General features: G+C 45.6%; 2 protein-coding genes across 3 annotated transcripts; one reads left to right on the forward strand and one right to left on the reverse strand.

The window, feature by feature from the left end:
• Positions 1-22382: 22382 nt before the first annotated feature.
• STOM (stomatin) lies at positions 22383-35407 on the forward strand. Its single transcript, XM_084272332.1, has 7 exons — positions 22383-22448; positions 27548-27651; positions 28515-28587; positions 29475-29557; positions 31567-31770; positions 32199-32333; positions 33606-35407. The coding sequence occupies exons 1-7, from the start codon at positions 22400-22402 to the stop codon at positions 33798-33800; spliced, it is 843 nt and encodes a 280-aa protein (XP_084128458.1). The 5' UTR covers positions 22383-22399; the 3' UTR covers positions 33801-35407.
• Positions 35408-35666: 259 nt separating this feature from the next.
• GSN (gelsolin) lies at positions 35667-60566 on the reverse strand (the record flags this gene model as incomplete). 2 transcript variants are annotated; one of them, XM_084272321.1, is made up of 17 exons in its annotated part: positions 35667-36048; positions 36510-36570; positions 37140-37217; positions 37448-37572; positions 37851-38025; positions 38811-38981; positions 39373-39463; positions 40176-40309; positions 41051-41266; positions 42045-42133; positions 42576-42708; positions 43673-43762; positions 44015-44164; positions 44395-44556; positions 45568-45722; positions 46650-46851; positions 60502-60566. In XM_084272321.1, 16 exons carry the CDS (start codon positions 46840-46842, stop codon positions 35879-35881), a joined length of 2193 nt encoding a protein of 730 aa, XP_084128447.1. In that variant the 3' UTR covers positions 35667-35878. The 2 variants fall into 2 exon arrangements, with proteins under 2 accessions (XP_084128447.1, XP_084128446.1); XM_084272320.1 differs by lacking the exon at positions 60502-60566 and adding an exon at positions 48058-48192.
• Positions 60567-60948: the final 382 nt, after the last annotated feature.

Consider the following 60948-nt stretch of genomic DNA (forward strand, 5'->3'; position numbering starts at 1 on the left):
TGCATTTCTGCATCAAAAAATGTAACAGTGCAGGAAGAGGCAGGGAGCCTCCAGAACAGCTGCAGGCACTTTAACTCTTTCTAGTTAAAGTGTCAGGGAAAAGACATTTCATCAGGACAGCCAGAAGAACCAGCGTTTCACAGCTCCCCAGCATAACCAAGTTCAGTTCCACACAGTGAAACGATGCTCTGAAGCCAACGCACAAATTCCAGACTCCACCTGGGCTGGGGCCTCTCTGGTGAATTTGCCCAGGCAAATTAGTCCTTATTATGATGATTTTTACCTTGTGAGGTGGCAGCCTTTTGAAAAAGACTGGCATGAGGCTTATATTTATTTCAGGGCTTTGAGTCACTACTAATTTGGATTGAATCCTTCAAACTAGAAAGACTTCTGCACTAGTGCTTTTCTGGGGAGACACACAGCTCCTCCAAGGAACCATTTTAGCTACCTGATGACAGGATTGATTTGTGTCTTTGTGAGAGAACATAGAGCTAAACTGGCCCTGGCAGAACAGGACCAGCAGAGCAGTTGCAGCAGGAGATCAGCAGTGAAGGTGTTAATACAGCTTCTCTTCAGAGAGGAAGATGAAGATGTCAACACTCCTTTCACCAGTCACAGGGCAAAATAAGCGCTGCACTGACACGCAGCAGATGCCTGGCATGCAGCAACCTGTCTACCACCAAACCAAAGGCCACAGCAAACCTGGAGCTCAGGGATCAAAGAATGGCACCCACTCATGTCCCAAGGGCTCCTTGCCTGCACAGCAAGATGAATCATCATCTTTCATGCACAGCTTACCAACAGCACGTACTGCTGAGTGACAGCAGAGCCCCTGTCTGCCTGCCACGGGGACACAACACAGAAAACAGCCTTTCCTGAAAGGCCCCGTGGTTAAAGTGCCTCAGCCTGGGCTCTGGGGTAACGAGTATCGATGTATTAAACCCTTTTAACTGGGGTTATCTGAAGAAACCGGTTTCTGCACTGGTGCTTGATGGCACATTTTACTACCACCTTTTGTTTCCCTACAGAAAAGGCTTAAACTCCCTCTTGTGGGCAATTTGAGAAAATCAGCTTTGCAACAGACAGACCACAGCAGAGTTTGCAAGAAATCAATCTCCCTCTTTTAAACCTTCAGTTGTTCCCAAGCTGTGTCCCTGACCATTCCAAACGGGGTCGTGCAGTCTCACAGCCTTGGAGGTTTTCAATACCAGACAAGACAGAGCCCGGAGCAACCTCATTTACCTCACAGCTGACCCTTCTTTGAACAGGACATCCTCTCCAACATGTATTATATCCTGTATTCTTATGATTCTGTACAGAGGAAAAGAAGAAAGCAGACTCTAAAGAGAATGCAACAATCACCACAGAAGAAGGTAAGTATGGAAGCATGTTAGGGACTTCATCCTGCTCTTTATTTCATTAGCTGACATCATCTGTTGTGGAAGATTTTAGGCAAATTACTATTGAGAACATGGAAATGTACTTTACTCTCCTAATTCCCAAAACAGATGAAGAGAATGAATGGAACAGGACTACAAATAAATATAGAGGACAGGGTTGAACCACACTGACAGCAGCATCTGAAGTATTATCTCAAGCCTCCTCTTGTATCTGTACCCAAAGTAATCAAACTCAGGTGTACGTACGTACTGCTAAGTTACAATTTTGATTCACCTCAGCCTAATTCTTAAAATACTAGTGTAGTTCTGAGCATCAATATTTACTTCCTAAACATAAATAAAACAATACATCTACATAACATTTTACATCCCCAAGTCTCAGAGCACTCTAGAAAGTCAGAGGAGCAGCACAGACCCGCAGAGGTTACAACTGTTTGTTTAAAGTTATGAGATCAGGCGAGTGCACCCGATTTTGTGCTTTGCTGTTGAGCTCAAATCATCTAATGAAACTTCAGCCCAGTTGCTTTGGGTGCAACATAATGAACATTTTATGAGATGGTGGAGATGGATACAGGAGATACAAAGGCAAACCAGAATTTACCACTCGGGAATGTTCCCATTCAGAGCCTATATATAAGAATAAACTTGAGAAATAAAAAGAGCATTTGAGTCATTTCTTACAATGAAGCTTTATAGCACCATAAACAAGATATCAAGGCCACGGTAGTCAAAATGCTGTGCCAGTACAGCTATACCCCTCTGCTGCATGTGTTTCTAACTGCAGTCAACTCCTTGTCCTTGAATGTATTTTTTTAACAACCCAGCAGCCATTTCAGCTGTGGGCAAAGGGCACCATAAGCTCACGCTTACCAACGCTGCAACGGGAAGGAATAAAGGATGACAGCATCCAAATCCTCCTAGACTGTTTCCCATTCATAAATTAAATGTAGACCTCATCCTCTAAAGTCATTTAGTATAATGTGGAATGGTAATCATGTTGAGTGTTTCCTCTTGGCAGATCCAGACTTTGCAGCTTCTTCACCTTGCCCTACTCTGCAGAGTTTCTAGATCAGGCCCCGACCTCCTGTTCAACTGCAGCCACACAGCCAAACCTTCAATGGCAATCTAGTCACCTAATCCAGCTGCATTTACCCTCCTCCTCACAGGAAACATCCTTATATCCTACTTCTAAATATCATCTATTTGTCCTTTTAGCCACATGAGGTGTTGTGTTATGGGTTCCCCTCATGGATAAATTGTCCCACTCCCTAAATGAAGAGCATATTTATCCTACTATCTAGTGCCTTCTCCCTTTTATGTCCCAACATCTATGAAGGGTGGGTTGACCAAATCTGGTTTAGTTGAATCTTAAATGGAATAACAGAGGTACATGAAAGCAGCACCCCTTTTTCCTGGATTGTTCAGTCACACAGAAGGGAACAAATTTATTTAAAAAATATTATTCTTTTTCCTCCATCAGAGACACCAGCTATTAACTTCTAGGCTTGCAGCATAAAACATCAGGGCCAGGTGATGTTAGATCTTATTCCTGCTTCAGAACTGCTCAGCCACCACAAGGAAAACCACTGGCTTCTCATGTCTCCCTATCCCTGTGCAGCCTGCATCACAGCAGTCAGTCTTTATTACAAGTGTTAGAACCACACTAACTGCACCAGCCTGTTCACATGTGAGTAAGAAATTCTTCCTGAGAAAATAATGATGTGACCTCCTGGGACACACCATACACTCTGCTTTCAGCTCCGGTGATTACACAGCATTAAGGCCACTTTTGACAACTAACAATGCACCCAAACACACTGTCAGGCACAAGACAGACAGCTGATGAGTTCTGACTGGTAGAAACATGCCATTAGCAGCCAGGGAATGACCATCCCTCCGTAAAACCCTTGGCAGTAGGTGCATTGGTCGCTGTGGAGGTTAAGCACATCTAGAAGCACTTCCTCCAGCTCTCCTCCTTTGCAAGACTCCCTTTGGTAATTAACACAGCAGAGTCCTCCACACAGTGGTTAAACCCAGCAGGAGGCACAGAGATTCCACCTTACCTTTGAAAGTTTTTCCTTAATGAACCAAGTCATTTTCAGATGCTATTGTAAAACACAAGCAACATCCAGCCACCCCTATTTCAGCATTCCTGGACCCCAAGCCACAGTTAAAAGAGGTGAAGTTCAACAGAAGATCACTATTTCTTCTTGGTTGTACAGTAATTAGAATACTGATTTTCACATAAGTCTGTGAATTAATTAAATTTCTTCAAGGGAATTTTTTCCCATGTGTTCCATAATGCAGAGACTGGACAGTTCCCATTCCCCCCCCAGAAGTCTGATCAGCTAAACCAGGTATGGCCATTTATTCTAGCTGGAGACATCCCCTCCTCTTAAAACTCAAATTTGTGCAACCACATAATTAAAAGTTACACTACAACTTTAATATAGGTCTGACATAGATCTTATTTTGAGATATTTTAACTAAAGCAAGAAAATAATTTAGCATTTCCAAAAACATATAATGGCAACCAAAAGTAAATCTCCATGAGGACAAATAACACTTCAAATCAACAATGAAATCAGAGATGTGGTGGTTGTACACACAGGGCAAATTCTTTTCTCAGAACCAGTATCTTTTTATGCTGAAGAGGTTGTTAGAGTATAACACAGAACATCTGGCCTGAAACCAACTGAAAAGCTGGGTTTACAACTTGGTATTAAAGGACAATCAGTGGCTGGAGAATACAGTGAGCAAGACAGTGCCTGATCTGAAATGCTACTTGTCAAGCTTGACATTTTATGTCTGTATTTATATCAATCTCAAGGAGATGGAGTTTGCTGACAGCAAATCCCAGCCACTAGAGCAGGATAGAATCTGGTGAAAGAATTTGACTCAGCTTAATTGGGCTGCATCTATCATTAGCATTACAGCCTTTAGCATATAACCTACTGGAATTATTTTTCTCTTTCTAGTCTAAGTAATCGAGTGTCATAAAGCTTAGAAGGTGCCTTATAAGGTGAGGGGTTTGCTATTGTTTTTCAGAGTTCACTATGTTTGGCTAGGTCCAGTGGTGCCCCAAGGCCATGGCAAACCCTGAGACTGAGTAAGATCAGTAGTGTGCCAACACAAGGGACCCCACACTGCACCATACTCCAAAACACCACGCTATGTCCCCTCATGCAGGGTGGATGCACACCACCATTCAGGAGGCACCTCTTGACAGTATCTACTGACACGAAGAAATGCTGCTTCTCTGGCCGTAGGAAATACACACATAGTCCTAGTGAGAGCCCAGATTTCTATCACAGGAAGCAGCTGTCCTGTCTGTACAGCAAACACCCTTTAAAATTGGTGCCTACTGATAGGAAGCTGCCTACTGATATCTCCTGATATCTATCCAGAAGGACAGAAGCTCTATGGGGTGAGGAATTTGTCTTCTGGCTTCTATTCCTGAGAGGAAAATGAATTAATGCATCGTTTGCACTTGAGCTAAGTGACAGTTTGAGACATTCTGGTTACATGTAGATGCAGAGGTAGTAAAAGGATGAAAAACCTGCAGCAAACGTGCTGACAATAGGGCTGACCATACCTGCATCCTGGTGTGACAGAAGGTGCCTGGAGATGGGGTGATGAAAGGAATCCTTGCTTGAAAACTTTGCACAAGAATTGTTCTGAGCACTGCATGCAACTGAGCCTCCTCTGAATTACCAGAACAGCACTAAAGCAGCTGGCAGAGTCGTGCTGGCACCCAGGCAGCTGTTAAGGCAAGAAGAAATACAACTGCAAAGACAAGTTCCATATAAACAGCAGCTTAGGTGAAAAACTGAGGTCCTCTTTCCTTATCAACAGATCTTCTCAGAGGTAATTAAACCCTCAGAGAAGCATGTCCCTCAAGAGCAAGAGACAGACCTGTTCCCATTTTGGACTCTGCCAACCCTGTAAAAACTGAGGGGAGTACAGGGGAGGAAGCAGCTAATGCCAGGATGCACTGGCTCATTAGATAGCTCCAGTTAGGAGAGGAGAGCTCACATTAGGCTTCTTGCCAGCACTCACCACATCAGAGGGAGAAAGTTAAAGGACACAGAATAAAATTGGGAGAAATAATAAAATCATTTATACCAAAGGGCAAGGCTCCTCCTCCTCATCACTGCACTCTACACCCTCATTCTCCCAGAATGAATTAGATTGAGAAAATCTTCCCAAGTAAACTGCAGAATGTCTTCTTTTTTTCTTTTAAGTTTTAATGAAAGAATTTTATCAATTACAACCAGAGAAACTGCTCATGTAACTGGTGAAAGGGACAAATTTTTTCTGAGAGTAGGATTTTGTTGTGGCAGTATGTATTGGGAAGACTGAACTGGCCACAGAATAGGAACGTGGGGGAAAATAATTTAATTTCCAGATTAAATTTTTGGGGGGTTCTCCACACCAATTTCTTTTGTTCAGATTAAATTTAAACACATGTTAAAGTATTTTAGAAAAAAAATAAGAAAACAAAAGCAGCATTCTATTTGGTATCAGACAACAGAAACAGCCACTATGTATTACTTTCAATCCACCTTTTTGTTTCTCAGAAAAAAACCCAGAAGTTGGCTTTTTTGGGGCATTTTTTTAGTTTGAATGCATATTCAATTATTTGTACAGTTCTACTTTGAAGTGCCTGTATTAGACTTTCCTCTTCTGTTACCAAGTTGGTATTTACCCTTAGGAAAGGAAAACAGTAACTGTAAACTAGAGATGGTAGCTCACGTCTCTTCCTGGCAGTACTGGCAATAGCCCAACAGAAAGAATATATCAATTGAGAATTAATGCAGTGTGCTCTGCAGGAGGTAAAGGAAATAATTCCTGTAGATCAGAGTAAGGGATGTATTTTACTCTCCAGTAACACTGAGGCTTTCAGAAGTGCTTACTGCAGGCATGTGCCAGCTCTCAAAACACAGACAGTGCACAACATACCAACTCTGAAGGTGCCATCTGCTCCACAGCTCTTCACTCCTGGGCCTGTTTTCCCACACCATGCCACAGGTCACTGTCTCCTTTGTGCCAGTGCACTTGGCTTGAGGATCTGGAAAACCAAAATGACAGCTGAAAACAGTCATTGGATTTTAACAGGTGTTTCCAACTGCATCCTTTCAGAGATCTAGTTCATGCAAACAAACCATTGTTCTTCCATTCTGAGAGGCTCTAACTGATAGCCATTCCTGACTCTCTTCTTTTTAAATTACTGGGTACAGCACAAATAGCACAAGCACAAAAAAGAGATTACAAGCAAGCTATAGCACACCACAGCAAAGCTGTATGTGTACACACAGCAGACTGAAGTCTTTTCTGCCTCTTTTCTACCATCCACTCAAAGTTTAGGTTCTCCATGCTTTGATTCTTTCTCCTGTTAATGTGTTTTGTACTCACCTTTTGCCTCAATTTCCTTCCTGAGCTACAGATCACTGAACACTCATGAGAGGAGGAACCCACTTACTGTCACTGCAGCCCAACATCAGTTTCTGAGGAGCCAGGGTTGTTGAGCAGAGTGTGGGAAATTCATGTCAAAATGTGTCATGCAGCCTTGGGGAACAGCAGATTACCAGTGCTGCAGGTGAAAACCTTGTCTAACAACCTGTGAGTGATGAAAGCCTGATGACTGGAACCACTGAACAGCGGATGCAAACACAGAGCTCATATTTTATGTGTAGTGTAAATGACTCTGGAAAAGCTGCCATCTCCATCCTTAACTTCTGATCTGCTGATCCCATGCCCCACAGCTCCCTAAGCCTGCCTGTAATTTTAAACCTATGTGTAGAGTGAAACGTGAACACATCAATGTGCAGAGGCTGGGAATTCCCCAGCAAAGGTGGAGTAAGTACACAGGAATTTCTTCTCATACACAAGAGTATTTTAAAAAATGATACAGGGAGACCACCAGTACAATTTGGAGCACAGATGGGTGTTGCCAACACTAAGCAGGAGCTGGCCAAAGAGAAGTGGGCACAATAGCTCACTGCATTAGTGCCCAGAGCCAAGAGAGCTTCTCATAGCAGCACGAACATGTTGCTTGTAAGCACTTTACTGACTGGGAACCTGGCACATTTAATCCCAGGTGAGGATTGTTAGATGACCTTATGCAGATTGCTACAAGGAAGTAGTTGAAATTTGATTGCACACATGTTGATTATATTGGGGGGAACAAACTCATAAGGTACTTTAAAGTAGGTCCTAGTATGCATATTGTTTGGAGAGGCACAAAGGCTGAGTGTCCATGTGAAAGGTTTCTCATTTTTATATTTCCCTGCAATCATAATAGAAACAAGTATTAAGCCACACACCCCCAGCACTGAGGTGCATTAGGCACAAGTTGCACCATTTCACTAAGGAAGAATAAACACATTTCTTTGTGATTTATGAAAGCCAAAAGCCAGTTGACTGCTCAGGTCTCTCCCCAGTTGTGGCAGAACTCAGAGGTTTGCAGATGAACATTTAAAACACGTCTCAAAACCCTTTGTGCCTGAGTGTACATCTTGTTTACAAGAACAAACTACTGAAGCTGAGTAATAAAACTTGGAGAAATGCATTTTATAGTGGAAACACTGGCACAACTTTAATCACTTCAGAGTAACTGGCATCTCTGTGGACAGACTGTTCAGCCACTTCCAGTGTATTTTAAACCTACATGAAAAAGTCAAAGAAGAAATCCATACAGCAAGAAATAGAAACACAAATCCCTTCCAATGCAAGCTGAGAAAGCTTGCAGCCCATTAAGACCCAGTCCTTTAGATGAAAGGAGAGGCAAGCAGTGTTATTTCACCCATTGTCCATGCTGATTCCATTCTAACCCAAGTCAGAGGGAGCTTTACTAACCACTTAATAAGGAACAAGACCTCAAGTCTTTTGCAAATTGAACAAAAATAGTCATTTAGGAAATAGACTGCAGGCTTAGAAACATGTCTTCAGCTCTTGTATAAGAAGAGACATTCATACCAGTGTCCACTCCCTAGATACAACAATAGGTGGAATATCAGTAAGGACCAAACAATTAGCAACTTAATGAGCTTTTCTAGGACTACGCAGTTTTCTCTGCACAGCACAGATCCAGCTTGGGAGAGAAGCAGTGAACCAGTCATACACCATGCTGCTAATTATACCATTCCAGTAGGTACACACAAACACAGTGTGATGCAGTCACAGCCACCCAAAGAACTCGACAGCACTTTGCAGATCTAATGCAACGTATGAGCTATAGTGGAGTAACTTCATCCACCACAGGGCACGCTGCAGCAACTGCTTAGCAAGGAGTAACAATGCCTGTAGTAAAAACATTGTACCCAAGGGCCAGAGGCACAGGTAAATCAGACTGGATTAAGAGGGCTCTTCTGCCCCTATTAGCCATTGTCATTTAATAGATCTCACTCCTAAGGCGAGGTCCTGGGATGTGGTTGCAGGCAAGTGACTGACAGCCATGCTCCTACCAAGCACAGACAGATCAATCCTTTGACACAGCCAGGTAATTGAGTGAGGCACAGTGAAACCATCCATGACCAGAATTCAGACAAGACAGAGGCCAGTGGTTTTCAAGGGGATGTCAGAGGATCTTGAATGGCACATAAGATGTCAGGGATTGTTCTACTATTCCACTAGGATTTTTGTAACTGTGGCTCTGTATTGATTACCAGTGAACTCCTGCACTTACTGAAATCACAGCACCATTCCCTCCTGGGCTGTGGTGCTCCTTACAGATTTCTTCCTAAAACCAGGCCCTGCCCAGTATATGGACAGTGATGTGAGTTAAATTTAAGGAAAGCAACCACACACAGACAACCAGCCACTTTTCAGGCACATCTGCACTGCGTATTATGCACACAGTAATTGCTTCTAATTCATCTAGTTCGACTAGAAAAACCCAAAAATAAATGGGGCACCAAAATAGCACCAAAGTCAGATTATTCTCTTTATATATATATATATCCAACTTCTCTCACATTGTAAATGAAAAAAAAGCATCTTGTTACTTTAAGTAAAATAATTAACAGGAATATTCCTGAAAAACACTTCCTGTGTTTCAAAACATGGCAAGAAATCAGGCCAGCAGGGAGCCACACAGCAATATATCTGTCATGAAACTACAAAACCAACTCTATGTAGCTTCTCGGGGCTCCCTCAAGTTCCTTTAGCTCTGACTAATAAGAACAGATGCAGTTGGTATGAAATTGTCCTGCTGAAGCAATAGAAATCAAAGTCAAACATTTCTTCCCCATAGCACACCAGAAACGGTTCTGCTACCAGATCATCAGCTGCTCCACAAACATTGCACAGAGGCAAGTGGTGAAAGTCATCCACTAAAGAGCCGTCTTGACAGCTCGACTGAAACTGGAGTAAAAGCCTCTACAAGCAGTGCTTTATGAGAGAGATTTGCTAAATACTTCAATACCCTCTTAAAAGGTTTATCATCCTATCTAGCAATTTAAACATAGTCATCAAATTTATCTAATCTTCTAACTGCCCAGACCTTGCCAACCAAGTTAGACAGAGGCCACAATGGTTCAATTATTTCTGTTTTCTTTCTAAATGATGTCATTGCTGGCCCTTCAGGGTAAACATCTTGTCCTACCTCCTCTGTTCTACTTCTAATACTGCACGTAACATATCTGGAATTGTTGTCACAGTTTCAGCTCAGTCAGGACTTCTTCTTAAGCCACATTGGTAACATGGATAGAATTCCTAAAAGATATGGAGGTAACACAGGTTGAGATGCTAAGGAACTACACCTGCCATCACAAGGCAGAGTCTGAGCTGCTAGGTGCAAAGTGTGGGTGATCATTAAAATTAGTAACCCTACATTTAATAGTATCTTATTAGTAATTTGTAGTATGTGTCCGAAATCAGTGTACAGTCCTTCTTGAACCACCTGTAAAGCGGGCATAAGACAGCTCATCTCTCTGGAGAGGTAGGAGATTTCATTCTGGGGCAGAAATCCCAGAATATGCTGCATGCTTGGGTGGGAGGAAATTGCTGCCACCGTGACAGACGGGCACATTCCTCCTTTCCCAATTTCAGACTAAGCTGTGAAATGAAGAGGTCCATATAAGCCAGCTGGTATCTTCAGCCACCTTTGGGCTGTCTCCCTTTCCACTGCCTAAAGAAGTGGACAAGCTCCCCAGTGGTAATGGACTGGTGGTTTCAGATCACTGGCCTTGCAAAAGTCACAACTCCACAGCAGCTTGAGAGAGGCTTTTCACTCTGTGTCTCCTATTCTGCCTCGAAGCATCCACTCCCTCTTCTATCCTACCAAGTTAAGAGGTCAAAGATAATTATCCAGAGAAGAACTTCCTCTTGCCTAGAGTAATTTAAATTTGCTGCAATGACTATTTAAATGCTGGAAAGAGCCACAGAATTTTAATGGCTTGTAGGAATCTCCCCTTTCTATCCCTCCAAGCAATCTGTCATTGGCTCCTCTCTCACTGCAGGGCTAAGAAGCGTGTGGAACTGCAGGAAAGAAAAAGCCCTTACTGCTTAGTTTCAAAATTCATGGTTTTTTTAAAAAAGGGTCTATTTCCAACAAATGTGAGGTGTCCTACTCTTCTACCAACAAATCTGCATCCTGTGACAGAGGATGCATCCTCACAGAGCCTAGGCAGGACTGGGTTAAGGTTTGTTTCTCTTTGCACAGTAAGGAACCATCTCACTACACCTCAACCAGCCATTCTACTGTTTGCTGCTCCCTTACATTTGCCTTCCTGCTTCCTCCAGCTCCCACGAAATAGCTCCTGATCCCCACTTCTGGTTTATTCAATTTCTGAACTGATTTGGCAGAAGTAATGGAGCAAATTACTGTTGAAAAGCAGCTGCCTCACGTGACAGATTTCTCCCTCTGTCTTAACGTGTGAAGGATGCTAACTGCAGAGAAAGAATTAGCAGACCAACTCTGGAGAGATGAATGTTTATGAGCAGGTACAGTTCCTTGGAAGATACAGGGCACAGAGAGAAAGGAGAGTGAAAGAAAAGAAGAATATTTGGGCCTGTCAGATTTCCAGGCACATGTGTGCTTCCTAGTTTAGCTCTTTGCTTTCCTCTTTCCCAACAGGAAACCCCTTGAGGTCCTCAGTATCTTCATATAGGATGCTGTACTGATTAAGCTCTCTGTCTCTGCAATCACATTAGGAATGAGGAAAGGGAAAAAAAAAATCTCTTCTAACTCAGCATGCTGATAATTAATCTTTTTCAAGCCCTCTGCCAGCAATTTAGCTTTCTAGAATCCTGCACTGGTATCCCAAATTCTGGGGAGAATGCCTAGGGAAGTGAAATGAGAGGCATTATGAAGGCCAGACACGTGTGATACTTGTGGACTCGGGGTTTTTGTCTTTTGAACTGTGAATATGTCACTGGGATCATTTCAGTCAGTTCAACAGCCTCACAGAGCTGAAGCCATGTCATTATTTTACATTGTTTATCTGCTGGCACCAGGCTATTTCTGGTTGATTTTCTACAATGGAGACAGTAAATTTTTTCTCCCATTAAACCACTGTCACTATCTTTAAAATTATCTAAACTCATATTAATTACCCCTTTTATTATGTGCTACAGCTCCAAACATCTGGTGTTCTCTACTCAATCCATCTAAAGTAACAAATCAGACTAGTCAAAGGAGAAATACTGAATTCCCAACATCAAGAACCTGTGTTGGAATGAAAAATCCTGAACTTCAGGATTGCTTGGAAGCTGCTGTTGGAAACACCACTCTCTGCATGGCTTTTCATGTGGAACAGTACCACATGCATCCCCCCCAAAGGGAAGTAAAGACAAACATGTGAAATAGTTCACTGAAAGGTGAAGAGCCAAAGCAAGAGGAAGGATACTGCAGGTATCACCAAGTTTTCAGAGGAAGAAAGAAAATTCCTTCAATTGGGAACAGGTGACTGTTGTTTCCCATATTACTCAGATTTAAAGCACCCATTCTGAAGAAACTTTGTATTTAGTGTCAAACAGCCTCAGTAATTCCTCAGCAGGAGTGTGGGTACAGTAGCGACTTTAATTACCTCACTAAAACCCAAATGACAGAGCACACAGGCTTTTGAAGTGCCTTCCAAAACTCCCCACATCATTCTAGACTTGTAACAATGCTCTTCAAATCTTAAGAAGAGTTCTTCTGAAATTCCAAGCATTCCATTTGCTTACAGACAAACATATTTGTGGGTGAGTGTAATATGTTCTTATCTCTTGAGACTGGAGAAAAAGTGTAAGTAAATTTATGCTTCTTCTTACAAAGGTTTCTCTTACATTTTGGGTCAGGTTGTTTAATAATTTACATCTTAAGAGAAATTGAGGCAAACAGGCTATTTTCTGCATACCTACACTGTATTCCAAGAGTGCTTATTCCACTATTACAATATCTGCAAACACCTTCGCTGCTCTGAGATTTTGCAGTACCTACAGAAGGTGCAACACGTACAGAAGGTGAGAGTCAAGTCCCAGGGCTTTTGTTCTTGGCTGCTAGAGCCATCTGTTGCTTTGTCAGGAGCCATCACCACACAGAAGGGAATGACTTCTTTTGTGCCAGAGAAGAGAGGTGGCATTTATCCCCACTCAGATAGCCTTAAATCTGTATTTTTCCTCATTAGAGTGGAAGTAAAAATACATTATGTTATTTCATTTGGTCTGACAGTCGGTATTAGAAGACAGTCAGAGATGAAAATGTCTCAGCCTCAACCCATTCTAAACATGACCATATGCTATTTTCATAATGAAGCTATTTGTATGGCCCATGGAATTGGGAAGGAATTAATCACAGCCAGCACAAGGTGCCACTGACTTCTGAACAAAAACTTGATTAAGTGAAGATCAGTCTCTGTCCTGAACTGGGGACAGATCTGGTAGAAAGTGGGGATGAATAGATTGCACATAATGAATTGGAAGGCTGTGAACCCATCTTGGTTGATTAAGAAAGTGAAATCAAAGTGAACAAAAGCACGGCCAGAAATAGCTCAGTGGCTCAGTGAATCACTGCTCCCATCTCTGACCAGCACGTTTCACTGACCACACGATGAATGAATTCTACAGCCTCAGCCCCAGCATCACACTACAGCCCTGTTCAAAGGGTGGTTCCACATAACACAACCAGAGGTCAGCTCTCAGACTGCTGGGAGGCCACTGGTAGAGCTGGGTGGGAATCTGGGCTCAGGAGGTCAGCAGAGACATTCATGGGTGGAGGTGAACAGGCAGGGTGAGGAAAGCAGAAAGGTGTGAGTCTGGCCTGGAAATGACCAGAGGCACACAGGAAATTTCCACAAGCCCTGATCAGCTCTAAAGATGATGTTATTCTGTCACACTCAGACAAAGCACAAATAATTGAGTATTTCACCAGCAGCAGAATGGAAACACACACAACTACCCTGACTGGTGAGCTGCAGCATCTAACCAGCAATCTGTCCTAAAAATCTCATCATTAAAGGCAACAATTAAGACAGAAATGTCACCCTACATTCACGCACCAGTTTTCATCCTGAAGCACTTCATTAACTATCTTCCCAAAGATCACATTGTGATACTGATTCTGCTGTATTTATCCTCTCCACCCAAACCAGAGAGAGGGAGGCAGATTGTACTCTTGTTAGAATCTCATCAGATAAATCCTTAAATGGTGGTTTCCATAGAAACACATCATGGGTCTCTCAGTCTATCAAACCTGTTCATAAACTTTCAGCTTTACTTAATGCGAGATTTTCAAAAACACCAATTAGCTCTTTCATTATTTAGTGCTCTGCCAGCCTTTTGTGCTTATGTTAAATAAAGGAAGTACAGCCAGACACAGTCGAGCCACGGCTCACTTTCAACTTCATCATTACTCCTCTGAAGTGGAATAGTAGTAAAGGAAGGGAGGAAGGGGCAGGGATTTCATTCCCCCTCACACAGCCCATCATAAGCACCTTAATGTCCTGCAAAGTCAAAGGATGGTGCCAGAACTATGTCATCGTTGTCCAGCTTTTATTTGGGGAAACAGCATGGCTTTTCCTAACTGCAGTAGGAATCTGAGGCACAGATCTGCCTCACTGAATGGAAGACTGATGAAAGAAAAGGGAAGAACAACAGCTGCCAGGAGAACAACAGGGTAAATAGTATTTTGGGGTAACCTAGTGAAACCACTGAGTGTCAGTCAAGTCCCATTGGCACTTGCAATCTCCATGGAAGGTTGTTATGAACCCTGACTATGGAAAACACAATGCTGTGGAAGTGATGGACACAGCTCTGGGATCACTCTGACACCAGCACAAACCCTATAACCATGTGCCCGTGGTGGGTTTTAAAAAGAATGCTGCTGTGTGTACAAAAGGTACAAACCCAATCTGTACTTCAAACCCAAAGATTACCTAAGCTTTCCACCCCCACCCCCCATTTCACATGCTGCTGCAACAGGCGTTTCCCTCTGCAGAAGCACACCAATGTTAGGGAATCCTATTTCCCCCATTTTGCATATCCAGGTACTGGGACTAATACCACTCGCCAGACTCCACTGCCACTGACAACCCCCAGCTCAGACTCAATTTTGTTGTAACAAGCCAAGTAATACAAATGTTTGTCTTTATTTTCTTAAGGTTTCCTTGAGTTCTTTTCTGATTCCAGTAATAGATGAATCACTGCTGCCAGAAAGGTATTTGCAACAGAAAACACGCTCAGAGGCTGCGTTACTTTTGTCATCAGACTGAGATGACACCGTCTGTCCTGACATGCTTTCAGTGACTTACACAGCTGCTGTATTTTAGAATACAGAACCATTAAACACACTAACAGAGTGAAATGTGCAGCACTTGAATGTATTTTTTTTAGTAATACAATCCCTTCCTCTGCAGCTACCTCCTTCAAGCACGGCAGCTCCATGGAATGCAGTCCTGCTCCTGAATTCTAGGGATGAGGGAGCTGACACCTCCAGGCTATCGAAGTGTGAGACAAACTTGTAATGTCAGTGACATACTACAGGAGGATTTCTTCTGAGGCTGGGTTTCCTGAATAGTAAAGTGACATTCCATGGCTGCTTTGAGGCACCTTGATGACTTTGACTTGTTCTAGTAAATCTATGGGGGGTTTTTTATTATTACCCAAGGCTTTTTCTGTTTTGTTAAACACAAATTTTCCTCTTTTGCCAAAGCTACAGAAGCAAAGAAATCATTATATTGAAAAATCACAAAGAGCACTGGCTGGCCAGCTGGATTCTGGGAAGGAGCAGAAATGACAAGTAAAACCTCCACACACATGACTAGCATGAGAAGTGGCAAAGGGAATAGGAAAAAGGTTTCACAAGAAACTTAACTGAGAGCACTGGGAAATTTGCAACTGTTACAGGCCTTTTTCTTCTCCTTTTTTTTTTTTTATATTGTTTATTTTTTTCTTTTTTTCTGACAGCTCCTTCTGAAGAAGTTCAGCACAAAGCCAACACATCTCTCTCCCCACAGCATCGAGCCAAAGGGTGAGAGGAGTGTGGTGTGAGAAGCAACAGATCACCCTAACCTGGCTCTAGGGCCAAGATGGGAGATCTCAGTCTGTGAGACTGCTAACAAGCCATGAAAGCTCCATCCTCTGCCTCCCTGAGCTGGGAGAAATGCTTCAGAAAAAAAGAGTTATTTCCTATATATTCTCTGTAAGTAAATAGCATCAGCAAAGACTGTTTAATTTGACCTTGGTTTGTATTTGTGGACCTAAATCATAGCATCATCACATGTGTTAGCTGGCAGGGACCTTCAGAGCCACCTAGCCCAACCCCCTGCAGCGAGCAGGGGCATCTTCACCAGAGCAGGTCCCTCAGAGCCCCATCAAGCCTGACCTTGAATGTCCCCTGGGATGGGGCCTCCACCTCCTCTCTGGACAAACTGTTCATCTCAACAGGATTGCTAGATTTCTAAAATAATGCACATAGGTAGCTTGGAAGTAAAATAATCTGCTGAAAAGTTGACCAGATTTTCTTTATATTTTAAATAATGAAAGCATGCCAGGCCAGAAAAAAAAAACTAATAATAGTATGCCTATTGTCTCACATACTACACACTACTTTGATACTCAAAGCTCAGATGACCCCAGCAACTGACTGGTGCACAGTGCTGTAGAGCCCTGTTCTTTCCTGTTACAATACACTTACACCAGTCACAAGGACTCAAGTCTTCCCTCAGGACAAGCTTTGCTCTCACTGGTCTTTCCCAGGTATTCTCTAAGTGTAAACAGCATAAAAATATTTCATCTCCCAGACTCAAAGATCTCTTAAACACTCTATCTTTTAATACTGGAGAAACTACTCTGTTTAAAGAAACACAGCTCTAAAACATTCCTATTTTGGGATATCGATTCCAACTTACACATACCCAGTTTCCACTGAAAACAAATAAACCCACAGTACAAAAATAGGCAGCTAAATGAAATGCAGACTGTTGTAACGTGGGAAATGCTTTTTGAACTCACATTCTGGTTTTGATTACTTTTAGGCATTTTAGGAGAAACTGGCTCAAAGCAGTGCTCTTCAGAATAAAATATCTCACAACAGACCTACTGCAAATGTGTAATGTCACAGAAAACAGCTCTCCAGAGACCTGGTGCCAAGGCAAAATATTTAATCACACATATAGTAAAGAGTGTAGTAGATCAAACATAAAGTTCCTGCTTAAAAACTCCAAACTGCAAACAGCAATGGAAATCAATGCTGTGCATGAGTCCCTTAAAATGTACTGCAAACTGGGAAAAGCACAATAAAATAAAGCACAGTGACACACCCCCTTGTCACACACACTGTCTGGTGTGACAGGTGACTGCAGGAAGCTGACAACACATAACACTGCACAAGGTTAAATTTCTAACTGAAATGTCCTGTAACACGTAGTAAGAGTATGAGCTGCCCCACACAGGGTTCAGGAGCTAAACATTCCACATCCAACAGCTTTTTAAGGTAAGAACCAGGCAGTTTCAGGAACAGCCTTTGATATTATTCCATGATCAGTAGGGGCTACAGCTGCCTTCGCTGTAAGCAAGGGCTTTAAAGCAAAGACTGAGGTGACACAAACCAATATACTCGGTACTTGGTTCAAACAAGACTGCCACCCGTAGCAGCTGTGGTTAATACCGTGCTGACATCTAACGGCAGCTCCGCATACTGCTCCTTTCAGAAAGAAAACCCCTATATATTGATAAACAACGAGTGATAAATAAACATACTGACTGGGGACCGGCTCCCCTTGGGGATAAAGCAGGAAGCTGCAGCTCCTGCCCACACTCGACACCCAACAGCTCTTCCTGAGGCTCATCCAGCTCACACAAATGCTCTAGTTTACTGCCTACCCCACACATTAGGGCCCAAGGAAAGATCAAAAAGGTACAGGATTTACTATAGAGTAACACTGAGGAGCTGCTGTCAGCAGGAGCTTCTGTATTTGAAATCAAACGGACTTATGTAAACACTAAAGGCAAAATCCAGTGAGAGGCCTAGAGAGGAATAAATCCATTTTCAACTCTGCTGTTGTCTTCTAGCCAGACAAAAATCACATTCTTTAATCCCTTTATTTGTTGAACCCAGAATTGGACTGAGAGGAAATTCAGATATTGTTTTTTTAGCAAAGGTTACATTTTTTAATTTCCCTGGTTTTGAACAGTATTTCAGTATTTCAGGAGCCTTCACAGAACACATCCCTCTGAACTCTCCAACTCAGACCCCTTGACACACCTCACTGCTGTGTGGTAAAGAACGTCTGAGCTGCTACAGCTCCTGGTTATCTATCCTGATGCCTTTCTTCAGTATTTAAGGAAAAAGCAAGACTGCAATAAGTGATATGGCAAGATCACTCTCATTCGCACAGCTGAAAGGAGAGGAGGGGCCTCAGCAGGCTGGTTAACTTCCTAGAAACCACCTGTGCGAAGCACCCCACAGGCAGCAGTAGATGGCAGCAATAACCCACCGAAGAGAGGCATCCCTGCCCACCATCGCCCAGCTCCACCCGCGAACACCCAGACAGGAAATGAATGGAATGGGGGCCCGTCTAAAGTTAGATGGAAGCCTTTCTCCGAGGAGAAAAAGCCACCATAAATGTGTACATAAGTGCCCACCGTGTAGCTGAGATAGCACAGCCCTTGGGTGAAGGCAGGTTGCCAGCTTCTTGAAGGATAAAGCTCTGAACTCGGTGTTTTTCACTTTAAAAACAGAGCAAATTAATAGGTGTTTCCTCTGCTGAAATAAGGTTAAACCAATGCAGGACACTTTTTAATGCTCAATTCACGTTAATTTTTAAGAGCACTAACTATTGGCAACATCTTAGATTCTTCTAGTGCCAAATTTGCCCCGGGTGACAAGGGTTCATCGTAGGTTGTCTACTCTGTTTTCACAGCACCTGTTCCTCCCAATTCAAGTTCATCCTTCCTTCCTTCCTTCCTAATCATGCTGAGACACTCCAAGCAGCGTGTTTGCCAGAAGACTGTAAGGTCATCAAAAAAGCAAGATGAAACCACACTCTCACCTTCCTTAAAACACGAGGAGCTTCAGTAAATACCTTGTGTTGTGCACTGTGTTCCTTCTACTGCAAATGGGCTCTGATCAGACCTGCACCTGTCTGCATCACAGCACCCCCTGCTTCAGCAACATGAAGCATCTGATTGTCTCATATGTTGTCATCCCTACAGGGTGCCCTCGTGGACAATTACATGAGATGCTGCTTTCGTATATAATCACCTCCATAACCACAGAATCATTGAGGTTGCAAAAGATCTTCAAGATCCTGAAGTCCATCCTTTGACCCCTTCCATTAAAGGATGGGAATATGTACCTATCTTTGTCATGGTTATGGGAACTGGGTGACAGACTTGTTCTAAATGCATTGCTTTTGTTTTAAAATGGACAGTAAGAAAACGTGGCTCAGCACTGCTGTTAGGATAAATGCCATCTTACATACTACTTTATATTTTTAATGTCAAATTTTAACTACCTTTTAACATGATGCAGGAAGGACCATCCTCAATATGAGGAACAGGATCCAAAAAGTCCAAATTAATAGTAATAAAAATTTTTCAGCTGATGAGTTTTAATTATTTATATGAAAAAAATTATCATGAGTGTTTCCTTAGATGCTAACAATGAAAAGACTATATCCCACAAAGCACCTAATAATTCATTTTCTAAGTCACAAGGCAAAGAACTGGGTGATATTGTTGTCTTTGGATCTGGTCTCCTCAGACACAGACTGAACTGTTCCCACACAATAAAACACCTGCTCATGGAATCCCATTAATTCTAATTTAAGGATAATGTGATTGTTTAGTTCTTATGGTCAAATATCAAATCATATTGTAAACTGCTGCCTAGTATTTTAGAGCTGTGTGAGGATGAGGACTTGAGGCTAAGAATAAAACCAATTCTTTACCAGTTCTCACTTGGACAACTCAAAGGTTCTGTTTGTGTCTCAAAGAACAGCTCTCTGTGTTAAATATATGGAGCAGTTTGGGACATTTTAGCATTTTCTTCTGTTTCTCTTATGGATGGTTCGTGTCATAGGGAAATGGAGAGAAACACAACGAATTTCAGAGAAGCATCTCAGTTAAGTCCCCTTAAAGTTTAGCTTGCAATTGCACCTCAGCACCAGGTGATTCAGCAGGTCAGTAAAACTGCTGCTGGTGGAACCATTTTCATCCATATTGGTGTATGTACAGCAGAGAGACATATCCTCAGAAGCAGTTTAGATGACTTTGGTAAGAATGTAGGTAACTCATGAAAGATTTTAGATGTAACAAAAATATTGAAGAATTACTAATATCAGAACAGCAGGTGTCAGCACTCATAAGTGCATTAATACCAGCTGCCCTCAAGTATATAAGCAAAGATAAAGAAGAGAAGGGAATTTTAAAAGGTCATAAGCAGTCAAGGATCTTGAGACAGATTTAGCCTTTAGCCTCATGTACTCCTAGTCCAGATCTGTCTGAAATCAACTAGCAGAAGGGTGCCTGTAGGAGTTCGTGCCAACAATATGAGGACTGTTCACTGGGTCTCTTACTCTCACTAGGGAAATGTGCTGCTCTGTCACTGATGCTGCTCATTTTACATGGGGATGTCAAGAAACAGGACTACACTTCAGTGTTTGGTGCTCCACTTCTCAATTGATCATGCTGCCTAACCAAAAACTTTGACACTCTGGTACATAAAGGAAAGCAAAACCCAGGCTACTTCCCTGGAGGAGTATAACCACAAAATACCAACACTTAAAATAAATCTATATACTTTCTAACCGTCTAACACAGGTTTTCATTCACAGGTAGCAATGCATTTTTAAAAGGAAGCAAGAAATTACACACTACCAGTACAGCAACACACTACAATAACTGAATTTGCACATGCCCCTCCCTGTCCATAAATTACCAGCATCCCATAAACGAACAAAGGTTAATGAAGAGCCATGAATCAGCTATAGCCCTCTTAATACAAAACTCAACCTTCAAGCTCTTTGTGAGTGTGGTATTGCCTGTGGCAGTATGTATGTCATGGCTGTGTGTGCAATTACATATCTGTACACAGACCTGGTTTCCGTGGGATGAACCTTGTAGAGCAGCCGCTGAGATCACAACTTCGGCGTCCACAAAATGGATGCAAGCTCCGAGCTCTCCCCCCGTGTCTTGCAGCAGGCCAGGAAGAGAAGCAGTAGTACCTTGAACTCGAGGCAGAGTTTTTAAAAGCTGGTTGTTTTCTTTCCTCCAGGATTGTTTTAATGTCTTTGCCATTTCAGACAATACTTCACAAGGAGCATGGAAATAAATACCAGCGTGCAGTCACGTACCACTCCTCAAACAGAGGGGTTCAATGTTACCAGTTTGAAAGCAGCTCCTTGCTCGTGCCTTTATGCCAGACCATGCCTGCCCCTCGAGAACCACCGACTTTCAGCTGGGTGATGAGCTACACGTGCAGCCGGGGCACAGCTGGAACTTTCCAGGCCTCCCCTCAGGCGCTGAGGCGGCCCGGAGAGCCCCGCTCCCCTCAGGCGCTGAGGCGGCCCGGAGAGCCCCGCTCCCCTCAGGCGCTGAGGCGGCCCGGAGAGCCCCGCTCCCCTCAGGGGCTGGGGTCGGTCTGGAGAGCCCCCGCTCCCCTCAGGGGCTGAGGCGGCCCGGAGAGCCCCGCTCCCCTCAGGGGCTGAGGCGGCCCGGAGAGCCCCGCTCCCCTCAGGGGCTGAGGCGGCCCGGAGAGCCCCGCTCCCCTCAGGGGCTGAGGCGGCCCGGAGAGCCCCGCTCCCCTCAGGCGCTGAGGCGGCCCGGAGAGCCCCGCTCCCCTCAGGCGCTGAGGCGGCCCGGAGAGCCCCGCTCCCCTCAGGGGCTGGGGTCGGTCTGGAGAGCCCCGCTCCCCTCAGGGGCTGAGGCGGCCCGGAGAGCCCCGCTCCCCTCAGGGGCTGAGGCGGCCCGGAGAGCCCCGCTCCCCTCAGGCGCTGAGGCGGCCCGGAGAGCCCCGCTCCCCTCAGGGGCTGGGGTCGGTCTGGAGAGCCCCGCTCCCCTCAGGGGCTGGGGTCGGTCTGGAGAGCCCCGCTCCCCTCAGGGGCTGAGGCGGCCCGGAGAGCCCCGCTCCCCTCAGGCGCTGAGGCGGCCCGGAGAGCCCCGCTCCCCTCAGGCGCTGAGGCGGCCCGGAGAGCCCCGCTCCCCTCAGGCGCTGAGGCGGCCCGGAGAGCCCCGCTCCCCTCAGGCGCTGAGGCGGCCCGGAGAGCCCCGCTCCCCTCAGGCGCTGGGGAGGACAGAACACGTCTCTCATTCCCGCGCTTTCCTCCCGTTCCACTAGCCCACCGCTTCGAGCTCCACAAACACCCTTTCCTGTCCGCTCCCCATCCCCTCGGGTCGCCGCCTCTCCTCAGGTGGGGGGGGAGAGATGGGGGCGGGAGCAGCCACCGCGGCCCCACCCTCGCGGGGCGGGGCAGGGCGGGCGCGCGGGGCAGCTGGCGCTCGGTAGCGGTGAGGGGACGGCAGCAGCGACGGTAGCGAGGGGACGGTCGGGCGGCAGCGAGGAGACAGCAGCGGCCATGGCAGACTGCGAAGCGGGGATCACGCCCAAGACCCGGCGGGCGGAAGGTAACCGGGGTGGCTGGGGGAGCAGCCCCCAAGGGGCAGCGAGGGCGCGGCCCCTCGGCCGAGCGGCCCCCGCGGGCTCCGAGCGCGGGCCGCCTTCCCGCCTCTCTCCGGTTGTGCCTCTTTCGGTTTAGTTATTGTCTCGTTTAGCCGCCGGGGAAAGTTTGCGGAGCCTTCGCCAAAGTTACAGAGCGAGGAGCGGTCCCGCCTACCAGCCTCCCGCTTCCCGCAGCCCCGCGGGCCTGCCCCGGAGCGCCCTTTGCCCCCGGGGCCGTGGCGCAGGCCGGGCCCCGCCGGCCCCTCCGCGGCGTCCCCGGCTGCGCTGAGCGCCCCGCGGCGGGACGCAGCGCGGCAGGTGGCGGCTCCCGGCGGGGCGCAGCCGGCCGCTTCGCGCCGCCTCGCAGCAGCGCGGGGTGGGGGGTGGGAGGGGTGGGAGAGCATCGCCGGCCCCTTGCGCAACCCGGGGGTTTCCCTGCGGTAACTCTGGGCGGAGGGGAGAGCCGAGTTAACCGGAGCGATCCCCGAGGCGCTGTGCCGGTGAGGGAGAGCAGGAAGAACTCGGGGACTGGCTGCTCGCACTGCTGGTGCTTCTCACTGGAGCGAAGCCCTCGCAGGTGTGACTGGAGGAAGCGATGACAGCCAGTTATGTTTGCTCAAGTGGGGCAATGAACCTGTGAAGTTGGGCTTGTTGGTGTCGTTTGTTCTAGAGGGCTTTGCCCGAGCCTAACGGGGTCAGAGGTTTGGGGGATGATGCACTACAATAACACAGCTACCAGTTCCTGTAGGTCCTGTAGTTTCCTGTTCCCTGTGTCGAGCAGAAGAGTCACCATTTATCTGGTTTTGTCGTTAGCAACTGGAGAAAGAAATGTATTTATGAGATCGCTGTGTGTGTAAAGGCTTTGGCTGGGTAATCTGAGTTGCTGTATAAATAACTGTGGATCTGTTTGGGCCCCGTGCCTGATGGCACATGCTAGTTCTTGTATCCTTGGAGAGGATCTGCGTTCCGTTGTGTGTGTTAGCTATTAATACCTAACAGTGGTCACTATGATGCTAACCTTGCCTGGGACTTGGCAAGCCTTTCACGTGCTGCCAGGGTAGCTCCTCCTGTAGTTCCTGTGTGATGTGTTGCTTCAGAGGCTGAGGCTGGCTGCCAGCTGTTTCTGTCATAATAAAGTATCCACAGAGTAAATGGCATTAGACATCATTTTGGTTATTAGATGTAATATTTCTATTCTCTATTTCCCATGAGAAGCATCCGAAAAGACATTTATTTCTCATTGGAATTAGTATTCCTTATTATTCCTGATTATTTGCTAATTAGCAACCAGTTGACTGTCAAGGGAATAACACCCTTCAGTCATGCTCAGACTATCTGCATTTGACCTAGCAGTGTGGAAGTGGAGATCTCTGTCTCCTGTCACTTGCCTTGTGTTCAGCCCAGTTATCTCCCATTTAGTTTAAATCTGGTGGGTCATTCACAGGGTTGTGGGGGATAAACAGGACGAGTTGGAAATCTGTTGTGTGATCAAGGGGTTATGATCTAGCTGCAATTACAGAGATATGGTGGGACAACTCATGTGGCTGGAATGTGGCCATGAATGGCTGTGTCCTTTTTAGGAAAGACAGGCCAACAAGGAAAGGAGGTGGAGTTGCTCTTCATGTGAAAGAGCCACTAGAATGTCTTGAGTTCTGTCCAGGGGCAGAGGAGAAGCAAGTTGAGATTTTGTGGGTGAGAAGGACAGGCTGGCATGGGGGATGCAGGCATGGGTGTCTATTACAGACCACCTGATGAAGAGGAGGAAGCTGATGAGGCCTTCTAGAGGCAGCTGACAGTAGCCTCAGAGTCGCAGGCCCTGGTTCTTATGGGGGATTTTAGCTGCCCAGGTGTTTGCTGGAAGGCTGGTGCAGCCAGCTGCTCACAGTCCAGGAGGTCCCTCCAGTGCACTGATGATAACTTCCTAATGCAAATGGTAGATGAGCCTACTAGAGGAGGAGTGCTGCTGGATCTTGTGCTCACTAACAACGAGGTTCTGGTTGAAGAGGTGAAGGTTGAGGGTAGGCTGGGCTGCAGTGACCATGAGATGGTGGAGCTTAAGGTCATACGTGGTAGGAAGAGAACAGCAAGTAGGACTGCAACCCTGGACTTCAACAAGGTCAGCTTTGGTCAATTACTGGGGGAAATCCCATGGGACAGGTTACTGAAAGGACAAGGGGCCCGAGATAGTTGATTCATATCCTGCTGTGGTGGGGAGGTTGGACTAGATGAGCTTTCAAGGTCCCTTCATTCTATGATTCCTCTTCTAGTACTCAGGGGTCTTGCACAGTTCCTCTTCCTGGCAGTGATGTGCTTGTTCAGCCTGTACAGTCTTGGCAGGGGAAGATAAATGACAAGTGTGTGCCACACCTCAAGCAGTAACGAGGCCCTCCCCTTTCATTTCAGCCTCCAACACTAAGTGTTCATTATAAATCGTTAATACTGCTTGATGATCCAAGTGATAATTTCATGCTAAAGTAACGGTGACTGTTCCAGTCAGCCTTAGAGGAGTCAAAGACTGAGTCAATAGGCTTTTTAAATGTTTTTTTTTTCTCCTTGTGGGTTATTTCTTAAAGATGTATGTGATCTACAAGTTAGACTCCTCTGATTACATCCCAGGTGTGAAGCTTTAGTATCTGGATAATAAAAGAGTAAGAATATCACAAGTGTTTGAGCTGGAGGTGTATAGGACAGAGTGTTTGACACCTCAGAAAATCAAGCAAGAGAGAACCAAAGTTGAGCAACTAGAGTTACTGGAAGTTAAAAAAAACCCCAGCTAAGCATGTTATTTCAACTGCTAGTTCCATGTCTCTAGCTGCTCAAAAAATGCTGCTCTCAACACTTGTCTGCAAGTCACAGCAGCAGAGAAGATGCAGTGAGCTCTGGATGTTCTTCACAGCATCAGGGGTTTTGGTGGTGTCGCTTTTTTGGAGCCACCACATTATTTTTATCGTTGCTTCTTCAGCAGCTGCATTCACTACAGTGTATTAATGTTTAAATATATATCCCCAGCAATTACTGTTAATGGTCGTGCCTCTATTACATGAGCAAGGTTTTCTTTCTGTTGTTTGGTGGTTTTCTTTCTTTGGGAGGACTAAATTGCATTTCTCCTTTGTGAACTGGATGATAGGATGGTATCAGAACTGTCAGGTGAGGAGTCTGCCTTAGGGAGAGGCAAAACCCAGGTGGTTGGAGTTCCCAGGCAGAGCTCGTGCTACAAATCCCCTTCTCCATATTTTTCACTCTAGTTCTCTATAGCTCATCCTTAATGCTGGGGATGCAGGTAAGAAATCAAAGGTGAACTTTTAATTCTTGCTTTGCCTCTGGATCACCAAACATGCCTGAAGTCTGGATTCAGCAGTGCTCCAGTGAACTCTGGGGGGCTTGGTGAAGGGGGTCCCTCTGAGCTGCTCCGTGACACTTTGACACAACGTAGATGGGTTTTGTCTGTGAAACGGTGCACTTGTGATGGTGAAAGAGGGCTGGGAGGCTGGCTGCAGCCAGCACTTAGTGTAAAATCTTTCTTTTTCTTTTATTTCTTCTTCTATTTTTTATTTACAGCACCTTGGATGGGCAGGGGTAAGCACCAGATGTGAGAGGTGCACCTGAGGCAGTGCTGCACCTACACCACCTCAGTCAGTCTCATTTCAGTGCTGCTACCTCAAATCCTGTATCAATGAGCCTGACTGAGAAATCTGGCAAGAATGGCCCGTTGATGAGATTATCCTGGTCCAATGAATGATTATCCTGGTCCAATAAATGATTATCCTGGTCTAATGAATGAGGTGTTAAAAAAGGACAAGAAGAAAGCTCATTCCACAGATACCAAGTCTGTTTCTTATATTGCATACAGTTTTTCATGAGACAGCATCTCTCTTTTGATATTGAGAAATATATCACATGATGGGGCAGTCATTGCTGCATAAAGTGTGTGCTTACTCAGTCTTGTGATTTTACACTGAGTTGTGACTTCTACCTTCACGTCCAACAGGGAAGCAGATGGATCATTTTTTCCCATGCTGTATCTCTGGTAGGAGCAGCCCTATGGTTGGTGGTGGAGACCTGATGTTAAGCTGCAGAGCAGAGCTGAAACACGACCCTCAGCGCCTTTAAGCTTGTAAAAGTTATTAAGTAAAAGGGAGCGGAAAACTTTCCCTCCCTGTCAGTGTAGGTCGAGTACTTTTTATGGCTTCAGGCTGACTAATGCATTGTTGCTCCATGAAAGGCAACGCTCCCTCACTAATGACTTTACAGATGTTGCTCAATGCTGACAGCTCCTCAACACTGATATTTGTGGTGACACATTCACTTGACTTTCATAGGAGGGCTGGGAAATCTCTCCTTTAATCTGGTGTTTCCACTACGTAATAATCAACCTGGAAGGAGAATATGTGTAGGTAACTTTCTATGGAGGAACTTTGAGTCATGGATGGCAGCTCCTTGAGGGTCATTATACTGGCATGTCGCAGGGTACAAACTCTGTAGAAGATACTCAAAGCTTCTGAAGCCAATTGACTGACTTCCTGAAGATACTGGGTGAGAGAGAAACTCGTAGTATCCCTTACCACCTCCATAGCATCCCCTACCACCTCTATATTCCACCTCACTAGAAAGGCTAGGAGCAGCAACCAGTGAAAGAGAGGACTGGAAACTTCAATATTGGTTCTCAGTTACTGACTTCTATGACTTTACTCCAAGATTGTGTATGCAAATTTGCAAAGTATACACTGTTATCTGCTGCTGGTCTCCACGATTGTTCATCTAATGAGTATCTCACTTCCTCTTCCTCTCAGGTGTACAGTGCTAACGTGGGGTTTAATTATGGGCACAATGAAATGCTTAACTTCTGTATCTGGAGCAGTTAAAATAAGTGTGACTAGTGAAGATCAAAGCAGAAGTTGGCTTTTAATTTGAATTCTGGTCTAAACCTAATGAGTTTGGCCAGAGGAGTAGTGCTAACAGTGGCCTATTTCAAGGAATATTCAACATAAAGAAGCTGCCTAAAGTTAGGGTATTTAGAGGCACTTTTGAGTTTAAAAACCTGAACATTTCTGCTCTTCTCTTGCAGATGAGGCTGATACTGGCCTTGGCTTTTGTGGATGGATCCTGGTGATCGCCTCACTGTTCTTCACTATTATCACATTTCCTGTGTCAATCTGGATGTGCATAAAGGTAAAATTATTCACCACTAAGTTAGATTAAAACTTTAAGCAATGCAGATGCTTCCTAATAGTTATTATTTTTTTCTATTTTTCTTTGTTTTTAAGCACAAATTAACCTAATGCTATTCATTCAAGAACTACAGCAGAAGGTACATAGCAGACCCCAACGTTTCAGTGCATTAATCTTCCAGCAACAAAAAGAAGTGCTATGACACTATTTAGTCAAAATTATTTTTGCACTGACATCTTTGCTACATCTACTCAGTTGTCATTAGCACATAAGCTAGTTCAGAAGATCAGAAGAATTGCAAGAATGCATAATTTCTCATGGAGGACTGACATATTAATGATTTTTCTAAGGAAATACCTCCCTGTTTATGTGTGTAAATCTGTTGTGTGTAAATATGAGAAGTATGCACATGTATGTGATAGATTCTTAGAGAATAGCTCATCTGTGATTGCTTTGAGCTTGACATTTTCAGTTCCCAGCCCAGAGGAAATAACTCCTGCTTTGTGTAGGTTAATGCACCCCATCAGAACTAGAGCTGGAGAAATCTCTGTGCTTTGTTTAGTTGATACCAGGATGCTCCTGATGGCTGCTCCTAGGGCTTGGTCATGCCCAGGTGACTGCTGTGGCTTCTGCTGTTGATAGATGGTGCCACAGTCTGCAGAATATTTCCTGTGGGATATTGTTCCTTTTGCTCTTTGGGTCTTGACAAGAAAGTTTAAATGCTAAAATTCCCCAAAGCAGCTAGTGCAGAAATGTGTGTTACATTTGAGGCTCAAGGTTGTTTTAGACTCGTGTGTTTGTAGTTTGGAATCCATCCTGTGGCACCTGGAAACCCTTGCATGACACTGAGCTGTTTGTTACAGATTATAAAGGAATACGAGCGAGCCATCATATTCAGACTCGGACGGATCCTAAAAGGGGGAGCAAAGGGACCAGGTATGTCCTGGAGAGTTTGATGCTTGTTGTAATTCAGTTATCAGCAAAATAATAGCTGTCTGGAGTCTGCATTAAGCTGGTGAATGGGTTTCTCAAGAATTTTGTAACTTCCAGTAAGAGGATGTGTTACTTTATATGGAAAAGATAGTAAAGTAATGAATTGTCTGTGAGCCTTCCCCAGACCTCCCTGGGTAATGAGTGGTCTTCAGGTAGACTCAGAAGCACAGAATGTAAAGGGAGGAATGGTGGCACCAGTGTGCCACTTTAAAACAGACATCTTGTGTGTCAGTTAAAGCCCAGATGGTCTGAAAGCCTTAGTGTTCTTCAAAAGAAATAAAAGCAACTAAATTACTTGACAGTCATGAAAAGTTTCCTGTGCATATTAGAAATTCTGATGAGATCAGAGGGTTGTTATTTTCAGCTGTTGCTCCTGCTGCTCAGTGACAGAGAGGGGCAGTACTTTCTTCCTGCGTTTCCAGCCACCTTTTGCAGTACTTCCAGGCTGTTGTAAAGCTGAAGAATTGCAGAACCTCCACCAGAACAGGTGGAGGTTGGTAGTTCCTGCTGGCCAGAATTAGGCCCCACAAGTAACAATGAGGGATGAATTTTCAAAAGTAGGTGTTAACAGTTCTGGTGATTTTTTTTTTTTTCCAAAGTATTAAACATCTTAAAATAGACCTGAATAAATTGAAGTTTCTCAGCATGCATTTTTGAGAAGTTTATCTTGATTTGAATGTCAGTAAGGAACGTGCTGCTGAGCTGGTTACAAGGAGGCCTCTACAGCTGCACTGCTGGATTCAAGCTTTATTTTGGTAGCAGGTTTCATCTGTTTCCATGCCCCCTTTTCACATCTTGAGTGGACTAATTATTTTTTTTAATTTATACAGGTTTGTTTTTTGTCCTGCCCTGCACAGACAGCTTCATCAAGGTTGATATGAGGACCATCTCTTTCGATATTCCTCCCCAAGAGGTGAGCTTGTATCTCTGATACACTGCCTTTGTATCTGCTGAAGAGTCTGCAGGATTTTTTGGCACTTGGTTTTTGCCCCTTTCCCTCTCTTGGTGTTGAGTGGCATTGTAGCTTCAGTGTAGAGCTTCTTGTGCAGCTTCAGTGTACTGTGAAGAACACATATGTTTTCTTTCAGCCATCTTCTCTCCTTGAATGGCAGTGTCCTTAAAGGAAGATGGCTGAAAGAGAACCAGTTACTCTGTAAGGACCAAAGGAGATAACGTGATACTGCCAGAGAGCTGGGAAGGGAGGGGTTTGGAATGCAGACTGCTGGACGTCAGGCAACGTTCCCTAATTGTTTCTGTGAAATCTGGAAGGTTTCCGGAAGCAGCAGCGATCTTTCCTCTGTCAATTTGTCTCCATGTATAAACAAGCTAAAACAACAGGATGAAATTATTTTACACATCAAACACTGTTAATAGCAGCTCAGGGTAATGACCCGTGCTCTCAGGTGGGTTTGGGGTATGTGTTGCCTCTGTGTCCTCCTGTGCACAGGCACATTCTGAAGCTGTACCGCACCTGATGCCATCTGATGTCTTTCACTTTAAAGGTCCTAAAGAACAGCTTCCCCTTTGACTTCTGTTTTTCCTTGGACATTTTAATTTTGTTAGTAGAATCAGCAGCAATAAGCGAGCTGAATTCAGTGATGTTAACTCAGTGGACAGCAACAGAATAAAAACCAGCTAGCCCTCTAAAAATAAGCTGGTGAGCTGCGGTGTGTTGGTGATTATAACTGCACCCCTCATGTATCTGCTGTATTTTGCAAGACAAAGATGCTTGATGCAACCTGTCTGGTGCATCTGTTTCCTGTCATATTTGCCAGTGAGTTTATTGCTCATCATTAGTTGTAGATTTAGACAAATGGCAACTGTCATGGTACATTCTAAAGGGTAATTGGTAGAAACCTAATCACTGGCAGGCAAAATGTGCTTGCAGCTGCTGCTGTGCCATTAGCGAAGCCATCAGTTGCACGGTGTTTCTCTTGGCCTGATTCAATTATGCTTTTGGATTTAGGTTTGTTTGTTTTCCATAGGGCAAAGCAGAAATACATTTCTATTTGCACAGCAGGATTTCTGAGCATGGTGCTCATTCTTGGTTTATCTAAATGCTGTTATGAAAAGCCTGCTGAAGTAGGTAGCCTGGGGAAGGACAGAGCGGGTAGGTCTTGGTGGTTGAGTAACTCACACGTGCCGCTCTCTTGTCGAATAGGAATCGCTGTCAAATGGGATTGGGACACCTCAGGGTTGTGCAGCACATTTCAATCTCTTCTTAACTTTAAAATATAATTAATGGTTCTTCCTAGTGTACCCTCTTCTAAACCTCAATAATATCTGTGCTTCTTGCTTAACGTAGAAGTGTTAAATTCAGTTAATCACTTGAATCCAGCTCTGAGGGTGTTCACAGATTGGATTTCCTCTGCAGCGTCCCTAGAAATCACCACATACTCACTGGGTAGCACAAGGTGGTGTTGCAATCAGAAGTAGCTCCAGGAAGGGCGACAAACTGCCAGGTGACAACAGAGCTATTTCCAGTTAAGTGTTGAAGTAAGGCTGGTGCCAGGGACACCCACCTGGTTACATGTCACTAGTTTCAGGTTCGAGTTTCCCAGGTGAAAGGCATGTGTATGTCAGCTCGAGTTAGTTGGGATTATTTTTCCTGTCACTTGTATGAACTGCAGATCCCTCTGTGAATTTGAAAGGGGAGTTTGAAATAACATTAATGCAAAGCTCACAGCATTGGTGTTTCAGTGCAGAGTGTTCCAACTCCAAGTGTCACCTTGGCTTCTCAGAGCCATACTGAAAGCTGCATGGAGACACGTTCATGTGCAGCACATGTGTGTGAGACCTTTTGTTTTCTAGGTTGCTTTACCCTGGAAAAAACCCAGCAGCTTGTCAAGTAAAACAAATATGTAATTATCATTATATTCAATAAGTAATTAATTATTATATGTCTTCCCTATTGCTTTTTAGATCTTGACTAAGGACTCTGTGACGATTAATGTAGATGGAGTGGTTTACTACAGAGTCCAGAATGCCACCCTGGCTGTAGCAAACATCACCAATGCTGACTCAGCCACCCGTCTTCTAGCACAGACTACACTGAGGAATGTCCTGGGGACCAAAAACCTGTCTCAGATTCTCTCTGATCGTGAAGAAATTGCACACAGCATGCAGGTATGAGCAGCTCTGCCTGAGCAATCCACGGGTAACTTCCAGGACAGGATTTATTTTACTAAGTGATAAGCCAGGTTGTGATTTGGAGCTTGGGCTAGTGGATGGCATTCCATCCATACAAGTGACCACAGCAGTGGTGGGGATGAGGGATGCAGGAGAGGAGCCTTCCCTGGATTGTTACATCAGTGCTCTTCTCTCAAAGGGAATGATGCCACAGAATTCCTTCAGTCTGTTAATCAAACTCTGCAGGGTTTTTGTTGGATTCCAACAGCTATGCTTTTATAATTAGCAAATCATAATAGAAATATAAAAGCCCTTAAAGTCCAGGAATTGTAAGATAATTAATTAATTTATTGGTCGTTCTTCAAATTTGGACATGGGATGGCAGCAGGGTAGATGGCTTAACTTAACTGTCCTGCCTTCTCTAGGCCACACTTGATGAGGCCACAGATGATTGGGGCATTAAGGTGGAACGTGTGGAGATCAAGGATGTGAAATTACCTGTCCAGATGCAGAGAGCAATGGCTGCAGAAGCAGAAGCTGCCCGGGAGGCGAGAGCCAAGGTAATAACTTAAACATCTGGGTTTGCCTTTTTTTTTTTTTTAAATTAATTTTTTTCTCCATGATTAATTCAATGTGGTGATGTAGGGGATGAGGATTCTCAGCCAGTGTTGTAGCAGGTAGGAGTGCGGGGCAGGATTTGTCAGGGACCTTTGCTCTGTTTCACCTTGGATCATGCTGCTAAGTTTTCCTTCAAAAATGCAGAATCTCAATTTTTTTACCACACTCCAAGATGAAATCACTAACAGAACAACTCTGAGGTGATTAGTGGGGGCCTGCAGTGAGTTAGAGGCCAAACTCACTTCCAGCATTTTCCTGACTAGCCCTTTGCTTTCTGTTTGTATTTCTCCCATGAAGTAACAGGTGGAGTAATTGGTTTTACTGTCACCCTTGACTGACCGGCGATCATTTGGGGGTGACATCTAACTCCCTTCTGAGGTGGGAGAAGGCACTAAACACTCAAGCTAGGAGTAAAAATCCTCGGGGGCCATTAAGCTGCCCTTTCCTGCTGCTGCAGAGTCCATGCTCTAAAAGCAAGCACACACAAGCCCTGGCTGTCACAAAACCTGTTTATGGCCCAGAGCAGAGAGAGGGGGGTTTCTGGGAAGTGTGAGTGGCCTGTTGAGCTGACTGTAAAGAAATGGAATGTGCACTCTGAATACTGGAACTGTCTTGGCAAAGGGATTTACTGGAGTTGAACTAATGCCATGAAAACTGCATCTCATCTTACCAACATCTCACGCACATGAGTGATGTTCATACACATAATACGACTGATTTTCATATCCGCCACTTGATTGTGAGTTTCATTAATTTTAACCTATCATTAGGTTCTAATTATTTTTTTCTAATTTCATGAGAGAGAAATGCTAAACTGAATTAGACTCTGGGGCCAGCAGTTACCGAACGTGAATTTGGAAAAGATCTTGAAGCACCTAGGAAAATATCTGTAACACACTGCTGCCCCAAGGATTAATATTTTTTGAAGCTTAAATACTTTATGATTAATTTTTAATTATTATTTATTCCAACATTAGAAAGAATACCATGCCCTTGCAATAGAGCTCTGTAGGGAAAGATGCACTTGCCTGTGCTGAGATGTGAATTGCCTCACCAGTAATGTACCTGTTAAAACAGTGCCGCCCTCCAGGCCAGTCGTCCTGGGTGTGCAGATACTCTCTGTTTATCTTGCCTGGAGACTGAAGTCATCCTACTCATTTCTAGTTGATTACTGTGCCAGAATTAATTCCATTTCGTTCGTTCTGCTTCCCCAGGTAATTGCAGCTGAGGGAGAAATGAATGCTTCCAGGGCCCTGAAAGAGGCATCCATGGTTATTACAGAGTCGCCTGCTGCTCTTCAGCTTCGTTACTTGCAGACCTTGACCACCATCGCTGCGGAGAAGAACTCCACCATCGTCTTCCCATTGCCCATAAACATGCTGCAGGGCCTCTTAGGTGCAAATCACTAAGTAGAGGGAAGGAGGGAGTTTGGGGTGGGCTTTATTTTTCCTCTTTTGCTACAGTGAATGTTTGCAACTCCAAATTCCCTGAGTAGTGCAGCTTCTGCGGTGTTACTGATGTGGGGTTTTCTGGGGACCCTGTTTTGTTATACTGGGTGTGTTACACACCTTCTGTGTTGTGTCTGTGAGTCTGGGCAGTTATAATGGTGTAAAACTGAGAGCCTCCTGCAAAGGTGCAAGCAGGCTGCCATCTCTAAGCATCTATCTGTGTTGTCCTGGGTGGGACACCCCTCATCAATAGCTTCCAAATTTTCTATAGTCTATAAACCCATTTGGGGTGAAGATGAGATGATCCAGTGTTTGGGAAGAGGAGCATCCCTTTTAAGCAGAGGGGGCTGTAGCTGGGAATGGGAGGAGCCCTGACTGTGTTCTCTTGGAGCATAGCTCTATCTGATGAGGCCATTGGCCTGATGCCACGTGGGGTTCCCTAGCTTACACAAGGCAAAGTAATGGAAGTTGATAGGAGTGAGAACATCAGGGGGGCTTCTCAAAATCAGGCCCCTACTCCCTGAACCCACTCAGGAGAAGCAGTCGTCAGCCCCTGCAACTGAAGTGGAACTTCCCATCTTTGTCCCAGCACCAGAAGTGGCACAAACATGCTGCAGTTACAGATACAGGCTGTGTGCTGTCACAGGCTGTTCTGGTGTGTGCCCCTGTGGAGTTACAGCTCTGTGTTAAAGCACTGAGAAGTTGCTGGCTCTGCCTTTCTCTCAAAATTGGCCTTTTGGGGTTTTTTTTGTACAAAGTACCAACTCCTGCATTTTATCCAGGTCTGACAGCTTGCTTCTCCCTTAGCAGGGAGGTGATGTTTACCAGCAGCTACTGTTCTGTTCACGTGTCTCTTGTAACAAATTAGTGATTTACCTGTTGATGGTCCTTCTGAGTAGACCTGTAGTACCTGTTGTCACACTTAAGGGCTTGTACTTGATACCAAAAGCATGTTCCTCAGTTCATGTAGTCTCGAGTTGTCATGATGTCTGTTAAATGATTCATACTTTGTACCTGGTTCGTAGGTGTAATTACAGATCAAATGAGAATTAGAGGCTGGGGGGACACAGAGGACACTCTCTGGGGTGCCACCACTGCATTTGGCAGCTGCTCTGTAATTGTTGGGAGGTGGCAGTGACAGCAAAGACCAACTATCAGTGTCCTGCTCCCCTGGTCCCATAAAGTTCTGAACTTGTTTTTATCACCTTTCTGTGGACAAGGTCTGCTTAGCTGGGCCTTTGTCACAGGTGGAGCGTGAGCCCCTTGGTGCTGGTTTCCTCTGCCTCTTCCCTGTACCTCGTTCCCCTGTGTGTGTCAGTATCACAGTAACATAAGCTGAGCTTGACTTTTTGCTGGGGGCATGGGGCTGGGGAACACACTTAGCAGAGCTGTACTAATTAGCATTACTGTGCTCATGAACTGCATGGCTTGAGGTTAATCCTTGGGGAGGATGAGCGAAGCTGTAACTCCCACTGGTGCTGCTGTCGGTGGCCACCCCAGTGAATTCTTGTTGACACCAGGAGCACGTGTTTTTTCTCTCAGCTTGAATAAAAAAACTTTGCTGTTTACTAACGAGTGGCTTTCTGGAAGAGTGTTATACTGTTAATTTATCAGGGTCTTAAATGCTAATAATTCTGGTGAGGGGAAGGCAAAGCAATCCCCAAACCCCCAAAGTTGTTTCTGGAACCATTTATAGGAGCGTGTGTGAAAAGACAGCACAAAGCAGATTTCCTTTCCTAAGGTGTGTTTGGTTTGACCAGGTTCAGAGGTGGGATCCACAGGTTCTGTTAAATGTTTTGTCCTTGGTGCCAAACGCCCCCATTTCAATTCTTCCCATATTCCACACAAGCTTTATTGTATTAAATATCATCAAAGCAAGGAGTAGGGTCAATGACTGGTCATGATTGTTTCAGTAATTATTGCACAGCTAATTGGCTATTAACATCACTGCCTTGTTAACATGCATCCTGCAGGAGGAAGTAGCTCTTGAAGGCACAAAACCTGCTCCATTTTAAAAAAAGAACAAACAAACTTGTTCCTTAGACATCCACGTCAGCCATCGCTCGCTGCAGGGGATCCACAGCCCAGTAGTCATCCTCCCAGCCCAGGAACCAGCCGGAGAAGGTGGGTGGCTCAGCCCCCTGTTTAACAACGGTGACCGGTGTCCTCTTATCCCGGCTGGCTGGATCGGTTTCGATGTACCGGGTGGCTGAAAGGAGAAGGAAAGCTCAGAGGCTCTGGGGGAGCGACAGCTCACAGTCATAACTAGGTAGGGCTGCAAGAGGTACACTTGCACACTGAAAAAAACAGAGCATGCAAGTTTTGACTCCAGGTTTTGACTTCTGGCAGCTCTAGATTCCACCCAGAGCTGGCAGCAGACAGACACTTCAAGAGAGGATTGCGAAACGCTGTCATACCATGGCAGCACACAGCTGCTTCCCCAGCCAGGGACACCTCCTCATGCCAGGGCTCAGTGTGTGCCTGAATGCTACACCCCCTCACCCTCAGTGTGGAGATAGTCCTGTCTTCAGACATCATCTCCTTGACTTCCCAACACTGAATTTTACGTTGTGGTTAAGGTATCTCTCTTGGTACGTTAAGCTGCTGCCTTATGATGGGATAATGGGAAAATAACAAAGGGTTTGTTCAGAGAGGAAAATGGGACATTACCAGATTTCAGAGCTTCAGTCTTCTCTTCCTCCTGGGCATCTTTTCCAATCCATACAAAGACCTAAAGGGAAAAAAAAAACCCAAACCAAAACCTCATATAAATTATTTCAGGAGCAATCCATCTCTTCAGGAAAGGAAGGATGGGAGCAGGGAGTGGCACAGAACACAACACCCTTGTGCCAGTGTGCCTGGGGTGTTACCCACATGGCCAAAGCTATTGGTAGATAACAAGAAGCTTTTTGACTGCCTTTTATCTGCATAAATTTGAGATGAACAAACAAACTCTACCCTAGCCTAACATCAGGAAAAATTAGCAGATGTTTGAACGTTTTTACACAAAACACACAAAACTGAATCCCTAGTTGCCTTTTGGCTGATTGACATGCAGCAAAAGGTGACCACCCCACCCTCTGCTACCAAAAAAGACCAGAAAGTGTGTCAGCAGCTTCAACTGCTGGGTCAGTCCTCACTGGCTGGGACAGGGACGCTGCAGGACACCAACTCCTCCAGCACAGGGTTTGTTCTCACAAAAGGACACTCTAGCACAACAGCTTTTCCAGCTGTTTTCACTTGGGCCTTGATCTAGAACCAGTTCTGTGCTCCCCTCTTTACCCACTAGCTGTGCCATACCTGATCCCATGTGTCAAGCAGCATGACATCATCTGTAGCAAGGTCATCCTGAGTCAGATCTCCAGGAACTTCCTCAATCTGGGAAACAGAAGGTTAAAAGATAAGCTTGTGCTTCAAGCACCATTTCATTTACAGGAGGAACCCTGTCCACCCAGGTTCCACCCTTGGTAGGGGGATGCACTGAGCTGGCCCAGAGTTTGACTGCAAACCTCTGGCTGTCACAGAAGCACTCTGAGACCACCGACCACAGAATCAGTCTCTACCTACAGTCAGACAGATGTTGAACTAGTTGACTGTCAGGTACTCACAGTGAAGCGTCCGCTCTTGTTGGAGCAGGCAAACAGACGAGGGGGGTGAGCGTCCATCTTCTTGTCCTTCAGGCGGGGAGAGGTGCGGTAAGGCGCTTTCCCACCCAGAGCTGCCCAGAAATTATCTGGAATGGAGAAGGAGATACTGATGCTTCAGCTACCCATGAAAACGACAGCAGCACTGTGGCTTGGGGAGGGCTTCAGGCACGCTGCTATGGCAGGAAGTCCCAAAGGCCTACAAACACGAGTGCACTTTTAAATGTAGCCAAACTACTTTGGAGAAGCCCCTCTGTGCCTACAACCACGTTCCCTTGTTCTGAGGGACAACAAATGTCCATGAAATAACTGCTGCAAACACACAGCTGCACAGAAATGACCTCGGACCCCACTGTGCCCCACTCACCTGGCTCTCTGCCCTCAGAAACCTGCACTGGGCGAGCACCCAGTATCTTCAGCAGCTCTTGGGCTCCCGATTTCTCAGCATCGCTGGCTCCTTGGCCCACCCAGAGGTAAGCAGCAGAGGGAGTTTTCAGGACAAAGGCATCGTTGGAGTTCAGCTGACTGGCAGTAGGATCCAGCTGAAAGAACAGACATTGTGGTGTTAGGTGTAACATCCCCTGCTCAGAGCTTGTTTCACAATAAAAATCAGTGAATAAACTGCAAACACAGTGCTCCACACAGGCCTGTCAGGTTATGGGATACATTGTCTATTTCCCTGTGTCTGAGTGATGTTAAACTTAATGAGAAGAGTAAATGAATGTGTGTTTCTGCATGTTTCAGCTGCTCCTGACCTATGGGAAGAACACGTGGATCGTCATTTTGCCAGTCTTTTGGTTGAATTAAGAACTCGCTGGGGAAACCACGATGGAGCAACATCCTCCTGCTGCAGCTGATCAATCATTAACCTAATTTCCTCTATTCAGCAAGGACACATCATCTGGAAAACAGCAGCTTAGGAAGCTGCTGCAGACATCAAAGGGTGCTCTTGCCTCACCTGCAGCCACTGCCTAGGGTTTAGTCTCATGGTTGCACGGAGGTTTTTGTGTGTGTTTCCTTTCTGAGCAGCAGGGCTGTTCCCTGGCAGGAGTTCTGTTTGCATACAGGGTATTTAGCATTTCTTTCTTCAGAGGCTTACAATAAGTCCCACTGGCCAGACCCTAATGGTTTTCAACATTGCAATATTTATAAACTAATTAGAAAATAATGATTATCACCACTTACCCACGGAACAAGAGGAATGTTTTAACAGCAGTGTGTTTCAGTTTAGATAAGAAAGCTCCATTTGGCCCTTGTTCTGCTCAAAGGGATCATGTTCCCACCACAGCTTACACACACAACACAGAAGGCGACTCTCCCCACGTACCTCTACTGCTCTGGTAGCTCCTGAGGTGCTGGATCGGACCTGGAACAGCCGGGTTTCTGCAGGTGCTGTCTGGCCTCCCTCCCTAGAGGTCCCACCCTTGTAAACAATCAAGGGCTTTCCTCCAAACATGCTCATCAGGTGAGGCGGCTCTTTTCCTTGCACCACTCGTTTCTAGAGAAAAACAACCCCAGTGTCCATAAGCTGCTGCTGCAGAGTAGCACAAGACACACTAGAAATGGGCTTTACAACCATCTTTCCAGCTGGAGTATGCACATAGCACCTAGCTGGTCACAGGAGCTGAGCCATCATCTCCCACACCAAGCAGACCAGTGTTAAAACTGAACTCTCACAACTGCAATCTCATCTTAATTGGTGAGAGATCCACCAGCAGAGAGGGACCAATAACCTCCTGTCTCACACAGGCCACTTGTGACACTTTCTTGTGTCACAGCTGGAGTGCAGGTTGGGCACACAGCCTCTTTATACCATCTATAATATATGTCTCTGTTAGTTACTCCCACAACACTGAGGCTTGTTGGGTGGTTGGGTTTGGGTTCTTTACCTGCACAGGGCTGCCTCCCAGCTCCTCATCCAGCTGTACCGTGAGGAACGCAGACGTCGTAATTTCATCCTGAGTGGAATCAGCACCCTGCCTGAAAAGGCAAATCTGGAGTTTCATTCCCAGCCCAAGGGGCAAGGAACCCCCTGTTACCAAACCTCTGCAGCACCTCATCCAACAGGGAGGAGAAACTCACTACTCTGTATCCTAACACAGCGATTACAGAGGGAGATGGAATGTTTTCTAGATAATGAGCACAGACTCTTCAGCATCTTTGTGCTGTTCTATTTCTAGCAGCTGGTTTAAAAACGCAGCTGTTGGTACTGGTACCAGGAGCCTATACAGACCGTGTCCTTTCTGGTGTCAGTTTGCCTGTGCCCTCTCTGCTGGCTGAGGGGCAGGAGGAGCACTGCTGTGAGACTGCCTGCTAAACACCTCTCTTTGAGGGCAAGGTCTGCAGACCCTGACAGTCACAAGCCACCAGCTGAGGTGGCAGAGTATCAGAAGTTTGTTACAGTGGTCTCAACAGACATAGGAACTCCACAAAAAAAACTAGAGATTGATCCAAAGAAGGGAGTAACTACTACTGGGGGAAAACAAAACCTGAAAAAAAAAACCAAAAAAAGGAAAAAAATACTAGCACAGTAATTCCCCCCCATTGTTCCACTCCAAACAAAACATTCCCCTAGTAGTGGTTTGTTTGCAAGAAGTTACCAAGGGTGAAGCTTTATCCCCCAAGAATAAGTGGACTCTCAGCCCCTCACAGCCCCAGCGTTTCCTGACATGCAGCAGGAAAACTTTCTTACCAAGTGTAAATAATCTGTCCCTGTTTCCCAGCATGCTGGTAATTGTACAAGATAATATAGCTGTCCCCTCCGTAGAACTGGCCATACATCGAAGGATTCACTGGTACTTTCTGTGAGCCTTCTATTCTCCAAATCTAGAAAAGAAGAGGAGCAGAAATACTCCGAGTTAGACGTGAGGGAGAAGCAGCAGGTTTCCTGACAGAGCTCCGGCTGCGCCTTCTCCAGCCTGGCAGCCACCAGGACCAGGAGTCCTGCAGCCCCACCTGCTGGGAGCGCCAGGAGCCTGGATGAAGGGCTCCCGCAGCCTGTCCTGTCTTGAGCTCCCCAACCCTGCCCGGGGTCAGCTGGACCCACTGCAGAAAACGCGTGTCTCACGCTGGCACTGTCAGCAGTGATGCCCCTTCTGTGCCTGACATGAGGATTTCAGTTTAGTGGGACAGTCAGGAATCGAGTTTTTACACTGCACTGGAAACTTTGAAATAGCCTAGAACCCCTGAGGGCTTTTGGGGAGTCCTCAGCCCTTTCGAGCCTGCTCCACCACTGCCTCTGTGTGCAAACACACATCCAGGTGTATGAGATGGGTGCTCAGTCACCCATCACCTGTATGATGGCAACAGCCAGACTCACAGTGGAGGAGGAGTGATAAAGAAGTCCAAATCCACACTGTAGGGGGAAACATTACTCCCAGGGAAATTCTGGGGTCAAAATGAACAGCTTATCTACACCACTTAGCTGCAGGGCCCTGAAGCCCCCGCTGCTATTTCTGTTGTTAAAAATCCCCCCAGCATTTCTGCATGTCTCACTGCTCTCAGGAATGCCATCGAGTAGCAGAGAAAACTGGGAAACCTTCCCAAAGGGGTTCTGACACTGCTCACCTGTTTCTTGCCAGAGCCATCATCCTCCATGCCGTGCTGGGCAGCCATGGCCCTGGAGGTGTGCAGAGTGGCAGCGTCGAAAGGAACCTTCTCGATCTTGGCGACATGACCAGAGACGTAAGCCTGGCCCAGTCCCTCTGTCTGGTCCCTGTCCCGCCAGTTCTTGAAGAATTGCTTAAACAAGGGTGTCTCACCACTCTCAGGCAGGACTTGGACCTGAAACAAGAGAGCCAGCCCATCAGGAGCAGCCTTGCCCTCAGACCACACAGCCCCAGCTCTGACTTCATGTGAGCCCTGGTTTTGGGCTGGCAGAGAATCGCCTGGTGCAGCCCTTCTGAGGTGACAGCAGTGACGTGGTTGGTGCCACAGCACTGTACAGAGAGCAACACCAGGTCTGACTGACACCACAGCCAGACACACAGCAACCAATCGTACCTCCAGCTGTTACCACACGGGGCAGATCTCTTCAAGAGAGGACAGAGGACAAACTGTCTTGTTTGCTGCTTGTCACTACTATGAGGGCTCTGCTTCTTTCAAGCCAGTGTTACTCAGTCTTTAAGCTTCTCTGTATCTACACCTCAAAGGTTCACACCACCAATATGGGTCTCTATGCACTATGTGAGTCTCAGGTGAGCTCTGAGGAAGTGCTGAAGGGGTGTTAAGCCTTTAGAATCCTCTCCCCAAGAACAAGAAGGGCAGGTTTATCTACACTGCTCTTTTACAATCTTTAGAAAAGGTCCTGGAAAAGGTAAAAATGTAGCCAAGAGGGAGAAAGAATAAATACTAGTTGTGTCTGTTTTAAGGACAGCATTTGCCCTAGAGCAACGCTGCAATTATCTCCCTGCAGAAGAGCAAATCACCCAAAACAAGAGCTACTTGAAAGACTGCTGGTAACACTTTCCAGGAGCTGTACTCTGGAGTCAGTGCCCTGTGTGGCAGCAAGATCATCCCAGAGGTGTAGGGGGGTGGTCACAGGTGGGCTGCACGGCCTTACCTGGGTATGTTTGGGATAACCCATCTTATCAATGAATTCAGAAGCTGTTTTCAGTGCTGCTGCCTTCTCTTCAGAGTTGGCACCCCTGCCTTTAATGAAAACAGAGAGGAGAGAGGTCAACTTTTGAAAGTTCTGCATTCCTAGAGAAGAAACTGTCCCAGGTCCTTCTACCTTTTGCAGTGCTGCAGGACCCAGCCTGCCAGCTAGATGATGCCAAACAGCAAGTGACAATCATTTGATCTCTTCTATGCCTTTTGTCATGGCTGAGAGAGCATAATTACCTTTCTACTTGTGATAATTTTTCTTCCTGGTTCCCAGAACCCTCCCTTTAATTCTCTGTACCAAAGAGCCTGTAGCTCAGCACCTGACATTTCAGATGGGAGTGCTTTCCTCAGACTGTCCTTGCTATCTGCACTTGCCCCCAAAAACACCACCACCACCAAGTGTATGCTCCCCTACCCAGCCTGAAACAAACAGGGACTGGCAACTGGATGAAGATCATAATCAGCTTCACCTGCATCTCTCTAGTACCTTTCCAAACAAAGATCTTTCCATCTGTGCCGTGGTCCAGGATGAAGCAGTCATCTGTACTCAGGGCTGTCTGGGAGAAGGGGTTCTCATCTGCCACCAGGGAAACCGCCATGTTCCCAGCCCCGTTGGACACCTGTGATAACACCGCACAGAGGTGAGATAAGGCATCCTCTGCTCCCCTCCAGCCCCATGGCAACAGTCCAGAGCTCAGGAAGTGGAAAGAAAATAAATTTGAATGTCCTGGCTGCTTTGGGACTATTGTTTTTCAAACAGGATACCTCTGACGCAGCAACAGTGTGACAAAAACATAACTCTCACTCTGAAAATTTCAAGTATTTCTGGCAAAGCAGATACTCCTGGGACCAAAGATTGATCCAAAATTACAAGGGCCCTTGGTGCAGAAGCAGCTAAGAAATAGCTTCAGAAATATCTTCTAAACTATCTTGTAAAGCAAATCAACTATACTCAGGAACTGGAGGTGACAGTCCTGGTAACTACCACCAGGCCTCCTGGTGTCAGGTGAGTTTGATACTCTTGAGTTCCTGTACTCACTAATGGATGAAGGTCCATCTTACAAAACATCTTGGCAGTTATTGACTACATCATTACCAGACTGCTGTAGAGAAAATTCCTCCCAAAAAGTCTCGGAGACTCTCCTATGGTTATACCAGCTGCTGGCAAACACTACCTTCCAAATCATTGCTTCAGCATGCTCACTGGATGTGGAAAGGGGCAGATCCTGGTTCTCAGGCTCACTATTTCTGGTTCTTCCCTTCCAGCTTCCTAACACAATGCTTGATAGCACAAAGGAAAACTCCCTTTTTTCCCCATTCATTTTTAACACTCCAACTTTCCCTCAAAAATTCTTGGACGGTTCCAGCTGTCTCACTACAAGTGATGATAAATAGAGAGCACGTGAGCATGCGGCATAAGCAGCCAGGTTCATACATAAAAACTCCATGAAAACCTAACAGCAGAGTGAGGCAGAAGCAGGACTCAGATCAGCTTCTCTCTGATATTCCAGCTCCATCTAATTGCACAAAGATCACTCCATTCTCCACAAGGTTATTTGTCAGGGTCCATCTGGTTTTTGTTACCTTATAAAGCTTCGCCAGCTTTCTATTGGCTGCATCAGTTTTGGTCTCATCAGAAACTCCTGGTGGCAAACTGGGCTTTGGTCCCAGGACCTGAGAGAGAGAAAAAACATTACCAGCTAGCCCAAGAGAATCTCTGTTCCCCAGATTCTCCAGCCACAAGAACAAGCAGAAGAAACTTGTAAACAGGAGTGAACATATCCTTTGATGTCACAGCGATGCAGAGTCTGCACCGAATTGTTTACACCACTGAGACTTTAGAGGTAAAGGCACCCACTGCTGAGCCTATCCACCCAGCCCACCCAGCCCTGCCCACTCCAACACAGAGCAAGGGACATGAACAACCTGAAGCATTTCCTCCCGCTCTGCTCCTTCCTCTGAAACATAGACCTTGGCACGACCGTTCCTCTCGTTGTCCCGAATGCCCTTGGCCAGCACAGTGGCCTTCAGCCGTTCCTGGCGGTTGCTGTTGGAGCCACACCACTGAAAGATGTTCTGGGGGGAGAGAGGAAGACCATGCGGATGTGAAAGCGTAATAGCTCCCTCTCCAGACAAGGCAGCAGCACAGTGGGGACTGAAAGGTGAAAGACCAGCTAAACGGTGCTTCAGAACACTCAATGACTTCAACAAAGGGGTTGGGGGAGGAAAAATAATCTTAAAGTGAAATGATCAGACATTTCCTTCCCCTGAAAGTCTGCCAAACCTGTCTTTTACATGATACTTACACTGCCAAGGTCAAGGATGAAACAGTCCCCTGTGTTGAAGCTCTCCCAGGTGACAGGGACCTCCGTTGCTCGGACTGTTCTCCTGCCTTTGACCTGCAGAAGCCTCTGCACTGTTACTTCATTGGGAACCACGTGCCTGAAGCCAGAAGCCACACCACCAGCCTGAGGGAGAACAAAGAAACAACTATTCACACTTGTGCTGTTGCTCCAGGAAAAATGAAAATCCTCCTGATCCAGTACCAGTGAGCAGGTTGTGCCTCTCACAGGAAGAGGGGCAGCAGCACCTTCCAGAGAGCACCACTTTGCCCAGACTGGGAGTTGGTATAGCTTGTGTCTACTGATACATCCCAGCTGTCCATTCCTATAGTGTCTCCAACAATACAGTTGATTGGTGGACTGAAAAGTGTATTTCCATGTGTACTGTATGTCCTGCCTTCCACAGACTGTCCCAACCTCCCGATTCACCTTCCCTGTCAATGTAGGCAACAGGACTAATGCTGCATATCCATATTCAAATGGATTAAAACAACAATTAAGTGGGAAATAAGCAAAAAAGAAAGCCTAGAAAAGTCATAGACATGAGATGTGATCACTTTGCAAGCATTTGGCCTGATATCACTTTCCTTGTGCTGCTGGATTCCTAACAAGCATAATTGTTCTTGACTGTATGTTTTTACTACTTCTATTTCACTTAACTGCAATGGCATGGAAGAGTAACTCCCACTACTACTCACTGACTTTACCAAAACATTACATATGCTAAGGAGGTGGGCTAAGCACAGAAACAGACTGAAAAGGTCAAACTCTGTTATATAAGTGGGGAGAAAATAAATCTACTGGGTAGGCGTTTCCCATCAACTCAGATTGCTGTTTCTCAAACTCATTCCAGACGTCTTGGGACTGTTCTTTCCTCTGCTTCTCAAAGAAAAACAAACCTCGATTCCTAAAATTTCCTGGGGCTTTGCTTGTGTATTATTAGTTCAGCCAAAGCTCTCCCAGTGGGATCTGATGTTCTCCACCCTGTCAGTTCCAACTCATTGAAAACATCTGGTGGAGAATGGTTTTTAAGCAACTGGAAAAAGGGTAATTCTCATTCTTCTGAGAATTGGGCAGGATGCCATTTCTTGCAGCTTGGATTTAGCCTGGTAATATAAAGACCCAGTCATCACCTACCTTGTACTTGATGCCAGATTTGAAGTACCCTAGGAAAGTTGAGGACTCGTGGCCTTGCACTTCACGATGCTGAACAGCCTTCCCTTGAAGGTAGTCATCCATCTGGACAGTGAATATGGCAGCTGCCCCGCGCTCATCTTGAGAGCTTTCATTTCCTAAGGAAGTAAAAGGCAACAGCTTGGAGGGAAACCAGGGTTTCTGCCTCTCCATTCAACTGTGCAAAAACACCAGGGACAAAGCAGGAGTTTGGTTTCCCTGGATGTCTGCAGAATGGCTGCTTCCAAAGTTTTCTAATAATGACCCCAAACAGTGGGATTTGGGGTCATAACTGCTGCAGCCCCATGGCTGCACTGCTGTGTCTTTGAAAAGTATCATTCACTTTTCTTCTGCCATTTCACCCTGGCATGGACAGAAACTCGCTATAGAGCAAACACACAGAGAGATGAATCCACAGGACAACATTATCAGGCTCTGTAAAGCTGTAGACACTAGTGGGGCACCAGGTCCACAGCAGTTTGCCTCCCTGGAGCTCTTTGGTGTGCAAAACCTATTGGCAGACAGCAGATACGACAAGCCACTGTACATACCTTAACTGTGATATTGTCAAAGAGCCTTGGGATGTGGAGGAAGCCTTGCATGGAACTCAACAACATTTACTGCAGAAGGCCAGTTCAGAGGGCTGAACTTCAGGGGGAAATAATCGCCCTGAAGTCAGGGGGGTAATTGAGTCAGGAGGATGACAACTGCCCTCCATCCTTTCAAAGAGAATGGATTGCAGCCACCCCTTTCATCTGAGAGCTTGTCTTATCTGTGGGCCTGATAAGAGCCTCTGGAGAGCAGGAACTCATTCTGTCACACTGATCAGAGAAGCTGTTTCTGGGTGCAAAGCTGGCTGTGCTCACTGTTGCAGAAACCATTGCAAAAATTTACCATCGGGAGCACCCAAAATCGCATTCTTACTGTGCTGCCAGTTCTGCTTTTTATTTCCTTGGGTAACACAGACTGGACAAGGTTGAGGTAGTGAGAGGGACAGAGTTCACTTTGGGCTCCCAGTTGGGCAGGGACACTCCCATCAGACTTACCTAACCAGAAGTGCAAGTCGTACTGGAGGTTCCCACTCCTCTGCTTGATGGTGTTCAGCACCAGGTAGGAATCTCCTGTGAAGAAGTCTCCATAGAGATTTTTTGGCACTGGTACCAAATCAAATTTCTCAATCCTCCAAATCTGAAGGCCAGGTTCCTTCCCTGCCTTGGAAAACTCAGCGTGTTCCACCATGCTGACAGGCTAGGGGCGAGACAGAGATCTTGTTCAGCACAGGTAGTACAAGGAAGCACATGTTTAAACTACGATGCTTCTGAGCTCTTAATTATTGTCCCAACAAGTAGAAAGTTTCCTTTTTTCTCTTGCACTGGATTTTGAAGGGGGGAAAAAAACCAAACCAAATTAAAAACCCCAAGAACAACAAAAAAAGAGGGGTTGTTTCTCAATCATTGTGAATTTTCACTTCCAATCAACTCCAACTCTACTTCCTGGCTTATTCCTGACTTATTTTTCCCAGACTTTTCTGTTTTCTGTCTTCCCCTCCTGATTTTACTCTACATATTTTCTTCAGTATTTTATAGGTTTTCATTATGGCACATAACTGAAATATTAATCCTAAGCTATTATTTTCTACAAATGCTGCATGATGTTCTAGACTGTAGAAAATAAACCCCTTTTACCTAGACATGTTGGACATCTTGCACCAACATTATTTATAGCTTTTCTAAAACCTGTGTTAACCTTACTTTCTGGAAAATTTTGTGAACATCAAAGTTAGATACTTAACAGGTTTCTTGTTTCTCTTCTGACACATTCCTTCAGTACTTCTATGCTACTGTTCCCCTGTAGGAATTACACTACTATACACAACATCCTGCTCTAAGGACATTGCAATTTTGCTTTAGTAGGTGTATTATCATATTAATGCAATGTAATAACAATACACAATCTATTATTTTAACAAATATAACAAACAATTGCCCATATCTGTATTATAAAAGAATTCACTTGGGTAATACTGAAAGAAAAGAAAACATTTCTGTCAAGATATTGTCCATATAGTACAGCATGCCTTGGAGTGGTATCAGGTAACAGGGAAGAAAAAATCAAGATGTTACATTAGAAGCATCCAGTATTTTGACAAAGAAGAGAGTTCACAGTAGCTGATGGACAAAAGAACAATGTGCTCAGCTTTCAAGGCAGAAATAAGGAATGTTACAAACTAGAAAGCAAAATGGCAAGTTAGCTACCAAAGGGATTTGTAAACTGAAATCAGGTATCAGAGAGATGGAAAACAACAAACTTTCAACGTTCCAGTCAGCCTGACTTAGTTTCTCCCAAATTCCCACTCTAAAATCAGACAGACCCCATCGAAAAAGTTAAGAGAGTGACTAAAGTAATTGAAAGTCAAAACTTTTCCAACATTTGATTGTGATGTTAATCACTTACCACAGCTGAAAGCACAACAGCTGCTGTAACCACATATCCAAGCCCTGTAACAGACATCGAGCTAACACAGCTCAGCTTCAGAGCCACCGTGCAAAAAAGGGTGAGAAAAATGTAACTGAAGCCCTGCTTGCCCATTTCTAACAGCAAATGGGCTTCTCCCTTCTGCAGAAGCTGCAGGGAGTCCCAGCTTCCTCCTCCTCTTGCTGCTAGTGAAGATGAACCGCCAAAGCCAATCTTTTATCAGGGAAAAACACACCCAACCCCCCAGCAATATAGGGGCGGAACGTGTTTGTGCAAACAGTCCTGCTGGAAGTCTCAGAGACTCCTCCAGACATCGACAGAGGCTTAATCCCAGCAGGCAATAACTCAAGACAATATGCTATCCATTACAGCCAGCAGTGCAGTTCTGTTCGAACATGCCAAGTATCGAGTCAGGAGGCCAAGGAGAGAGGAAGAAATTAAGAGACATCAGCAACAGAGGCAACATTTTGTCAGCTGAAAACTGCAAATAAATGGAAAGTTGATGAGAGCAGTGGAACAGAAAGGCTGTTCCAGATGGCAAGGGCTGCAGAGAAATATTTCGGGGATGAGAAGAACAGTGAAACTCTGCAGGGTACAGCTGAATAACCTGAGGATGGAGGGAACACACCTGCACCTCTCCAAACTTCTCAGAGGAGCAAGATGCAAAATTCAGTGTGTGCTTTTTATGTCTGTCATGTGGCAGGTGACAGGACAAGAGCTAATTCAGTCATTGCACAACCAAATATTACCAGGAGTGTAGCAAGACCCTGTGACAGGAATATAATAGCCATCAACCCTAGTCAGCTCAGTGAAATTACAACCCAGTCTGGCTGATCATAACATATCCATGATCTGCCTACAGTGAAGAGCTTGTGCTTCCCATCTCACGCTTCAGAAAGCCACTTTATCCCATTTTCCAAGTGTCTGCAGTAAGTGAACTGGGCAGTAAACGTTCTACTGTGCCCCCCTGGGCAGAGCAGCCCCTATGCCCTTATCAGAGGGTAAAACAGCTCCTGGAGGTGCAAGCAGCAGTGTCTGCAAAAACACATCCACCAAACACTGCCCACCTCTGGCATGTGGCTATGAGTATCCTGGAAGGCCAAAGACGACTGCTAGGAAGAACACAGCTAGTGCCTACATGTGTTTGTGCTGCTGGTTACTCTGTTGATGCACCCAGGGATGTAAATACCCACTGATATTTACAGTGAGTATTGTAAATACCCACTTAAAATGTATCTTTCCTTCGCAAGGACTATATCCCCCCCAGCTCGGAGGTTCCAACTTTGAGAATCTCTCAAAAGATGCTTAATTAAAGGCCAAATCCTCCACCCAGGAAAGTACACAGCTTCCATGAGGGAAAGATCAGACCCACTTCTCCTGTGCTTGCTCCACTCTTTCCCTCTCCTGAGAACACTCTGCTTCTCTGTTGTCCAGATTGCTGTATTTTGTTGTGAAATGTCACCTTGGCAAACTGATTTAGTTAATGTACCTTCAAAAATTTCACTGGAGAGTCTCAAACTGAAATAGAGAATAAAAACAATGCCTTGGTCTTGCTGGTATTTCTGATCTCTGCGAAGGAAGTTCAGAGTGTCAGAGGTCTAAGACCCAGTGAGAAAAAATTTGGAAGCCTGAGTGTGAGGAAGCCAGCTGTGGAAGGCTTCTGCAGCTGCAGCACACCCAAACCACAGTGAGTGGATTGCATAACATTAGAAGGAGATGGGTCCCTTCCAAATGGAAAAATACTTTGCACTTTTTCTTACTAAATACCTGTGTAGTGCCACACTTGGGCAGACTTCACAGGCTGAAGGTGAAAAGACCTAGGCTGATCTTTGTTAGCATCCTGGTTTAGGATTGATCCTCATCTGCAGATACATAAGCAAATATGATATTTTAGAAAAACAATTTATTTAGTCTTCTAATTAACTTGGCATTTTATAAATTTTGCTCTCAGTCCAAGTTTGCACTACTAGTAGTTGCAGAATGTAAATACAGGCCAAAAAAAAGAATAAATTGCATGTTATGGTGTTCTTTGGCAAAAATGACTCTGAAGCATGTCAGGAGGGAGTACGTGTGATACACTCCAACAGCTGGTATGGTCAGCAAATGTTGTGCTGTTAAATCAAGCCACAGAAATCTGTGCTCTGGGTGTTTTATTGAGGAGGACACAGGCCAGATGAGATTGCCAGGACCCTACTGAAAAGGATGTCCTGCTGGAGACATGGCAGAAAGGCAAATTGAAAACTGATGGCAATGAAACTGTCCAGCTTAGTCACAGAAAGCATTCTAAGCAGAGCCAACGTCTTATGCAAAGAAAAGTTATTTCAGGAAAACAAGGAAAGGGCTGGGAACACAGGCTTTTGGTGCAGATGGATCATCTAGATGACACTTGGCTGCATAGTGATAAAAACAAGAACTTAAGAAAAGTCCAATGATTTGAGCAAACAGTGTAAGACAACAACTTATTATGGCATCCAGATGTGCAGCTGACACAACCTCAACAGGCCTATCTGAGAACGCCATAGGATGGAGTCTGGCCTATAGGGATAATTACAGGGCTACACCCCCTAATTCCCAAACCAAAACACGAGCCTTGGAACGTGAGGGAAGGTGACACGGGGCAAAAGTCTGCACCTGGCTCAGAGCAACTCCAGAATGTAGGGGCTGCTCCTCCGAGAGGCGTTAAATGATCTTCCTGGGGCTGGAAGCTGCTCACTTCAGAGGAAAGGCCAGAGGAGTCAAACAGTCCCCACAGTGTCTGCTCAGCTAAGGCGACAGCCTTGCCCTGCTGTGCATCCTCCCTGCCACGGTGCTGTGGGAAGCCCTGGCAGCTGATGCTCCCACCACCTCCAATTCAGGGCTCGGGAGCTTTGTCTCCTGGCATCCAACACAAAACACCTCTCTTATGTCCACCTTGCAACTTGCAATAAACAATTCTCTCTCCCTCCCTCTCAAAATACTTCCCTTCACACTCTTTCCATTCATCTCTGTGGCTGTGCCTCCCACTCATCTGTCACAGAGTCACTCTACACCCTCATAAACTGATGCCATCAGCACTTTTGCCATTTGTCTTTCCTCTGAATTTGTTTCTGCTGTGGAGGTGCCCAGTTCTGTGCTGCTCCAGTGCAACTGTACTGACAGGAATGTCCTGTTCCCCTCAGGAAAGCCCAGAATCTCTTCTTCCATCTCACCACACTGCAGAGTCCATTACAGGGAATAATTAATGCCTAGTTCCTCCACATCAAATGTAATATCATCACACCTACCACCATCTGAAGCCTCCAATGATGCTATCTAAACTGTCTTTCTGCGGGGCAGGGAGGGAGGAGATGAGAAAAATCTTTGTTCTCTTAGGGTCCAGCCTGACCCTGACTCAACCTCCAACACTGAGAGCAGCTTTACCAAAGCTGATGGAGTGCTCACATCCATCCAAACCACCCTCTGACTTCTGGTATTGCCACAGTGTTGCAGAAAACAAAAAGGAAAGGATAATATTTTAACAAATTAAAGCAAGATTAAATACAGTGGAATGGGTATAAATATTTACTGGCCAGTTTCTCTGTTTGACATGGCAAATATTAGCTTATGGGGCTTTCCTCACAATGTATTTGTGCTCTGATGTCTCTAGGGCTATAAAGAGCACGTGTATTTTTAAGCTATTCAATATGCTTCCAGATTTTTTTTTCCCTGAATACTCAGTGAAGATGGGCAATTGGGAAAGAAGAGGTGGAAAACTGCTGGTAAAAATAGAATTCAGTGGTTCATTTAAACAGCTGTAGAGGGGCCTAGATTGTGTAAAGGAAAGATACATTTTAAGTGGGTATTTACATGAAACAGACCCAGAAGTCTGATCACTACATTAACAGCATCCCCATTTATAAAAAACCACAGTGTTTGTAGGGATATTGGGGGTTATTTTCCTTTGTCTCACAACATCTCCCTCATATGTGAAAAACCACTGTTCAATGGTTTCCTTCCCTTGCAGCTTTTATTCAGTAACTGGCCACTTCCAAGAGAGAAATGAGCAGAACTTCTTTTTCTTTTTTGCAACTACAGTTAATTTGTGGCAGTTCACACAAATATTGTGAGGACTTACCTGCACAGGGCTGCTCAGAGAAGCTGAATTAAATGAGCCTAGGAAATAAGTGGTGGTAGGCCAGCTCACCATGTGGCTGCTCTCATTTACAGTGTCTAGCTCATGATAGGTTCACATAATTTGTCTAAAGTTGCTGCATAAACAAACCCCACACAGAAAGGTCTGCAGCCAACACAATATTACACCGCAGAGTATCTAAACCACCTGCTGCTTACATCTGGAACAATTTCTGCATTTCTAAAAAGCAAAGGCTTTATTTTTTATTTTAATGGATAACACATAGCATCAAAATAACATGCAAATACAGACTGAATTGCTAAAACATGGGGAGAACAGTAAATCTTAGCAGTGTCTGCATCCACACAACATTCATGCTGCAAAAATGTTTCTTGTGCACCAATCCTTATGTAACCTGGGGGCAAACAGTTGTGTTTCCACCTACCTAATTGTCTCTCTTTCCCTCTATTTGCCAAAAATTGCCTGGAGAATATGGACCACTCCAAAGAATCTTAGAATGCTTTGGGTTGGAGTCTCCTCTGGAGATATTCCAGCCCCGTCTGGACACCGACCTGTGTGACTTGTCCTAGGGACAGGGGGCTGGACCCGATGATCTCTGGAGGTCCCTTCCCACCCCTACAGCTCTGTGATTCTGTGACCTCAAAGATCATCTAGTTCCAACACCCCTGCCATGGGCAGGGACACCCTTTACTACATCAGGTTGCCCAAAGCCTCATCCAAAGTGGCCTTAAACACTTCCAGGGACAGTAATGTATCTCATCAGGAAAAGACTCCCTTGCTCACAGCATTCCAGACCTCCTATATCAAGCACCACGATTAAATCTCCATTATATTTCTGCTGCAACAACAGGAAAACCATAAGACACTGCACTTTGCAAGCAGCAAAGCTGTACAATCCTACCAGCACCATCAGTCCCCACGAAATCAACAGGTTGTACTTGTGACAGTAACACCCACGGAGTAAGAGCTGTGTTCTCTGCATCGCTGCCTGAAATAACGCCACTGCAGAGATCAAACATACTACAAATCACATTATTTGCTTGCTCCAGGTTTAGCTACTTCGACACTTTGAGGAGGATCTATACTTTCTGGCCACCCACACAGCTATTTCTTTTTTCTCTGATCCTTTGCTGACACATAGAATCTGTGATGATCGTGAGAGCAAACACCACCGAATCATTCAAGTTCTGCCAATAAAATACTCAAAGACATGATGCTGCACAACCCAGGGAAAGGAGGACAGTTCACAGCACTAACAGCTGATGACAGTGCATACCAAAAGCGGAAATACTTGTCTACTCCTTATAGCCTCCTTGCCAAAACAGTATATATTATGACTAACTCTTCAGTAAGCCACTGAGAATAAATCTGGTGGAATGCCAGCTTTGTTGCCAAGGTAACAGGCATAAAAAATATCTAAAATGATAGATTAGATCAGTTTTCAGTCTCCAGACAGCCCTAAATTCATATACACTTAAAACTAGAAACAACCCCTTTCCTTCCGTCCCTTGAAGAAGTTAATAAACAAAGCTTATTTGGGACAAAACACCACTGGCACGGAAGAGCCTCCTCCTACCCCAGCCATGGTGACTCCAACTCCAGAAACTATTTTGGTTCTCTGCATGAAGAGTGGCACAGTTAATGGTATTCCTAGCAGCTACTTCTTAACAGATGCAGCCAGCCACAAATCCAAAAACTTCAGACTGGCATTGTGCTTCAGCAGCTCCCCCCTCCATTTAAAATACGCATTTGATTCCAAGAACCACTCAGATCAACAGTCCCAGACACAAAGTACAGCACTATCTGTGCAACTGGCAAGTAGCTTTTTGCATTCACAAGTTAAAATTCCTACTAAACCACTTTGGCAAATTAGAACACCCAGATGATTTGAGTATTGTTCACTTTTTCCAGCTGTTTGTTTGCATTATGAGTCATGTCAGCTCTATTCTCGTCTACCTTTTGAATACGATCCACTCAGAAAACACAGAGGGTGCAGCTCAACACACCAAGGCTAAAAACTTCAGAACCTGAAGTTCTGAGCTGCTTCTTAGTTGCACTGCTGTAAACAGGGAAGATTCTTACTTACAGGGGAGAAACACCTGGAGAATATATTCCGAATGATCCCATCTGACTCATAGCTGGAGAAAATCTGCTGCTACAATCAACTGTTTAACAGCCCTACCTTAAGAGAATAGCTGAGAGCTGAATCATGCACTCAAACACACACAGCATAGGTAGTAAGCATGGTTCAGTGGAAACCACCGACTACTTTCCTTCAGTTGTGAGCAAAATAAATCCTGAATTACACTCAAACATAACTCATTGTTCACTGGTGAAAACAAGTCTTAAAGGAGGGCGTATGTAACCCCCAAGACATAACCCAGTACAGTAAAATATGACTACCACCCCATATTATGTTGCCCAGAGAGATGTGGTGGTGACAGCCAAAACACATTAATGGAGACAGTGAAGACATGCCTGTGGTCAGCTACAGGGAAGTGACACAGATGTTCTTCCTCCAGTCACCAGGTCCTGACTGTGTACAGGGAAAATGATCTGCAACTCTATGCAAACTATTTTTCCCCTGAGATCTAGCCAATACATTCCTCTGTAGCACAGAAGCCTGTTCAATCCACTATCCATAACCCAAAGAAGAAGAGAATAATATATTATTACTGGAAAATAAGGGCTGGAAACCAGAAGATATGGTCTCAAATGAGTCCAAAAGGGAAGCAGGAAACATGGCCTTGCACTGCAAGTGTAGCATCAGACACAGGAGACTAGATGAAAGGACTTAAAATGAGTTATTGCAACAAGTATAAAAAGGACAAGAGAGGTACATACAAATATTAGGATTTGTGAGTAAAAGTCACAAAATGAGATTTTGTCTTATGCCACACTGGTGCAGCAGGAGCCCAGGGTGACTGCACAAAATCTCAGTGAGCTCCTGCCCTCCCAATCAGGTCCACACAGAATTTATCTTTCCATCTCAAAACCTCCTCGTGAGACATCAAACTACAGATGTTAGTTCATTTAACAGATACATTAAAAATCAAAGTGTTGCTTCTACATCAGGGACAATGATCAGAACACAAAGCACAGCTGGGGAGTTACAACCAGGTTTTTGGTACCTGAGTATACCTACTGACAGGCAAGAGACAGACCTCCTGCTGTGATCAAAAGCTTCCTCAGTCCTGCAGTCAGCACACACAAGCACTGGCAGTTTCTGCACGTCTCCACCATCCTTCTCCTCAGGAGCACTAGGAGACAGGGCTCCCACATTTCACATGAAGTGGTTTTCTTTGCAGAAACCCACTTCTGAATAAATCAGAGTTCCCCTTTCCATTTTGCTATGAGCTCTCCTCACGTATGCAGGTGTACCCACTGCATTAATGACTCTGCCTTGAGACAGACTTTCTCACCAAGGCAGCTTCAGCTCCCTAACCACCACAAGCCCTGTGCTCCCAGCCCACTGCACACAGCCACGAGAGGGCAATACTATCAACAGACATGCCACAGTTCTCCCTTCTTCCTCAGAGCAAAGCGTTTGCAGCTCTGCCTCTGGTGAGTAACGGGTGAGGGGTTAAGGGGGTGCATTTTATTTTTAACAGGCTTCAGTGTTGAGGAACCACAACCATTCTCAAGCAGACAGCCGGAAAGAAGGGAAAGTCCTAATGGTGATAGCTCTCATCAGCACAGCCTCCATCCATCCTGCAAGATCCTGGGATGATTCATTTCCTCCGCTGTTTTAAAGATGCTGTTTTTAATTGTAGCTGTATTTTTACTGTGTGTGGAAACATTCAGTAAATAGCATATGTTTAAACTTTGTTTTTGGATGGTGTCCCACTGGCTGACTAGCTCCTAATACAGACAAACAGTTGTTTGTGCTGGGACATCAGCTGAGATCAGTTCCAGCTCTTCAGGTTCTCAGTGGGAGATGAGCAAGGAACAAAAGAGGAGGAGGGGAAGGGACAGACCAAAAAATACAGCCTGTAGTCAGAAAAAAACACTTTGAAAGAGGTAAAAGGGAAAAAAATAATTCAGAGTCCATACTATCTAACCCTTCTTCCCAGTCATCATCAGATCCCAGATTTTAATCAAAATAAACTGACAACCTGGTTTGAGTATTCTGACTGAGGATGCAGTTACTCAGTAAGTCCCAGTCCACCCCAAAGTGGGGAAAACCAGACAAACTAAAATAGAGGTTATTCTCTAGAAGGAAGTGGGAACAGGCAGAAATCCCCAGAATACCAACCAAATCAACCACTCCAACACCAGCACCACCAGCACGCTCACTCCCTCAGCTGCGTGTCAGCGATTCAGCACGCCTATTCCCCTCTGGCATTTCGAGGTTGCCAAGCACTGCAAAGCACCCCAGGAAAAAGCTGCTAGAGCTCTATTTAACCTTGCAAATGCATCATCAGTGGATAATCTGAGATAAATACATGGCAATCCTGCTGAGAGTCACAGCTTTAAGGCTGCTACTGCCCTTAAGCTAAAGGCTGCTACTTCCTTTCCTAACTTTTCTGGCCACGCTTTCCTTCGCCCAACAGCTATGAGGTACTGAAAGCTGACATTTCATGAACACTGCCTGATCTGATCTCACCTGTGATGGGATTTAATGGTGATGTACCACCAGGCAGCTCTCTTCCAGTGCCCTGGATACACACCCGGATCACCAGACTACTGTCTCCCTAGAGCAATGGCCGTAGCAGAGCTGGGGCTAGTGCAGGGGGAGTGTTGGCAGGCACGCACCAGTGGAGCAGCTGTATCTGGAGGGCATGAGCACCTTGGTGTGTGCACACTAAGTCACCTAGCTGCATGCCCAGCAGCTAACACGGGCGTGAGGAATCTGCTCTGGCAGCCAGTGTACGTTTGCTATCAGGGAGCTGAAGTCTGTAGGAAGTAGTGTAAATACTGGAAAGTTTGCCAGCCTCTGTGACTTTTTGGGAAAGAGAGATGAGGAAGAACCATATCCTCTGAAATCCAGGCCTGGTGTATAGGAAGTCTGTTCAGACACTCCTACCAACAGTTCATTTACATTTATTCTCCTTATTTTAGAAAAAATAATCTGAATGCAACCTTCAGGTCAGGAAATCCCTAATCACGACAGTTCCTGACTGTCTAAAGTGACAAGGATAGACCTGAGAAACACTGCTCATGCATTTTTCCATTCTCTTTGTTAGTCTAACCATCTGCTGTGAGCTGCTGTCAGAGAGGAGAGACTGAGGAATCAATGTGACAGCTTCCCTGCTCCTGTGCTCTGTCAGGCAGCTGTATCTGACTACATTGCCATTCCACACTGCCAGTGCTTGGTGGAGCCTCCTGCAGAAAAACACTTCACAAACCCACAAAGCACAGTTTTAGGCTCAAGAGCTGTGCACTATCTCCACCTAGGGAGTTTGGGTCTGACACAGTGAAAAAAAAGTTCCAGCGTGGCTTGTAGCTGAGAACTCCAGCAAGTTAAATGCTTTCATGGGAAAAGAACTGATCATCCAGAGCATTTCTGTACAACTTCCTTAGTCTTCTCAGTGTCTGGAGTGATTAATTAATGATTAAGAGACTGAAAAGACAAGGACTTGAGACAAGGACACTGCGAGAAGCAGAAGAAATGACGTGCCAGAAGTACGCAAAGTGATAAGCTGAACAAAAGAAGATAATTTGAGGTTTTCTTCTTAATGTAAAACTTCAGTGACCTTTGAAAGCCACTGCACAAGGCATCTTTTCAGCCTTGAGTTTGAAAGGATTCAAGTGAGACTGCAAGTGGACATACACAATAACTATATACACAATTTTCTTTTCAGATTACAGTTTTAGAAGCGATCTCAAATACCTGCCTTGGAGAGTCAGACAACACTAATCTACAGAAATAATACACAACTTGTTACTGACAAATTGCCTGAATCAGAGTTTTCTGCCTTTTCTCTAGAAGTATTTGATACTGACCAGGCAGAGATACACAGAAGCAGATTACTCACACAGCAATCCCCAAGTGCTGTGAATGTGAACAAAAACCAAGAGCAGCTGCTTCTTCCTAAAGAGTAGTTACTGTGCCCAAGCTACTTTATATCTGTGTTTAACCATGTTCTGCTTTACTGTAACCAATCTGTAACTTGATCACTACAGTCCATACTTTAAAAAAATGGGAAAAAGGAAAAAACAAACCCTGATTCCAAAGCAAAACACTGGAAAATAGTTGTTTTGTGAAGCTGCATATTCCTCTCCAACATCCTTGCTCACATTCATGCTGCTCAGTAGCAACACTAATATCTGAGCCTGGCATTAAAATGGAAAGCTTGTATTTGTAAAGAGAGTTGAGAGCAGATACAAATCCTGAGCAATGAAAAAATGTCACAGGGCTATTTTAAGGGTGATTTAGTTCCCACTGGGGCTCTATAAAACACACAGCCTGCAACAAAAAGTTATTTTATCTGAACCTGGGCTGGGGGGCAGCACTGGCTGGGTATTGTGGGTCTTTGAAAACTGCTGGCTGCCGCTTCTTGTCCCGTAGGAAGGCTCTTACCTTTCCCACAGGAGCAGCAAGTAGTGATGCTGCTGACAACACTACCAAGTCAGTAAGTGGCTGGAGTACCCACAAAAGTATATGAAGTGCCTACAAAAACAGCCTTGTAATGGAACATGTCAGGCAGCCAGTCCTCTAGCTGGAGCTGGCAGAAATTCCCCCCTGGTAACATTATCAGAACCACGAAACTCGACTGTGGAACTCTACCTCACATCCCTGCTTTGGTGATGAAAGGAACAAATTCACAAACGGGTTGGATTTGTGCCTGTAATAATCAAAGTTGAAACTAGCAGGAGCATTTTTGCTTTGTCACCCTTTAGACATTCAGAAGTGGCCAAAGACTGATGGCAGGTTCAATTTCCCCAGTGTTCTTCCCCGTAGCATTAGTTTCATCCAGCTGGAGAAAGATTCCACTCTTCTGAGAGCAGGAGACATTCTCTGGGGACACTGCAGGTACTCAGCTCTCACTAAAACATTGTTATCTAAACACTCAAGCACTGGAAAATCCCTCCCTGTATTCAAACATTTAACACTGAAGAAGTTTACCATCCACCTATGTCATGGATGAGGTGTGACTACACCTCCTGCCCTATCTTGAGGATGAACGCAGTGCCAGCAGCAGCCATCCAGTGCAGCAGATGTTAACAAGGCTGACTTCTGCTTTCTTCCACTAGAGTTAAACTTTGTTCTCTGCCTCTCTGTAGCAGGGGCTATGAAATAAACTGTCTCACGGACAAGATGAAAGAAACCAGTTGCAATAGCTAAGGCTGCGCCAGCCCTGTTCCTCAGTACTCCTCTGAGAATCCTGAAAGGCTGAGAGATGCCTGAGGAACCCCCGCCCCCAGAGTGGGACTCCAGAGTAGGACACCCTCAGCTGAGCCATGCCATACCCCAGCAGAGGAAATCTTTTTTTGCCAATAAACTTGCATCATGCAGAAGGCTGGTAGTGGAAAATGGAAAATTGTAATGATCAGTAAGAAAAATAAAGAGATTTAAGGGGAAACAATGCTAGTATCATCCACGTTAGCAAAGTCGGATTCTTTTTACATCCAGAAGCAAATAACATTCAAAGCAGTTTTATTCAAAGAGGATCTACTTACTAATGAGGCCTCCTTGAAACAAGTCATCCCCATAACTTTTTTTTTTTTTAAACACTCTTCCTAGGAAACATTTTAAATACGTTTTAAGTGTCTACATTTTTGGAATTTCTATTCAAATAGAGCTTTCAAACATTCATCCCCCCGGCAAAGAACAAACCAAACAAAACCCCCGCTGTTCCCATCACGCAAGGGCCGTGCAGAGCTTCACCCGGGCTCAGCGGACACCCGCGGGGGGAGCGGAGGAGCCCAGCCCCACCAGCCCTGCCCCGGCTCTCCGACCTCACCGGGCGGGTTAAGGCACCGAGCCGAACTCTCTGAAAGACGGGAACTGTTACACAGAGGCACCGCAGAGTCTGAGCCGTGCGGGTGGAAGCCAAGGAGGAGCCCGGTCGCGCAGCCTGGCCGCCGCCCTCACAGGCGCACCGAGCCGGGACCCGGGCACCCGCCTGCCCCACACGAGGGGCTGACGGCCTCGGGGGGCCACGGCCGCCTCCCCACTACGTACCCCCCTCTCCCCCCGCCCCACTCCCCGAGGGTGTCGCGGCTTCTCCCTCAGCCCGAGGGACAGCGGGGTAGAGACTCCCCCTCACGGCCCCCTCAGCGCCCCGCAGCATGACGGGGGAGCAGCCCCCGCCGCCCCCCACGGCGAACTGCCCGCGGGCCGACCCGCACACCAGCCCCAACCCTACCTGTGCCGGCACTCGCGAGGTACAGGCAGCTGCCGGGAGCCGGGCAGGGCCGGGTAGCGCCGGGGGCGGACCCGGGCGCGCCCCCGCCCCAGCCCCGCCGCCCGCCGCCAGGGGGCGCGGCTGCCGGTAGCGGCCGGCGGGGCCCGCGCGGGGTGTCGTGTCCCGGCCCGGGGCCGCCTGAGGCGGCGAAGCCAAACTCGAGGCCGGTACCGCCCGGGATCCCCGCGGCGCCGGTGCGTGCCCCGGCCTGGCCAGGCCCTCGGCCACCATTTTGTGTCACGCGCGGTACCGCAGCCCCCGCACGGCGCGGCCTCTGCCGGCCTGTGCCCTGCGCCGAGCCGGCACATCGCGGGGCGCTGGCCCCTGCCGCCTCCATGCTGGGGCCGGACCCCGGGCCGGGGTGGCTGGAGGGAGAGGTTGTTCCTTGACTCCGCGCCTCACACGTGG

This window comes from Gallinula chloropus (assembly GCF_964237585.1).
Source record: "Gallinula chloropus genome assembly, chromosome: 18".
In the NCBI taxonomy this organism is placed as follows: Eukaryota; Metazoa; Chordata; class Aves; order Gruiformes; family Rallidae; genus Gallinula; species Gallinula chloropus.

Bases quoted from the DNA above. Each gene is read 5' to 3' on its own strand.
- STOM (XM_084272332.1), top strand. From the start codon at position 22,400: ATGGCAGACTGCGAAGCGGGGATCACGCCCAAGACCCGGCGGGCGGAA. The intron at 28,588-29,474 runs GTATGTCCTGGA...TAATTTATACAG, and splicing joins AGGGGGAGCAAAGGGACCAG to GTTTGTTTTTTGTCCTGCCC. The intron at 29,558-31,566 runs GTGAGCTTGTAT...ATTGCTTTTTAG, and splicing joins TCGATATTCCTCCCCAAGAG to ATCTTGACTAAGGACTCTGT.